The sequence below is a fragment of the Lathyrus oleraceus genome, chromosome 1 (assembly GCF_024323335.1).
Source record: "Lathyrus oleraceus cultivar Zhongwan6 chromosome 1, CAAS_Psat_ZW6_1.0, whole genome shotgun sequence".
Classification (NCBI taxonomy): Eukaryota; Viridiplantae; Streptophyta; class Magnoliopsida; order Fabales; family Fabaceae; genus Lathyrus; species Lathyrus oleraceus.
In genome coordinates this window covers 408,601,905-408,673,993 of record NC_066579.1, presented here as the reverse complement: position 1 = coordinate 408,673,993, position 72,089 = coordinate 408,601,905, and the positions used below count along the sequence as shown (strand labels likewise).

At 33.9% G+C, this 72,089-nt stretch overlaps 3 protein-coding genes, 1 long non-coding RNA gene and 1 pseudogene across 4 annotated transcripts; 3 read left to right on the top strand and 2 right to left on the bottom strand.

The window, feature by feature from the left end:
• The first annotated feature begins 1,807 nt into the window (after positions 1–1,807).
• Positions 1,808–4,927, top strand: LOC127112038 (PKS-NRPS hybrid synthetase cheA). Its single transcript, XM_051046233.1, has 4 exons — positions 1,808–1,815; positions 2,455–3,594; positions 3,721–4,191; positions 4,924–4,927. Exons 1-4 carry the CDS (start codon positions 1,808–1,810, stop codon positions 4,925–4,927), a joined length of 1,623 nt encoding a protein of 540 aa, XP_050902190.1.
• Positions 4,928–5,137: 210 nt separating this feature from the next.
• Positions 5,138–6,905, bottom strand: LOC127076309 (protein MAIN-LIKE 1). Its single transcript, XM_051017929.1, has 3 exons — positions 6,719–6,905; positions 5,959–6,633; positions 5,138–5,862 (listed from the first exon to the last, which is right to left on the bottom strand). The coding sequence occupies exons 2-3, from the start codon at positions 6,547–6,549 to the stop codon at positions 5,200–5,202; spliced, it is 1,254 nt and encodes a 417-aa protein (XP_050873886.1). The 5' UTR covers positions 6,550–6,633; positions 6,719–6,905; the 3' UTR covers positions 5,138–5,199.
• Positions 6,906–30,651: 23,746 nt separating this feature from the next.
• On the top strand, positions 30,652–31,764 carry LOC127076303 (uncharacterized). Its single transcript, XR_007786796.1, has 2 exons — positions 30,652–31,029; positions 31,554–31,764. It is a non-coding gene; the product is annotated as an uncharacterized LOC127076303 (long non-coding RNA).
• Positions 31,765–43,441: 11,677 nt separating this feature from the next.
• Positions 43,442–47,039, top strand: LOC127076295 (phosphoglycolate phosphatase 2). Its single transcript, XM_051017911.1, has 11 exons — positions 43,442–43,845; positions 43,951–44,018; positions 44,098–44,190; positions 44,279–44,350; positions 44,595–44,666; positions 45,185–45,244; positions 45,330–45,382; positions 46,041–46,138; positions 46,236–46,335; positions 46,441–46,544; positions 46,624–47,039. Exons 1-11 carry the CDS (start codon positions 43,764–43,766, stop codon positions 46,722–46,724), a joined length of 903 nt encoding a protein of 300 aa, XP_050873868.1. The 5' UTR covers positions 43,442–43,763; the 3' UTR covers positions 46,725–47,039.
• Positions 47,040–57,760: 10,721 nt separating this feature from the next.
• On the bottom strand, positions 57,761–57,860 carry LOC127116479 (uncharacterized; annotated as a pseudogene).
• Between the last annotated feature and the right edge of the window lie 14,229 nt (positions 57,861–72,089).

The following is a 72,089-nucleotide window of genomic DNA, read 5'->3' as shown; positions in this document are numbered from 1 at the left end:
TGATGTTATCTGATGAGCGGTTCCGATTTAGTTATGTTCCTTGATTGACTAAATAGTGTGGTTAAGATGAATCGTGTGGTTATGGTCTGCTTAACATGGTTGAATCAGAGGGACAGTTCTCAGATGAATCTTTAGCTTTTGTTTATTGGTCTAGAAAAAGCTGAATGTCATTTTTTATCTTGTGTTATTTTAAAATATGTGTGGTTCACGTGGAATGTTTGTTTTATATTATCTCTAATATTCGGAGCCGCGAGAAAACTGTTTTGTTTGTAAACTACTATATTTTAATTAGAAATACATTTTTAATAAAAAAATAATTATTATTGTAAAACTGTTTACGTCATCGAACATCATATTTATATAAATATATTATTTAAAAGAAGTTAAAATCAAAGTTAAACTTTTCACAAAAGTTAAGGTTTTGACAATGTAAAAAATAGTTTAATCATTATATAGATTTAATGATGATGCACTCACAATCTAAAAAAGTTTTACAATGTCATCTAATATAAATATATCATTTTGTTATGTCATACAAATATTTTAAAATTTTCAATCTGACTTAACAGGATGTATGATCGTCATTAATTGACAGTACAAAATAAATCCACCCTATCAATGTATCATCCATTTTCTCTTATTATAACTGTAAATATAAATTACAATACATCATATTTATTACTTTAAAGAAACTTAAATTTTACAAACAAAACAGTTGTAATTTATTGACGATGTTAAATATTTTAAAAAATAAATATTTTGCGATATTAAATACTAAATAATAAATATTAAAAATGAATTCATATTAAATTAAAGACATAATACATGTTTTAATTCCATAACTTAATTTAATATTTTGTTTTACTCTTTTAACTAAAAATCATTACAAATTAATCTCTTGATTTCATTTTTGATATTCGATTTGATCCCTTTTGTCAACTTTTAACAAAAAAAATATTAAATTCTTTTAAGTGACATGATAGTAAAGTCATTAATACAAATATGAGTCACTATATTTAGTTAAAAATTGATATATTATTTAAATTGTGTGGTTTTGTTTTAACATCCAAAAATAAGATTCCCGTAGTTTAAATAGTGTATCAGCTTTTAACTACATATGCACACTCAAATTTATATCAATTGTCTTGATGTCATACTACGTCTTCAGAACTTAACAATTTTTTTTGCCAAAAATTAACGAAAGAAATAAAATAGAATAATATAAGTGAAGTTAATGAATTAACTTTTAATAATTTTTAGTTAAGTGTCTGAAATGGAACATTAAATTAAATTAAAAGACGGGATGATTAATTATGTTAAAATTATAAAATTAAAAAATTAAATAGAAATACATTCTTAAAAAACAATTGCATTATAGTAAAATTGAAAATGTTATTTAAAATTTAATATGATATAAAATTAGCTAAAAACATTTTGTAAATCAAAACGTGACATTTTTACGTCTATACCACAAATCTTATAAAAAAATTCAAAATGTCACCCATTAAAAAAAATATATTCAACATGTCAATTTGTGTTACGCACACTAAGTATACAAGAAGAACGGAGTCGTCATCTAGGATAACACAACCCTATTTTTTTCTTTTCTTTTTTCTTTTTTAAGATTTAAATGCATTTTTAGCCCCCTTATTTTAAAGTCTTTTAAAATTTAGTTCTTCTATTTTAGAAATCAATTTTTTGGTCCTTAAACTTTACATCACTTGGAATTTGGTTGGTCCCTCCTCATTTTTTATTACGTGACAGTGATGATTGGAATAACAAAATTATTTTTAATTACATGAAATTGATGACTAGGTTCTTTTATTATTAAATATTATTTAATTATTTAATTATTTATTTATTTATAAATTTAATTACATTTTTTAACTCAATTAATCAAAATTCAAAAAAGGTCATTTTAGGTCCAACTTAGTTTGTCTAGTATATACAAGAAAATTTTACCTTGTACCCCTACAATTAATCCCATACCCCTACAAAAATTTAAAAATTCTCATTTTACCCTTAATTGGTTTTAACCAATTTACCATTTCATTTTTACCATTCAGTTGAAAATTCCAAAAATTACACTTTCACACCCCTCGCACCGGAACACTTGCAAAAAGACTTCCGGTATGTATTTTTCCAAACCGGAAGACTTTTGGGAAGACTTCCGGAACACAAAAAAAAGCAAACCGGAACACTTAAGGAAAGAGTTCCGGTTCACATAAAAAAATTCAAAAAAAATTTGCATACCGGAACTCTTTGGAGAAGTGTTCCGGTTTGCTTTTTTTGTGTACCGGAAGTCTTTCTTTAAGTCTTCCGGTACGTGTTTTTTTTTTTTTTTTAATTTTTTTTTTTTTTTACAGAAATGGAAAATCTTCCAAAAATATGTGTAGATACTACTGATGCGTTTATGACGACGGAAAGATTTGGTACACGAGAAGAGGTTATCAGATGGATTAAAGAGGTTGGAATCGACAATAAAATAACTGTTATTATCAGTCGTTCAGATACTGAAACGGGGAAGAGAGGGAGAAGTAACAAAATAATATTTGGCTGTGATAAAGGTGGGAAACACAAGATTAGTGATAGTGGTACCCAAAGTGCGTCCAAGAAATGTGGATGTCCATTTAAAATCAGGTCGACTCCGGCGAAAGATGGATCTGGTTGGAAGATTGATGTAAAATGTGGGTTACATAATCATGGTTTACCTGATAGATTAGAAGGTCATTCGTTTATTGGTAGGTTGACCACAGATGAGAAGCAACATGTCGCTGATTTGACAAAGAGACATGTAGCACCTAGAAACATTTTGCTTTCCTTGCAAGACAAGTTTCCTGAGAATGTCACTCGTATTACGCAAGTATACAAGCATAAGAGTGTGATAGAAAAAGAGATAAGAGGTCCAAGGAGTGAGATACAACATCTGTTTAAGCTTATTGAGGATGCAGGATATGTGTATTGGAGTAGAAAAAAGGATGACTCGGAAGTGGTGAGAGAGATATTTTGGGCACATCCTGATTCAGTGAAGTTGTTGAATATATTTCCGATTGTGTTAGTTATGGATAGCACCTACAAGACAAACAAATATAGACAACCTTTGTTTGAAATTGTTGGCATGACATCGACTGAGTTGACTTTTGCTGTTGGATTTGCATATATGGAGTCTGAGCAAACAGAGAATTTTTGCTGGGTATTGGAGAAATTAAAAGAGTTGTTTGTGAAGAAAGACATGTGTCCACAAGTGATTTTGACAGATAGAGATCTTGCTTTGATGAAAGCAATTGAAGTTGTGTTTCCCAACTCGATTAATTTGCTATGTAGATTTCACATTAACAAAAACGTTGGTGCCAAATGCAAACAACATGTGGTGAATGACCTGCAAAAGACGATAGACACATTATGGATGGAAGTTGTCTGGGCTAGTGATGAGGTTGAGTATGGTCAGCGGTTGCATCAACTTGAGCAAGCATGTGTTGATTATAGTGGATTTATTAATTATGTGAAAGACACATGGTTGACTCCACATAGGCATAGATTTGTTGGAGCATGGATTAATCGAGTCCTACATTTGGGTAACACAACGACTAATCGGTACGTCTTATAATTTTATATTTGATTTTTTTTTATGTTTTTTGATGTGTTATTTTCAATATTTGATATTTTTAATACTTGATATTTTCAATATCTAATGGTATTTTTTATATCTGATATTTTTAGGGTTGAATCTGCTCATTGGAAGTTAAAGCAGATGTTAGGAAACAGTATAGGTGACATGGTCAAATGTTGGGAAGCCATGAATAACAACTTGAGGTTACAACTGGGAAACATTAGAGCTTCATTTCAAAAGAGTTTTTACGAAGTTGAGAACGCGCACGTAAGTCCCTTTTATGGTTATTTGCGTGGTTCCGTATCTCGAGCTGCTTTGAGACGTATTGCTGAAGAGTTATTGAGAGTTGATTATGTTGGAACTAATAGGCAAATATGTGGTTGTACTCTTAGAACATCTTATGGGTTACCTTGTGCTTGTGAGTTAGGAAGATACAGAGTAGGTGGTATACCGATACCCATTGATGCTGTTCATGTTCATTGGAGGAAACTAACTATGGAAGTTGAGTTAGAGATAGGTGAAGATGATGGATCAGAGGTGGATATGACAGCTGTAATGGATGAGTTGTGGAGACGATTTAGGTCATTAGATGTTGTTGGGAAAAGGGCATTAATGAGTAGGGTATGTGAACTAGCATACCCAACAATGACAACATTGTGTCCACCACCTGAGAAAATAAAAACCAAAGGAGGAGTGAAGAAGAAAGGGAAAAAACCAACAGATTATGATGTTTATAGGGACCCTTCGTATCATGAGTATGTTGATAAGGCATCTCAATCTTCACAAAGGCAATCTCAACCATCACAGACTTCGAAGAAGATCAAATTATCAAAGAAGCAACCACAATTCATTGTTCAATTTCCTAATCATATTAGGTCATACATTGAAGATGTAGTTAATGTTGAATCAGATGGTAATTGTGGATTTAGAGTCATTGCATCATTGCATGGATATGGTGAGGATGGTTGGTCAATGGTTCGCAGAGAGTTGGGGTTGGAATTAATAGACAAGGATAGGTCAACTTTGTATGACAAGTTATTTTCTAATCGGTTGTCAGCTGTGAGAGAATCTTTGATGATAGAATCGTTTGGTTCACAGCCACCTGAAAAATGGATGAGTCTACCAGATATGGGTTACTTGATAGCCAATCGTTATAATGTTGTACTTGTCTGTTTAGGCAATCCGTGCATCACTTTCTTTCCGATGACAGGTTCACATTCACCAAATGTCTCTATTTATTGCATTGGTTTTGTTAACCAGAATCATTGGGTTCAGGTATGTATTTATATGTCTAAATATTTTAATTATTCCAGTTAATATTTTATGTTATATGACTTAATCTTTTAATTATTTTACTTTATCAGGTTAACATGAAAGAGGGGTTTCCATTGCCACCGGTCACATTAGATTGGAAGAAATTTCGTTCTCATATAGCAACTACTTGGATGCTAGGATTTGCAGGACGTATGCAACATTTGCAATTACTTACACCTGTATTAGCATGATTATGTAATCAAAACATAAATATGTAATCAAAACATGAAATCTATATTATTATGTCTATTATATTCAAAGCTTAATACATATAATCAATGTGAACGAGAAATATGCAAAGCTTCAAATAAATCAGAAAACTGTGGATCTTCCTCTTCAGCATTAACCTGTCTCAGATAGCGACGAATCAATGTAGATACACGAGCCCAATCAGGATCAGATGGCCCGACGTCATATACAGGAACGGGTACCTCTCTAGGAGCGTCACGATGGGGAGGGACCAACCGTGGATGGGAAACACGATAATACCACTCCAGATAACCGTCTACTACCTCAGATGGAGTGGTGGCCACGGAAGATGAACCGATCACATCGACAACACTCTGATGGTAACTGATCCAATCAACATCAATATCCGTCGCCATCATACAATCCAGAGGTGGGGATGGAACATACTGCCTATACCCGAACTGACGTAAACATCTATCAGGCAAGTATGGAACAACTGTTTCACCCCACTTCAAACAGCCCCTGTAAAGACATATCTCATCAAATACACGCCATGCTCTATGATCCTCAAATGGTCGCCAGATGACGTCGGTAGGTGTCAGCTCGTCCAAAATAGGTCGTAAATCATCAACCTTCAGGACTCCCTGTCTATATGACCATCTCATCGCTCGGGGAAGACCACAGTTTCCAGCAGGATTCCAATTCTCCCCTCTTTTTCCAACAGTTGGAAAATACTCGTGAATCCAACACTGTTACAAAATAAAAACATAATAAATAAAACAAATTAAGTTACAATATTTTATAAAATGAATCCAACACTTAATTAACAAAATTAAATTATATACCTGTAGGAGAGTAGGATATCCACCTAGCTGTTTGCAACTGTACATGGACGCATCTCCAAGATATCGGTAGAGGGTAACTAGTGCAGCTGCTCCCCAACTATATCCTGAACATCCATCCAAGTCCCTAAACAGGAGGAGGTATCGTGCCTCTACAAGTGTAAAGGTCTTATCAGCAAATATGGTGGAACCCACCAACATCAATAGATATGCTCTAGTCGCATATGCCCAGCTGGAAGCAGCCCTATGATGTACGAATATATCATATAACCACTCCAACTTGTAATACGACCCCCTGCAGCTCCGAACATGTGACTGTGCCTGACTCTGTGACACTCCTAGGTAGTCCACAGCAAGTTCAACAGCTAGCTCTTCAGTCACATCCTGAGGACTCCAAAAGATACCCCTAATGGGCAAGTGAAGTAGACATGCGACATCATCTAAAGTAATGCTCATTTCACCAAACGGCATGTGAAATGAAGATGTCTCTAGATGCCATCTTTCCACAAATGCAGAGACAAGATTTGTGTCTATCTTGTTCAGACTCGTTCTCTGCAGTGAAGCTAAACCGGATCTAGATACCCAACTCTCCATCTGTGGTGGAAGAGCCAATGGAACCCTAGAATTCAACTTCAGTCCATGTCCGGCAACCTTCAACTCTTTCTTTGGTCCTCTTTCCTAAAAACAATTAAAACACATATTAGAAAACAAATTATAAAATATTCAACTATTATTCATTTTCAAATATAGTCCGTTTACTTACCTCACCGAACCATATATGTCGAGCAACATGATGCTCGTACTTCACCAAAAGCGATGTATCGTACGACCCTCCTGGATATCCAGTCGGCTCAGCTGCAGCTGCAGATGAAGATGCACCCCGGTCTAACGTGCGGACTGGAATCCGGCCATCTGCACCTCTTCTTCGAACCACTGCAAAAATAATGTAAAAAAAAATAATTTAAAAAAAATAAAAAAAAAATTACGTACCGGAACACTTCAAAGAAGAGTTCCGGTACACATCATCCAAACCGGAAGACTTGAAGAAAGTGTTCCGGTATACAAGTATACAAACCGGAAGACTTTCTAGAAGACTTCCGGTTCAGTGTCCATAAAAACAACAAACTGGAACACTTAAGAGAAGTGTTCCGGTATACACTTTTCAAACCGGAAGACTTACTCTTAAGTGTTCCGGTATACAATGCAAAAACGCCAAAAAAATTTCTTCTCCGGAAGTCTTCAACGAAAATGGTAAAAAAAATTTGAAACGGAAAATATACCCTATTTATATGAGGGTATTTTGGTCAAAAAAAATTAAATGTAGGGGTATGGGTACAATTGTAGGGGTATAGGGTAAAATTTTCTATATACAAACATTAAAGCCCATCCACACAAGTCCACAAATTTTTACTAATTTAGTTTTTCTAGTTTATATAAACACTAAAATTTGAAGGTGTGAAAAATACAAGAAATGAGGTTTGAATTGGGTTTTACAAAATAAAAGTTTTTTTACCAACTCAAGAACATCACTAAAAAGTTAATAGCAATGAGATAAAAACACAAGTATTTTTATCCTGGTTCACTTAAAACTCAAAGCTACTTTAGTTCACCCTCCAATTTGATTTTGCCTTATACACAAGGACTTAATCCATTATAATCAATAGATTACAATAATCACAAAGAATAATCTTCTTTGTCTTCTCAAGGATCCGAATACCCTAATCTCCTTAAGGACTCACAAAGAATAATCTTCTTTGTCTTCTCAAGGATCCGATTATACCCTAGTCTCCTTAAGAAATAAAAAAATAGTTTGAATAATATTTTGTGTGTTACAAGTTGCTTCTATACAAGCAGATTTTACACAAATGATAAACAATAACTCAAAGAAAAACTTTGTACAAAAGTTGATAGCTTTTCACAAAGAAACAAACTTTTCAAAATGTTGTATCACCGACTGATTCCTTCAAGTCTCAAAGTCTTACTCATATATCATAAGAAGAAGACCGTTGGAGGGAAAAATGGGGAAAGCTCATAGAGCGACTGTCCACTATTGGATGGTGAAGGAGTGATATTATGTACTATTCTTCACCCACAAAATCAATGACAGATGTGATGTATAATAATGTACTTACCCATGAAATCACGTAGTGGAAAGAATATTTGAGTTGTACTATGTATTATTTGATCACGTACCCATTTGATCTTATCTTCAAGTTCATTGACTTCTGATGAAAGTTTATGAGGCATGAAATGAAGAAACATAAAGTTGGATTCAAAAACTTCAGAATCTTTGGTCAGAACCTTGACAACGTCAGTAGTCTGGCTTGAGATCTTTAGAGTCTTCAAAATCTACAGTTAGAACCTTGATAACCTCAATCGTCTGGCATGAGAATCTTCAGAATCTTCAGCTACATAACACAACTTCATAAGCTTGTTATTCTTCAGAAGCTTGATTGATGTTGTCTAGAGCACCAGTTTGTTAACATCAACATTCTGATGAGCTTCACTTCATAAGCTTGGTTGAGTTATTTTGAAGAAGTTTTAGAGTTGGTTGTCTTCAGTCAAAACTTGAATTCTGGTTCTCTTTGAAATTCTCTTTGAGAGCTAGATTGCCTTTGAAGAGCAGAACTCTTTGAAAAGAACTTTCAAAACCTGGTTAATAATTCTTCTTTAAAACTTGATTTCCAAGTCTGATCACTATGGAGGATACTCGTCCTCATAGCTAGATGCCTAAATTTTCTAATCTCTTTAGAACTTGATGCCAAGTACCCAATGTTCTGAGTTCAAAACATGGTTATTAATTCCTTGAAGATTCATATGCTTGGATTTGATTCTCAATCATTAGCATGAATGTTTTAGACTCATATAGTAGACCATTTCTTCAGAAACTGGTAACTTACATTCTGATCTTTGAAACTTCATAAGAGCTTCTGATATTTGAATTAAACCATTATGGCCTATGAAGTTAACCCTGAAAAACAGTTAACAAACTATTCTTCGAAGTAGTTGTTAGCAGAAATCATTAAATAATGTTTGGGTTCTTAGTTAGGAATTTAGGTATATGAAAAATAATTACGAATCTTCCCCTTAGACATGTTTCTCCCCCTTTGTCATCAATAAAAAAGACAGACAAATAAAAGAAAAGAAATAGAAACAAAAAAACACAATTTTCATTGATTAATGCCAACAGACAGAAAAGATAGAGTTGATTACAGAGATGGAAATATAAAGAAAAACAATAGAGGAATGCAATAAGTATTTAAACAAACATAAGGGGCACACATACACTTAGATTGAAATAAAAAGCATACACACGTAAAAACTAAGGGTTTTGGGAAGGAGGAGGCGGCGACAGAACAGTTGGGTAGTCATCCGGGAGATTCAAGGGATCCACCAACGGATCAATATTATCTTCACGATAAATCTCCATGTAGTATGCTAAAACTTCTGGTGGGTCGATCTTTGTGAAGATATGATAGTTTTCCGATGGGATATTACTACTATTGATTTTTATTTAGATGGAGGAATGCTTTCAGCAGTAATAGATCTAGGAGGAGATTTAGGCTTAACTAGTTGCAGTTGTTGAAACTGTTGTTGAGTATGTTGTTGAGTCTGTTGTTGAGGAGCATCCATTGTTGAGGTTGAAGGAGAGGTTGAACAATGGCATAAAGATATTTTAGGTTTGAAAGATGAAAGTGTGGGAATATTGTACGTGTAGTGTGAGAATGTGAGTGAAGTGGGTTTATATATAAAAAATTGTAATGATGACAAGGTAAAAATACGCAGTCATAGGGGTAAGTTTAAGAGTTTCTAACCTAATTCCAAGAATTACGAAACCCAATGTGTCACGCTTTCATCATGCATTCTCAGAAAGCGGGACAAACGTCACCACTTAGAACCACTTGATATCAAACGATATGACAACCATTTAATGCAACAATTATTCAGAATCAAGAAGACAAATCAATAAGATTACTTCTGATCAGAACCTTTTTTATTCATGAAAACTTCCTTACTTTCAGAAAGTTCGTGTTTCAGAGTCAACAAGTAAAATTCTTAGAATATAATCTAGAGTTATGAAGACTTAAACATTTTGAAATGCATCTTTTCATTTTGGACATAAATCCATAAATAAGTTTTTCAGAATGAAAATGAATCTATCTTTAGTAGGGGGTTTTATAAAGATATCAGCCCATTGATGGTCTGTATCAACAAATTTTAAATGAAAAATACCATTCTGAACATAGTCACGTAAAAAGTGGTGTTTAATTTCAATATGCGTATCCCTAGAATGCAAGATAGGATTCTTAGATAAACAAATAGAAGAAGTATTATCACAGAGAATATGAATGTTACTCTCAAATATTTGATAATCTTTCAGCCGACTCTTCATCCAGAGTATCTGAGTGTTGCACCAAGAAGCTGCAATGTATTCAGCTTCGATTGTTGAAAGTGAAATTGTTGATTGTCTATTGTTGGACCATGAGATCAGATTGTCTCCCAGAAATTGACAACTTCCAGAAGTACTTTTCCTTTCTATTCGGTCTCTAGCATAATCATCATCATAATAGCCTACTAATTTGTATTCACTTGATTTTCTATAAAACTAACCAAGGTTAATAGTACCATTCATATACCTAAAAATTCTCTTAACAACAAATAAGTGAGTTTCCCTAGGATCTGATTAGAAGCGAGCACACAAGCAGACATTGAATAAAATACCAGGTCTAGAAGAGGTTAGATAAAGGAGATAGTCTATCATACCTCTAAATAGCTTCTGATTTACCTTATTTCTTACCTCTTATTTCTCTAGAATATATGTAGGATGCATTGGAGTCTTTGCTTGCTTATACTCTGAAAAGTTAAACTTCTTCAAAAGTTCCTTTGTATATTTGCTCTGATGAATATACGTTCAGAATCTGGACTCCCAAAAAGAACTTGAGTTCTCCCATCAGACTCATTTCAAATTCTTCCTGCATTGACTTAGAAAAATCCTTGCACAACGAAGCATTAGCAGAACCAAAAATAATATCATCAACATAAATTTGCACAACCAGAATATCATTTTAAAAGGTTTTGCAAAAGAGAGTTGTGTCCACTTTCTGTCTGGTAAAATTATTTTTCAAAAGGAAGTTACTTAGTCTATCATACCAAGCTCTAAGAGCTTGTTTTAGACCATATAATGACTTTTTCCGTTAAAAAATATTCAGGATTTTAAGAGCTTTCAAAACCATGAGGTTGATGCACATATACTTTTTCAGAAATATATCCATTTAAGAATGCACTTTTAACATCCATCTGATAAAGGATGATGTTATGATTGACTGCAAACGAAATTAAAAGACAAATAGACTCTAACCTGGCATCTGGAGCAAAGGTTTATGTATTAATCTATACCTTTTTGCTGACTATAACCTTGTGCTACCAATTGAGCCTTATTTCTGACAACCTCTCCCTTCTCATTGAACTTGTTTCTGAAGACCCATATGGTTCCAATAACATGGAAACCTTTTGGTTTCTGGACAAGATCCCAAACATCGTTTCTGGTGAATTGATTCAAATCCTCTTGCATAACCATCCATTCATTATCCAGAAGAGCTTCATTGATAGATATGGGTTCTATCAGAGATACCAAACCTAGAAGAGTCTCTTCAGAAGGTTTGAATGAAAATCTAGTTATGACTGGAGCATTTTTATCTCCCGGAATCAGTTCTTTAGAATGAGGAGTTCTTGATCTACTATTCTTTTAATGAGTTGTACCAACGACAACTTCTGGTTGAGTCGTATCTGAGTCGTTTGCTTCAAATTCTTTAGTTTTTCCTTCTGAGTCTTTTTCTCCAGAACCAGTATCCTTGGATTCTTAAAAATTGATCTTTAAATCAACAAATTTCTCAATTATATTTGACTTTTCAAGGTCAAGCTTATCATTGTATCTAACATGAATTGATCTTCAACAATTCGTGCTTCAGTGTTAAATATTTGTAGCCTTTTGAGCGTTCAACGACAACTTCTGGTTGAGTCGTATCTAAGTCGTTTGCTTCAAATTCTTTAGTTTTTCCTTCTGAGTCTTTTTCTCCAGAACCAGTATCCTTGGATTCTTAAAGATTGATCTATAAATCAATAAATTTCTCAATTATCTTTGACTTTTCAGGGTCAAGCTTATCATTGTATCTAACATGAATTGATCTTCAACAATTCGTGCTTCAGTGTTAAATATTTGTAGCCTTTTGAGCGTTCAGAATATCCTAACAATAAACACTTTTGTGCTTTAGAATCAAACTTGCCAAGATTCTCTTTAGTGCTCAACATAAAATATCCACATCCGAAACGGTGAAAGTAAGAAATGTTGGGCTTTTTGTTCTTCCACAATTTATAAGGAGTCTTACCCAGAATAGGTCTGATATAAATCTTGTTATGAATATAACATGATGTGTTAACTGCTTCTACCCATAAATACTTAACCATGTCAGTTTCTTGGATCATGGTGTGAGCCATTTCTTGCAACTTCTTATTCTTCCTTTCTACAACCCCATTTTTCCGTGGAGTTCTAGGACGTGAGAAATCATGGGAAATTCCATTTGCATCAAAAAGATTTTCGAAATGTTTATTTTCAAATTCCCCATCATGATCACTTATGACTCTGACTATTTTGCAGTTCATTTCTGTTTGCACTGGTGAGCAGAAAGTAGAGAACACATAATGTGACTCATCCTCGTGTTCCAAGAACTTTACCCATGTCCAATGACTATCGTCATCAACGGTGACCAATCCATACTTCTTTCCATTGATAGAGGCAGTTTTCACTGGTCCAAACAAAACAAATGTGCAGAAGTTCTAACGGTCTAGGGGTAGAAACAAAAGTTTTCACTTTGAAAGATGTTTTAGAAAACTTGCCTTTCTGACATGCTTCACAAAGAGCATCAGAAGCAAACTTCAGGTTGGGTAAGCCTCTCACTAATCCAAGCTTATTTAGCTGAGAAATCATTCTCATGCCAACATGGCCCAAATGTATGTGCCATATCCATTGCTCCTCATTAACAGACATTATACATTTTACATTTTGATCCTCAAGATCAGAAAGTTTGATTTTATAAATGTTGTTCTTTCTCTTTCCATTAAAATGGATTGTACCATCTTTCTGACTAACAACCTTACAGGACTTTTGATTAAAAATTATATCATAACCATTGTCACTAAGTTGACTAATAGACAAAAGGTTATGCATTAGACCATAAACTAAAAGAATATTAGTGATAGAAGGAAGTTTACTGTTACCAATAGTTCCAGAGCCAATGATATTTCCTTTCTGGTTTCCTCTGAAACCAACGAAGTCTCTAGGCATAATTTCCAAATCTTGGAACATAGACCTTCTACATGTCATATGTCACGAGCATCCATTATCCAGGTACCATGACTTGTGTTTCAGTTGAGCTGCTAAGGATGTCTGCAACATAATTTATTTTATCCTTAGGTACCCATTTTCTAGGTCCTCTCTTGTTAGTTTTCCCAGAGTTTCTTACATCTTTGGGTCTTTTAGAAAAAATATAATCGTAGGGAATTTGTTCATGATACTTAGGTTTCAGAACTGAGTTTCTTACCCTTTGTATGTTTCTGTGTCTATGCAGAAATATCAATCTCAGTACCAACAAGCACGAAATGCACATAGAGAGGTTTTGGTTTTACCTTCTGACTTTCGTCAGGTTTTATAGTTTATGTACAACTTAAACCTTTATTGCCATTTCTGCTAACTCCATAGATCAAAGAAGCCATTTTGCTTCTATCTATGCTTTTTGTTAGAAAGTACTAGAATGCTCTGTCATATCTAATGATGCAATCAATACCAGATGCTTCTGAGACTATTTCCCCCTTTAGTTTTAAAATTTTGCTTTTCAAAGCAGAGTTGTTACTTTCTAAATAAAATACATTTTCATTTATAGAGGAAATATCTTTCTCAAGCTCATTGTGAGTTTCAGAAGCAACTACTTGGACTTGTTTAAGGTCCTTGTATTTACTCTGAGGACTCTGGTACTTTTCCAGCATTTCAGAGAGACATGATTCAAGATCAGAACGAGATAGGTTAGAAAATACCTTTTTAGAATCAGAGTCGGATTATGATTCTGATAATATATTGTCTTCTGGTTCTTCAAAACCTTCGGGATCATTTGTAGTTTCCATCAATGAAACATTGACTTTTTCTTTGTCAGAATCTTCTTCTTCGGATTCTGATTTATCCCATGTAGCCATAAGCCCCTTCTTGCCTTTAGAAAAGTTCTTCTTAGGCCTTCTGTCTTTTTTCAACTTAAGACAATCATTTTTGTAGTGGTCTGGATCCTTGCACTCAAAGCAGACAACTTCTTTTCCAAAACCTTGCTTCTTTTGACTAGACGAAGAATCAAAACGACCAGCAGTCCTTCTGGATCCTCTGAACTTACCTTGACCATTGTGTTTGTGCTTCCAGAGTTTGTTGACTCTCTTTGAAATTAGAAACAACTCATCATCATCTTCTGAGTCTTCATCAGATCCTTTTGATTCTTCCTTATCTTGATAAGCTTTTGTCTTATTTGGCTTAGACTTTAAGGCAACAGATTTACCTCGCTTCTAAGGTTCATCTTCCTCGAGCTCAATCTCGTGGCTTCTTAAAGAACTAACAAGTTCTTAAAGACTGATATTGTTGAGATTCTTTGCCAGCTCCAAAGAAGTTACCATAGGTCTCCATTTTTTAGGAAGACTTCTGATAATCTTCTTAACTTGGTCAACTATAGAGTATCCTTTGTCCAGAATGTTCAGTCATGCAACAAGCATCTGAAACCTTGAAAACATAGTCTCAACTGTTTCATCATCTTCCATTTTAAATGCCTCATACTTATGGATTAAGGCTAATGCATTTATCCTTTACTTGAGCATTCCTCTCATGAGTAATCCTCAAAGAGTCAAATATGGATTTGGCAGAATCTTTGTTTGTTATCTTCTCATACTCAGTATAAGAGATAGCATTTAGCAATATAGTTCTGGCCTTATGATGATTTTTGAAATATTTCTTTTATTGATCAGTCATATCAATTCTTGCTATATTATTTCCTTCAGCATTAACTGGGTGAACGTAGCCATCGACTACAAGATCTCAGATATCAACATCGTGACCAAGAAAGAAGCTTTCTAATCTAACTTCCCAATAATCAAATTTCGCACCATCAAAGATTGGTGGTTTAGCACTGTAGTGATCTCTTTCATTATTGTTAATAACGTTAGTAGCATTAGCAACAACCATTGTTTCTCACACAAACTGGATCTTTACTGAACATGGTGAAGTGTTGATAAAACTTTTATCACAATCAAAACTGGAGATCTGGTGTCAATTGAAGATGTGAAAAACACAAGAAATGGGGGTTTGAAATGGGTTTTAGAAAACAAAAGTGTTTTACCAACTAAAGAACACCACTAAAAATTTAATAACAAAGAGATAAAAGCACAAGTATTTTTATCGTGGTTCAGTTGAAACTCAAAGCCACTCCAGTCCACCCGCCAAGGTGATTTTGCCTTATACATAAGTACTTAAGCCACTATAATCAACAAATTACAATATTAAAAAAGAATAACCTTCTTTGTCTTCTCAAGGATCCGACTATACCCTAGTCTCCTTAAGGACTCACAAAGAATGGCCTTCTTTGTCTTCTCAAGGATACAACTATACCCTAGTCTCCTTAAGGAATCAAATAAACAGTTTGAATAATATTTTGTATGTTACAATTTGCTTCTATACAAGCTGATTTTACACAAATGATATATAATAACTCAAAGAAAAATTGTGTACAAAAGTTGATAGTTTTTAAAAAAGAAACATATTTGTCACAATGTTATATCACTGGCCGATTTCTTCAAGTCTCCAAGTCTTACTTATATAGCATAAGAAGAAGACTGTTGAAGGGTAAAATAGGTAAAGCTCATAGAGCGGTTGTCCACTATTGAATGGTGAAAAGAGTGATATTGCATAGTGTCCTTTGTCCATAAAATAAGTGACATGTGTGATGTATAATATTGTCATTGCCCATGAAATCAAGTATGGAAAGGATATTTGATTTGTATAATATATTATTTGATCACATACCCATTTGATCTTATCTTCAAGTTCATTAGCTTCTGATGAAAGTTTATGAAGCATAAAATTAAGAAACATAAAGATAAATTCAAAAACTTCAGAATCTTTGGTTAGAACCTTGATAGTGTCAGTAGTTTGGCTTGAGATCTTCAGTATCTTCATAGTCTTCAAAATCTACAGTCAGAACCTTGATAACCTCAATCGTCTGGCCCAAGGTCTTTAGAATCTTCAGCTACATAACACAACTTCATAATCTTGTCATTCTTCAGAAGCTTGGTGATCAGAGTCACGTCCAGAAGCACGAACTAAGAGAACGTTTCAACAACAACATTGCATTTTCTCAAAAGCTTCTCAAAAGTGAATCAGCACATAAGCAGAAATATCATTGCACCAACAACATTGAATATCTTTCAGAACTTCTTATAATTGGCACATAAGTGGATTTGAAACTCATTATTCAGAAACTAATGATGTTGCACGTCATATACTCAGAATCAGAGTTGGTTGTTAAAGTTACACAATAATAAACCATTAGGGTACCAAAATTGTTCTCATACAAATACAGCATTGTTATCATCAAAACTCAAGGTATATGTGCATAACCAACTCTTGTTCTAACAAAAATTTCTTTGCAAAAAGCAATGTGGGACTCTCTTATACTATATTAACACCAAAATCTACAATCCTAAGCAGAACAAAATCATCAATCCTAAGAGAAGAACCTGAAGGAATGCTCCCCATATACAACAAAGCATGAACATTGACTCTCCTATACTTCTTTGTCATTCCAACTAGCCTGTTATGTAACTCCCGTTTGCTTGAGGGGTTATCCAAAAGGGATGTTGTTTGTTGCAGAAAATTGTTTACATCTGGTTTGAACATTGCACTCTAACATGATGTTGCCACGTTGCTTTATGCCTCTATTTCTTTGATCTTGGGTGAAATACTAAGTTTCCAGAATTATCTAGCATGTTTATGGAAAAACATATTTTATATCTTTATATTTACATTAACCTATATTGCACATATGATTGAACAACAACTCAATATATTCTTATCTTTGTCCAATATTATGATTTTTGAAATCTATACATTTCACCATGATTACCATATGATAACTGGATGTTTTTTTGACAGTTGCAGGAGTTTCCTTCTTGTTCTCTGGATCAAGCATACTGAACCGCCAAAATCATATAGTGGTTCACTGAAATTCATTCTACAGGTAGATTCGCCGTCTTAAAAACTTCACCTTTCCATGAATTAGTTTCATATACTCTTGAACATCATCAAAGTGGTAGCCTTGGTGGCAACTAGGTGTGGCAAATAGATGGATTGAATAAAATTTGATTTGAATTCTAATGGGTGGAAGTCCATTTACAACCCATTGATAAAAATCATTCAATCCATCCATTTTTAATTTTTGATGGATCTAAATCCAATTCATCCATAAAATTATGTTTGAGATACTTCGTGTCCAATTATTTTTCCTTATAATTTGAAAATAATGTAAGTTGCATGAACCACACATTTTTTTTCACATTCCCTATCTGCAGTAAAGCATGGACATTGACGACTTCACAATGCTGATTTTATTCTGCTTATCATTGTAAATTTTGTTCTGCTTGGCATCATTGGTAACATTGCAGTTTTAAAGTTTGTGAAGTATATAGATATGAAGAATAGTCACACATCATTTTTTACAAAGACAATTTTAGTGTTTATATAGACTAGACAAACTAAGTTAGTAAAATTTTGTGGGCTTGTGTGGATGGGCTTTTGTGATTGTATAGACTAGACAAACTAAGTTGGGCCCAAAATGGCCTTTTAAGAAGTTTGATTAATTGAGTTAAAAAAATATAATTAAATAATTAAATAATATTAAATAATAAAATAACCTAGTCATCAATTCCACATAATTAAAAATATTTTTTTTTATCTCAATCATCACTGCCACGTAAATAAAAGTGAAGGGAAACCAACCAAATCCCAAGTGATGTAAAGTTCAGGGACCAAAAAACTGGCTTTTAAAATGGAAGATTAAATTTTAAAAACTTCAAAATAGGGGGATCAAAAGTGCATTTAAGTCTATTTTTTATTAATAATAAATAATTTTAATAAAATTATAAATGTAATAATTAATTAAAAATTAATAAAAAATAGAAAAAAATAATTTTTTTAATTTTAATTTTGTAATATATTTTAACATTTATTTTTATTTTTAAATTAAATATTTAATAATTATAAAAAATTTAATAAATTAAAAAGTGTAAAAAATTGAAAATAAAATTGTCTTGTTCAACATTTTTCCGCTCACAAAATTCGTTAGAAGGGTTCCACCATTTGGGTTGGGTCTGACCTTCTATAAATAGGGGTGTGTAAGAAGGTAGTGATATTAAATTTTCTTATACTAATTTCACATATTTCTTAATCATGTATGTTTGGTCTGTTGCGTTCTTTAAAATAGCTAAGCATGTAATGGTATGCCTAAATCCGCATTGGAATTTCAGAAGACTGGTTTCAGCCATCAACATAAGTTTTTGATAACTAGGTGGTCTAATTAGAAATGTTAGAAAAATATAATATTGTTGTCCATACATAACCTTGACGGATGATAGCCCAGATGGTACCTACCTATATTATTGGTGGTATATACAAAATGATTTAGATGTCTATTGCATGTTTGAAACACATAGTGGAGAAGTTAATCGAGGCGTTGAAGATCCACTTGTTCTACATGTTGCCGTTGAGTAATCTAACAAGATGTATGTTATAATTGATTTCATGTAACTTTATTTGAAGTTTGTGTGTTTTCATAATCGTTATTGTGTTGTAACTTTAGTTTAAGTCGGTGTTTTGTTGTAATTGTTATTATGTTGTAACTGCAAGATTTAAGTTTTAAAAAAGTTTGTGTTATTGATGAAAGACATTACAAGACAGACTGAAATAAAATAATGATTTGATGAACCAAAATAACAAACACAATTAAGTAGAAGTTCTAGCCTTGTTGGACATTTTTTGCACTTATGGCCGATTTTGCGAAAAATACCACATCTCCTTTTTTCTTTTTCAACATTGTCCATTTCAGTCTGAATATGGCTACTGTTTGAAGACCTTTCTTTTTTCTTCGCATGTTGTCATTGTAGCAAAGAGTCACTACGCCAAAAACTGGAATAGACAGCGCCCCTTAGAGGGCGCTTTATTACAAAAGCGCACTCTAAAGTGAAGAGAAAAAATAAGGAGCATACTATTGGAATAGACAGCGCACTTTAGAGGGCGCTTTTGTAACAAAGCGCACTCTAAAGTGAAGCGAAAAAATAATGAGGAAATGGAGGGACACCAATAGAGGACGCTTTATTGAAAGCGCCCTCTAAGGGTAACCTTAGAGGGCGCTTCTAAAAAAGCGCTCTCTATGTCCATGTACATTTCCAGTTTATAAGGCGCTTTTGGAAAGCCTTAGAGAGCGCTTTTAGAAGCGCCCTCTTAGGCCCCCTTTAGAGGGCGCTTTTGTAACAAAGCGCCCTCTAAAGTGAAGCCAAAAAAAAAATGGAGGGACAACAATAGAGGGCGCTTTTGTGAAAGCGCCCTCTAAGGTTACCCTTAGAGGGCGCTTTTGAAAAAGCGCTCTCTAAGTCCATGTACATTTCCAGTTTAGAAGGCGCTTTTGGAAAGCCTTAGAGAGCGCTTTCAGAAGCGCCCTCTTAGGCCCCCTTTAGAGGGCGCTTTTTTTTAAAAAAGCGCCCTCTAAGGTCCCCTTTAGTAAACATTAAAATTATAACATATACTGCATGTCTCTTTATTTTCCCTCTCTATAAGCTATTTCGTTTACGTAACTGGGTTTTCTCTCAACTGCGATTACTCTCTACTGCGATTACTCTCGTCCTCCGTTCGTTCTCCCTCCCTCACCGTCATCGTCGTCGTTCGTTCTCCCTCCCTCACCGTTCACGTTCACTGCGTTAACCTCTTCCACCGTCACTGTTCACTTTCTTCTCCATCGTTACCGTCACCTTTAAGGTATTTCTCTTCTCCATCGTTACCGTTCACTTTCTTCATGTGTTTGATTAGGGCATTTTCTAAACTTAGTTTTTCATTTTGTGCATTATGTTGATTAATGTTGTTTAGGGCAAACTGAGTTTTTTATTTCTGATTGAAAACTGATATATTTGAAGTGTGTTTGAGCTTGTGCTTGGAAGTTTGATGATTATGGATGCAAGTTTGTTCATGTTCCAAACACCATAAGTTTGCATTGGTCTTTTGCATGCAGTAGGTGTGTGTGAGTAAATATGTATGCAGTAAGTTTGTGCATGCAGTAAATGTGTTCACGTATTGAATCATTGTCTTACTTGGGTCTTATTGAATCATTTCTATATTACAGATAAAATGGCTAACCAAGACGATACCCATGCCGCGAATGAATCACGTAATAATGTTGAAAAAGAAATCAAACGAGGATTGACTGTTATGAAGTCAATCATTCGTGCAAGAGACAAGGGTGTAAAATTTGAAGTACATTGGAGTGCTGAAGACCAACTAATTGAGCCTAACGGTTCAATGTTGGCAAGTTACATTGGTTTCCTTGTTCGCCAACATATTCCGATTACATGTGATAATTGGAGAAGTCCGGACTTGAAGGTTGGCAAGGAAAAAATATGGTCGGAGATACAGGTACTTACCATATATTGTTATATGTTTTTTTTGTTGACTATTTGTTAACCATATATTGTTATAATATTACTTTATAATAACACACTCCATTTGTATGTTTTTTAGAGATCCTTTCACATCGATGAAAGCCGGCAAAAATATTATATTCAATTGGCCGGAAAAAGACTCCGAGGATTTCGATCCTTTTTGTGCAACAAATTTCTCAAGGATGAGGAAGGAAAATTTGTTGAAGGAGAACGGCCAATGAAGTATGCCGAGATTATTTCAGCCGATGAATGGGATAACTTTGTCGCCAAACGAAGAAACGAAAAATTCCATGTAATGTCTATTAATTATGGTATTATACAATTGTTAAGTTACTTGGTTCTAATATGCCTTAAACTTTTTTATCCAGGAAGTAAGCGACATAAATAGGAAAAGGGCATCAAAACCCGCGTATCCGTACAAAAAAGGGCGTACGGGTTATGCACGGTTACAACAAAGAATTGTGAGTATATTCAAATGCTATGAGCTTATACATTGTCACAATATGTTATAATTGATGATCTTATAATCTAATTCAATGTGTAGCTAGCCGAGGAGAAAAGTGACGCAACATCTCTTCCGGACCACGTATTATGGAAGGCTGCTCGGGTTGGGAAGGATGGGGCTGTCGTTGAAGCGGTCCAAAATGTTTATGACGAATGTGTAAGTATATGTAACATTATTTCTTTAATTATATCGAAAATTTTGTTAGACATATAATTCATTTTTAATCTCCTCTAATAATATTTCAGGAGACTTTATCCCAAACCGTACCTTCAACCGAGGTCCAGGATTGCAGGAGCGTACTTAGTCGAGTACTAAATGTTCCTGAGTATTCCGGTCGTGTGAGGGGTAAGGGTTTTGGTGTGACTCCGTCGTCATTTTATAAAAAAACAAAAACAAAAAATCCTACCAACAAAGAGGTGATGGAGACCTTGGCGGAGTTAAGGGCACAAGTACTCCAACTGCAAAACGAGAATGCAAGGTATAGAGAGGAAAGGTGCGCTTCCGAGGCAAAAGATACTAGTGACCGAGCTAGTATCAATCATCAACCGAAATTTCCCGAGGTAATTATATATGTTATTATGAAATTAAAATAGCATTTTTTTACTTGACACATATACAAGTTAACAATAACATTTATTATTGGTTTAGGGCATTTCACCTTGTCAGCTGTATCTATCGTCACCAACTTATCGCATGGTTGGCAAGGGAAAAGTGCACAATACTTCGGGTGAATTACTTCACCATAATCCCCTCCCGGTGGGATTTATGAAAGTTTCGGTTGACCTCGTATTAGATACGGACGCCCGTCTACCATTACCCGACGTTGTTTCAGAGACAACGTTGATGCGAGATGCAGTCGGATCCTTTGTTGGTTGGCCGTCAGATCTAATTTTCCCTGATGCCGAGGTATATGTGTTCTAAATGATTATGAATATTTAGTATTCACATTTCAATTCAGCTACAATTATGATATTTAATCAATCCTTATTACATGGTAATGTTAGACTCCTACAAGACCCACCCCTAAAGCTGGTAAAGGGATTTCAAGACGCATCGAGTCGGTTGCATCTCAAAAAGAGGTACAAATATATATACCCATTGAGTTATATACACAACGATTCTTTTGCATCACAAAAAGTAATGATTTATTTTATATGAATTTTTAGGTTCCCGGTCGAAAGTTGAAAAGCGATGGTAAGGATATTCCAACGAAGGATATTCCAACGAAGGATATTCCAACGACGGCCGGGACAAAATCTCAAATTATGATGCGTCTTGAGAAAATGGTGGAAGAGTCCGATATTATGGACGGGTCCATTCGTAGTATAGATTTTGATGAAGGTGTTTTCGGAAAAGCTCATTTCGAAATAATTGCAAAGGAGGACATGCAACAACTTTTTGAGCACGACGAATTGGGCATCGCTATCATTCATACATACATATGGTACTCCGATCAATCTATAATTTACTTAGTTGAACAATTTATTTACACATTTCAATGAGTAGTCTAATATTTATTATGTTTCTATTTAAGGTATATGTATGACAAATTGATGCGGGGAACTGAATTGTGTAACCGTTTCAATTTTGTTGCTGCTTCCCGTGTCAACGCAACGTTAATATCGAAAAATCCAACATCCGTAAAGAATGATCTAGTCGATAGATTCATGGCAGCCGGCGATAATATTACACGCAGTTTGTATTTTTTACCGTTTAATTCTGGCAACGGGTTAGATTTTCTTTCTAATAATTTCATTCTAATCTATGTATATCTTTTACGTAGAAAATTTTCATTCATCTAAATTTTTGTTTTATTTTACAGTGGTCACTGGGTGTTGGTTGCTATGGATCTTTCGAGACTAATAGTGTATTATCTCGATTCGTTATCGGGTGATTGGAGTAAATATCCGGGTTTGAAGAAGACGGTTGACACGTAAGTGAAATTCCCCTAAATATTCGTGTGTATTTCTATATTTAATTATGTCTGTCAGATTGATCTCAATATACGTTTTTATTTTGTTAGGGCAATAATAAAATTTAGATCGAAAAAGAATTACCGCATTAGGAAGGACATTACCTGGGTCAGAGTTCAGGTATATATTAAGTATCTTATTTTTGCTTATAATAGTGTTTGTTTTTTTGCTTATAATAGTGTTTGTAAGAAATTAACTATATATATATTGTTTGTTTTTCTGTGTAGTGTCCTCAGCAAAATAATTCGGTCGATTGCGGATTTTTTGTATTGAGATTTATGAGAGATATCATTGCGTTGAATCGTATAGACATCCCAAAAATGGTATGGAATAATAACTTAGGGTTTATTTTAATATTATCGGATAACTCATCTAATTTGTTACTAAATCATGAATATGTTTTATTCTCTTAATTGTAGTACTTTGAGGAATACAAATCTTACTCAAGAGCTCATTTGGATGAAATGAAGGATGAATTGTGTCAATTCATTGTTGATCAAAGAATCATATAGCTAGGTTGTATATTGTTGTACATATATGTATGGAATGTTGTTGTTGTATGCTGTTGTTGTATATATGTTGTATATTGTTGTTGTACTTTTACTAAATCATGAATATGTTGTTGTATATTGTTGATCAAAGAATCATATATTAATGTTGTATATATGGAGGATTAATGTTGTATATAAATGGATTCATGTTGTATATATCAATGGATTAATGGTGTATAACATTGGATTAAAGGATGAAATCAATATGAATTTTACACTTTTGCAGCATGCGAACAGGTTACCAATTAAATATCCACTGTTTTTCAAACAAATTTTTTTAAAATAACTAACACTTTAGAGGGCGCTTTCTGTAGGAAGCGCCCTCTAAACACTTTACATTGACAACTTTAGAGGGCGCTTTTTCCAGAAAGCGCCCTCTAAACACTTTACATTGACAACTTTAGAGGGCGTTTTCTGCAGAAAGCGCCCTCTAAAGTGTTAGTTATTTTAAAAAAATAAGCGCCCTCTGAACACTTTACATTGACAACTTTAGAGGGCGCTTTTTCCAGAAAGCGCCCTCTAAACACTTTACATTGACAACTTTAGAGGGCGCTTTTTCCAGAAAGCGCCCTCTAAGGTGTCCCTTTATGGACCACTCCAGATGGCGCTTTTTTCATAAAGCGCACTATAATGTGGCCCTTTAGACAGCGCTTTCTCCAGGAAAACAAAGCGCTGTCTTTACCTATGCCAGCGCCAGATTAGAGGGCGCTTAAAAGCGCTGTTATAGGCCAAAATAAGCGCCCTCTTTTCCCTTATTTGGCGTAGTGAGTGTTGCTTTCATACTGAGGTCACAATGTTTCAGTCGGGTCCCCGGGGAAGCTTTTTTCGTAGACCTTAAAGACGCTAACAACTTTGAACACATCAGTTGTATGCATAAAATAATCTTGTCGTATATGCAATAACATGTGAGCAACGAACATGGAAAATTTGGAATTTTCCACACTCACACGTCTGTGGGAAGTTGTTGACTACCTATTTCCTAGGGAGTCACGAGTTTGACTTCTCATATGCAGTTAGGAATTGTATAAATATTACTATTCACTTTTCCCCTTATGGCGAGGCCCATGCCACATAAGATAATATAAGATAAATACATAGATAAGATAATATAAAATTAGATAAGATAAAATAAGATAAATATATAGATAAGTTCGATAGATATATAAGATAAGATAAGATGAGATATATCGATAAATAAGAAAACATGAGATTATATATATATATATATATATATATATATATATATATATATATATATATATATATATAATATATATATATATATATATATATATATATATATATATATATATATATATATAGAAGATAGATAAATAAGATAAGATAGATATATAGATAAATAAGATAAGAAAAGATAGATAGATAAGATAGATAACAAAAGATAAGATAGATAAGATAAGATAAGATAAGATAAGATAAGATAGATAAATATCATATATAAGATAAGATAAAATATAGATAGATAAATAACATAAGATTACAAAAGATAAGATAAGATAGATTGCTAAGATAAAATAGATAGATAAATTAAATAAGATAAGATAAAAAGAGATATGATAATAGATAGATAGACAAAATAAGATAAGATGAGATAAGATAAGATAAGATAGATAGATAGATAGATAGATAGATAGATAGATAAGATAAGATAAGAAAACATAGATAAATAAGATAGATAACAAAAGATAAGATATATAAGATAAGATAGATACATAAATTAGATAAGATAAGATAGATAGATAGATAAATAGACAAGATAAGATAATAAGATAAGATAAAATAGATAGATAAATAAGATAAGAAAACATAGATAAATATATAAGTTTACAAAAAGATAAGTTAGATAAATAAATTAGATAAGATAAGATAGATAAGGTAAGATGAAAAGAGATAAGTTAGATAGATAAATAAGATAATATAAGATAAGACAAGTGATCAGTGCATTTTGATGCACTTTCTTCTACTATTGTACTTAGGAATTTTCTTAGTTTATTTTACTTATTTTACTATTTTATTATGTTTTTAGATTTAAATTTATTTTTTGCTTTATTTTATTTTCGTACTTTATTTTCAGCATAAACAATTATTTGATACATTATTACTATGCAGATCATAAATTGGGCTATAGGAATCAGATTGACGCATTCTAATATGGGTTGGAAAGCTAAGAGAAAGAACTACAAGTTTTATGTTGAAGTCAAAAGCAATTTCGGAATTAAGAATGGTCGAATAATTCGTTGAAGTTCCAGACTTAATTAAAATAGTTAGTTTGTGACAGTTTTTGTAATTTTCGGGCCGGATCCTATAAGGGCTCGAATTTGCCTTTTATTATATTAGGTTTTTCACTACTATAGTAATGCTAATTCTGAATTTTGATGATACACTATTGCTTAGAAGATTTCATGGAGAGATAATTCTCAAAGAGCTTATCTGTTGTATTTGAATTCCACTTTGGGATTTTTATTAATTTCAGTTTAATTTCAATTTCTTTTCAATTCTTCCTATAAACTCGTTTGCTTAATTCGATTACTTTCGTTTGCTTAATTAGATTGTCTCTTATAGGAAAGAGTTGATTAAATTTGATTGTTTGTATGATCCTTAGCTATAATCAAGTTAGCGTAGCTTTTTCGTTATCGTGTTTGATTAAGTCGCGTCTGCTTAAATCTGTTTGCTTAATTCGAAAATTAGGAACATACATCATATAATACCAATTTGCATTTGTCAGTGGGTATTGTAATCGAATGGGATTGAATCTGCTAGGGAATTGAAATTATAAGAATCGATGATAAATTGGAAATCGATACAATAAATTAGCTTATTTATCAATTTTGCTTTTATCTTTAATCATCTTCGATTTAAGTTTTGAACCTTAAAAACCTCCTTTTTCCATTCGTTTGGTTATAACATTCAAGAGTCCTTGTGATACGATATTCGAGTGTCGCTTCCATTTTACTACACTTTTAAACTCGTTTTTAACCCGTGTGCGACAGCGGATCAAATTGGCGCCGTTGTTGGGGACTCTTGTAGATTTTAACCATTATTATAGTCTAATCATTATTATAGGTTTAAGTGTTGTGTTTTGACTTTTTTTGCCCTAACTTTCTTGTGTTCTGGTCTTTTTGCGTTTTAGGGTAAAAAAATCTGTTTTTTAAAGAAAATTGTCTTAAATTATTCTGATTCTTGGTCGATTAACTAGGAAAAAATCAAGGATCAAAAGCCTCTATTTATAAAACTAAATAATGGATTCCGCGCTAAAAAATCGAAATTCCCTATTTTTCTATTTTTTATGATTTATTTTCTGTTTTGGTAGTTTCAGAAAATTCCGCAAAAATTCTCAAAATTCTTAATTGACGTTATTAGATTAATTTTTGTGTTTTTGTATTTTATTTTAATCGTTTTTTTCGTATTTCAATTGTTTTTACTTAATAGGGACATTGTCGATATTTTCCTATTTGTTGCTGCATTGCTAAATTAGTTGTGTTTTCTCATTGTTTGTTAATTTTTTTTCTTTTCTATTGAGTTTAACATGGCTGACCAAAGAACCCTCAGAGAACTTGTTGCCCCTGATGTTAATTATAATGCTTTATGTATTGAATTTCCTGTTGCTGTTGTACCTTTTGAATTGAAATCTAGTTTAATACACTTGTTGCCAAGGTTTAATGGTTTTGCAGGTGAGGATCCGCATAGGCATCTAAAAGAATTTCAGATTGTGTGTTCTACATCATTGAGGCCTCAAGGAATTACTGAAGATCATGTTAATCTTAGAGCATTTTCATTCTCACTACAAGGTGCTACAAAAGATTGGTTATATTATCTTGAGCCAAATTCTATTACAAGTTGGAATAATATGAAGAAAATCTTCCTAGAAAGATTTTTCCCTACTTCAAGAGCTTCTTCAATCAGAAAAGAAATATGTGGTATTAGACAGGTTGACATGGAATCATTGGATGAATATTGGGAGAGATTCAAGCAGTTAGTGTCGAGTTGTCCTCACCACCAGATTTCTGAACAATTCCTAATACAATACTTTTATGAGGGATTGCTACCAATGGAAAGAAACATTTTAGATGCTGCTAGTTGTCGCATCTCGAAAAATACGATTCCTCGCGATGGTCGCGGAAAAATTTATGTTCGAACAGAGTCGCCACCGAACTTTATTTATCCCAATGAAGGGATAGGAAAATATCGATAAAACCTTTAGGAAATGGAATAATGGTCGTCGCAACCATATTCGGGTTCGGGAGTGGATTACGTAAGGGGAAGGTATTAGTACCCCTTACGTCCGTTGTACTCAATGGGAACCTTTTAGTTATAATTTGTATTTCGTGTGTTAATTTATGTTTGTTTGTTATCATTGGGTTATAAAATATTAGAAATTGAAATGGATGAGAACCTCAGAAAGGAGGAAGGGGAGGTTTTTTATTAGTGTGCTCGCGAAGATACAACAATCTCCTGCCTACGTATCCTTATGGTGTAATAAGGAAATCAGAGCATTCGTAGTTCAGGGAACTATGGTTGGTTGGTGTTTTTTAATGAACAACTGTTTAGATCGCGTTTTAAAGGCTAAACGCTAGCTTGTCTACTCTCGGCGGAGGCTTAAGCATTGGTTTGTTATGCGCATTAGTAAGGATTAAACGGTGTTCTTTTGAAAAGAGTTTTGGTCACACGGGGGTGACAAGTTGGATTAATATGTTGGATTTTTGATTGGTTGAGATGTTTTGATCGCACGGGGGCGCGGAAGATATATATTTGATGTGTTGAGACATTTTGTTGGATGACGATTACTCGGATATTCGAGTAAGACAACTCGTATCCTAACAGTCGGGAAAGGGAATAGAAGACTCTAGACCACTTTCTTTTTCATCCTTAATTATGAAAGGAATTAATAATAATTAAGGTATTTTTGAATGGATGACGAGTACTCGGATAATCGAGTAAGACAACTCGTATCCTAATAATCGGGAAGAGGAATAGAAGACTCTAGACCACTTTCTTTTTCATCCTTAATTATAGAAAGGATTTGATAATAATTAAAGTGTTTTGAACGGATGACGAATACTCGGATAATCGAGTAAGACAACTCGTATCCTAATAATCGGGAAGAGGAATAGAAGACTCTAGACCGCTTTCTGTTTCATCTGAATATTTATGAAAATAAGGTTGTATATGGTGGATGTATTTTTAAAATGAACGACAAGTACTTGAATAGCTGAGTAAGACAACTCATATCCAAGCATTTGAGGAGAGGAATCGAAGGCTCAAGACCATCTCCCTTTTCGTATAGTTTGTTATGAAAATGTTTTGATTTACGGTATGAGTTGGTGGAAAGATGACAATTGTTCGACTGACCGAGTAAGAGAACTCGTATTCAAACAATTGAGGAGAGAAGTTGAAGACTTAAAGTCATCTCCTTTTTTATTTCATTGTCATGAAAGTGTTTTGATTTAATCGGGATTTGGAAGTTTGTAGAGGAACGACAATTATTTGACTAACCAAGTAAGAGAACTTGTATTCAAATAGTCGAGGAGAAAAATTGAAGACTCAAAGTTATCTCCCTTTTGGTTTCTTGTTATAAAAGGATTTGATTTGTTTGTACTTAAATGAATTAGAAATGACGACCATTTGACTAACCGAGTAAGAAAACTCGTATTCAAATAATCGAGGAGAGGAGTTGAAAACTCAAAACCATCCCCCTTTTCATTTTCAAATGAAGTGTTGTTTAGATGTGACTAAGTATTTTAATTTAACTTTCGATGTCGGGTCGAGGTTTTAAAATTTACATTCTTGTGAATGAATTGAATTTATTTAGTGAATAATCCATCTAATCGATTAATTAAAACCGAATAGGTCTCATTGTAAGAAGGCCCAAGAGTAAGCCATGTGAGGTTGATGGCGATGCTTTTACAAGCGATCGACTTACAGAGGTGTTTTGAAAATGGGCTCGACTTTGAATCGAGAAGTATGTGATTTGAAATCGGCTCGGATTATTTTAAAATCGATGAAAGCGACGTGATTTTGTCACAATTATAACATATCATTTTGTGTACACTCAAGGTTCAATATAAACAAATAGATAAAGAATAATCATGCACATACACTCCTTAAGATAAATAAACATCTAAATTATGAAGGTCATTTGTGATTCTATAGTCAATTAATTAATTGGATGCTTAACTAATTATTTTATTTTAATTAAATAATAAGTAGTAACAAAAAAAATGAATATAACCAAATAATTAAATATTAATAATGATAACAACCATATAATTGTGTATTTATTTTTTAATAATAATAATAGTAATATAATTACATATTTATTATATATATATATATATATATAAAATATTAACAATGGTATAATTATAATTTCGAAAATAAAATAAAATAATATTAACAATAGTATAATTATAATTTCGAGAATAAAATAAAACAATATTAACAATAGTATAATTATAATTTCGAAAATAAAATAAAATAATATCAACAATAGTATAATTATAATTTCGAAAATAAAATAAAATAATATCAACAATAGTATAATTATAATTTCGAAAATAAAATAAAGTAATATCAACAATAGTATAATTATGATTTCGAAAATAAAATAAAATGTTATTAACAATAGTATTTGTTCTATTCTAAACTGTGGGGGTGTGAACAATCAGGAAACATGGGCCTAAGAGCAAAGGAAAAACCCATGAAGGGTCTGGTCAAACTTGTTGACCTAGGAGGCTTCTTTTTCTGAACGGTGACAAGTGTCCAGGGTTGGTGACACTTGTCACCGCCACCTCACCAATACCAAACACGGTTAAAAAAAGAAAATAGGAAAATAAAACGTCATTTATTCAAAAGCTTTTCTCTCTCTTCATACCAAACTCAAACGAAAGGGCTCTGTACAGAGCGCCTCCTTTCACGAACCCTAAATTTCTTCTCTCTTGGAGAAGACGATCGGAGGCGGCGGCTCACGGCGGAGCCTCCGCTCTTCTCCGTCGCTTCACTCTCTCTCTTCCCTAACTCTGTTTCATGAACCACTTCCCTCTTTCTCCTTCTCATAATTTCGAGCCACATGACATAAAATCATACGAAAACAAACTCAACCGAAAAATCTACAAAAAGGGAACTCATGGAGGAAGATAGAGGTGAATCGTTTACCAAATCAGAAGTTCTGAAAATCTCCGGGTTCGGTGAGATCCTTCGGATGCCGGCAACGGTTCTCTTCGGCGAGCGATTCTTCAGTGAGGTGAACTACCTTCCTTTTGCTTTTCCGTAAGTTTTTAGGGTTTTTGAGAAATTTCTTGCTGTTGTGTTCTTTATGGTTTTTGAAAGAAAACTCTGTTTGTGTTTAGGTTGTTCTTGATTTTGGATTTTGAAGAAAAATAACTTTGCTGTGTTTATGTTGTTCTTGATTTTGGGTTTTGAAGAAAAATAACTTTGTTGCGTTTATTGTTGTGTTTGCTGATATGTTTAGAGTTTCTTTTGAAAAATCTCTTACTATGATGTGTATCCCCCAGTTAACCTCTCTTCTGTTATTATTATGAAGAAAGGATTAAGCCTTAAAAAACTCCTTTTTCTTTTCGATTTTCTCATCCCAAATTATGTGGGATTTGATCTGTTCTTGTTTTAAGCTAATGTAAAAAACGCTTTTTGGATGCTTAGGTTAACCTTATGGATAAAGCTTCAAACTGAATGATTCATTTAGTTGTTTTTCAGCTCTCTAAGTGCTTTTGAAAAGTGCTTTTAAAATAAGCTATTTTCTCTTTGCAGGTCACAGGTTTGAAGAGACTTTGATGGAATGGAAAAGTGGCTGCTCCAAGCTTCAAGACAGCATGTTTTTGCGCCTAGGTCCAAAGGAGTGCTTAACTAGTCCATTGATTTTGGTCTTGGTCATTAGAATTAGAAACCTGTTTTTGCAGCAAATTCTACTTAGTCAAAAAATGTAATTATTTAGTTTAATAAAAAAATTTAAAGATAAAATGTAATTGGATTATTTGGAACTTATTGAATTAAATTTTAATAATGTAATTATCTTTTAAGCTTTTCAAAATTTAACTCAATATTTATTTATGCTAATCAATTTCAACTTTTAAAAACAACAAATTTCTAACTTAAGTATAATGACTTAATTTTAAAAACAACATATTTCTAACTTAAGTAAAATGACTTAATTTTAAAAACAACATATCTCTAACTTAAGTATAACGACTTAATTTAAAAACAACATATTTCTAACTTAAGTAAAATGACCTAATTTTAAAAACAACATATTTCTAACTTAAGTATAATGACTTAATTTTAAAAACAACAAATTTTTAATTTAAGTATAATGACTTAATTTTAAAAACAACATATTTCTAACTTAAGTATAATGACTTAATCTAAAAAATAACATAATTCTAACTTAAGTATAATGACTTAATTTTAAAAACAACAAATTTCTAATTTAAGTATAATGACTTAATTTTAAAAACAACATATTTCTAACTTAAGTATAATGACTTAATCTAAAAAATAACATAATTCTAACTTAGGTACAAAGAAACTAAGTATAGTGATTTAATTTAAAAACAACACAATTCTATTTTAAATACAAAAATCTAAATATGGGACTTTTAATTTAAAAACAACACAATTCTATTTTATATACAAAAATCTAAATATGGGACTTTAAAAAACAACACAATTCTATTTTAAATACAAAAAATCTAAATATGAAACTTTTAATTTAAAAACGACACATACATGTTTCTAAAAAATGCAAATTTAATTTGGGAACCCATGAAGAACTTAGAACTTGGTCTAAATATTTGGGATGTGTAAATGGACTAGTAAATAGTGATCATAGAAATAATAACGTGGCTCTTAATACTTACTAATAGAAAAAATAGGTTTTGGATTAGTAATGTAAAAAGATTCAAACCATATTTTAGATTATGAACACACTTATGCAAATGGGCCTTTGAAACAAAAAGATCTCATGGGTAAACCACAAATGGCCGGACAAAATTGGGGTATGACACTAGTGGTGGAGCACTTGTTGATAAGACTCCAGCTGCTGCCAAATCCTTGATTGAGAAGATGTCACTTAACTCCCAATAGTTCACAACAAGGGTGTCATACGGTGAACTGACTTTTTGTGTTTTTTAATCGCAATGTCGCGGTTAGCAAGAGTCGCCACCGACTTTTCTTTTATCCCATAAGGAAAGGTGGAAAAGAACAGGAAAGACCTTAATTTAGATTCTTAGGTTCGGGAGGTACATTATACAAAGGGAAGGTGTTAGCACCCTTTGTATCCATGGTTATCCATGGGCTCTTAATTACTCAATCATTTATGTTTTTCTAGTTTGAAAGAGTGTTTGAGAAATGTGTAGGAAATGTTTTGAAAAGGAGAATTTAACTTTGTAATGATTCTTGTATGAATGTATACAAAGTGGCTATCTCGTTTAGTTTTGAAAGTCGTTTAGAAAAATATAACTCGGCAATGATTCTAGTGCGAATGTATGCCAAGTGGTGATTTTCTAATGGAGGTTTTGAAAGGTGTAAGGTGTGAAAAGTAGTTTTAAATTGTGAATAAGCAATTAAGAGTTATACCTATCCGAGGTCTTTCCGGGCATTTCCTATCCTTATGAGGGTAAAACTGTCCTTACTATTGAGAAGTAAGCAGTTTTATCCTTTGGATGTAAAAGGGTCATCGTAGGGTCATCGATTGGTCATTGAAGGCAACAGTTGTGAGGATACCTTAGCATTTGAAGGGACGATCATCATTTAACCGTAGGCTACACCGAAGGGTCATCGAGGGACAAAATCATATATTCGAAGGCAACATCCGAGGGGCTATGATTTATTTTAGAGGGACATGATGATTTAATCGAAGGGTCTTTGCTAAGGGTATCCCCACATTCGCGGGACATGACCGTAATATTGTAAGGCAATAAAGAGAGGTCCAAGATCACTTATTCAAAGGCAAAGTTTTACAATTAATTATATAGCCGTAATCGATTAAGTAATTAGGTCCTCATTAAAGTCAATACATTAAGATCAATTAAGCCATTAGGGGGATCTTCGCCATTAAATGAATACATTAAACAATTGAGTAATTCAGGGTGATTCTCCATAAGGATCTCCCACACATAAAGTGGGATACCTAGCCGGCCGTTTCCTCGGGAATATGTAAACCTTTGCACAATTCAACACACGGGTTAGAGCATCAAAGTAAAGTACAATTGAAAATTGCACTACAACACAACAGTCATAATCTCAGGCCAAATGATGCAGAATAATAAGTCTTGGTTAGATAGACATGAGGCATAATAGAAAAGAAACAAAGCAGCCACTGTCCCGTTCGCCTCTGCTTCGCCTGGCGAAGGCTCAGCGAATGCTCGCTACAGGCTCGCTTAGCGATGTGCTAGCGAGCGGCCACGGGTTTGGAGTTTGACAGCAGCATGATCTCCGAAAACCTGAACTTGTATGGCACTTGATTACAGGAATAGCATGGACAAACATTCATGATATTTAAGCATATTTAAATTCGCATGTGCAATCAAATTACATATTCGAAACATCAATCATGATGCTTTAGATATATAGAGATTATCGATTAAAAGCATAAAACAATAGTGATGCGCAAACCTGCTTGCAACTAAGCTGCTATGTTGAAGAGACTGATCGCTTTTGGTATCGGATGGAGTTGGGCGGCGGTAGCTTCGGAGCGGCCTTCAGGGTTTCTTCACTCGGAACTCTCTAAAGTAGCCTCCAGGGTTTCTATGCCAGGGTTTCCGTCCGTCCTTGTCTCTGTCTTCCCCTTTTCGTCCTTTTTCGTCCTTTTTCGTCCTCCCTTTTTCTGACTGAAGCTTGGCTATTTATAATACTCTTGTTGTGACCTAATGGGCTCAGAAGGAAGCCCAGAAATTCTGATATTCGCAAGCTTCGCTAGGCGAAGGGATTGCTCGCCTAGCGAGCAAGCTAGTTTGGGCTTTTACTGGATCTGATGCTTCGCTGGGGCGAGTGTCATAACGAGGGGTTCGCTAGGCGAAGGAATTGCTCGCCTAGCGAGCGAGCTAGTTTGGGCCTTTTTCTGGAGTGGGTCCGTTGTGAGCTGGCCTTTGGTTCCTTTAAGATCAATGCCTTGCAGAATAAGTCGGAGTGCCTTGAAAAATGCCTTGTAATATCAACGGGCAAATTTTGGGGTATGACAAAGGGATAATTTTGCGGTCCAAGCAAAAGATGTGAATGAGATTCAAGTTTCTTCTTCCAACAAAGCTCTAGAAACCAGAATTGATGAACTTACCTATTTAGTGAAACAACTGATGCTACCCATTCCACCACCACCACCACCGTCATATAACCCTTCACAAGTAACCACATTTTCACCTTCTGAACCTTCACTAGAGGAACTTATTAAGCAAATGGTTGTAAACAGTCTCCAATTTCAGCAAAGAACAGATTCTAGTATTCAGACTTTGCAAACATAAATTGGACAACTTGCCACTTCAATGAATGCCATGCAGCAAGCTCAAGGATCGAACCAACTACCTGCCCAAACAGTAGTGAATCCAAAAGCCCCCAATGTGAGTGCGATTTCCTTGAGATCCGAAAAAGTTGCAGAACCAGCCCCAGAAAAAAACATTGTTAGTGTAACACCTGAAAATAAACCTGAACCTTCTATTATTGTTGAGGTTGAAAAAAAGTATGTATCACCAATCCTTTTCCCACAAGGAGTACTAAAAAATAAGAAGATTGACAAGGAAGAGCATTCTGTTTTTCAGATAGAGTTGCTTTCTGAAGTTGTTGATGAAGCTTATTCTGATTTATTTTCAGTTGATTTTCCAACTTTATCTGGTTTTGATGATATTTACTCATGTGATGATTGTACTAACACTAACCTTTGTGTTGTTTGTGCTGAGATTGATGTTGCCTTGCAGGGTGACAGTGTAAACGAAGTTGTTTATGTAGCTGAAGCTCTTGACATTCCGGCTGCCCCAAACATACCATCCATTGAACAACCATATTCTGTAGAGCCTAAACCACTTCCCGAGGATTCATATTATTCATCAAAGCTTCCACTTAAGCAGAAACATAAGAAGGGAATTGGATGGACCTTGGCTGACACTCGTGATATTAGCCATTCCACATGTATGCATAGGATCTCACTTAAAGATGAAATAAAAATAGTGAGGCAGCCCCGTAATCCTTTGATTCTTGATATTGTGAAAAGGGAGATCACTTTCGCGTGCCCATTCAACACTTTTACTTATCAAAGATTCTTCTTTGATCCTGGAATACAAGGAGAATGCACTAATCAAAATTTCAAGGTCAATAGGCACTACCCAAAGCTACTACATGAGAACCCGACTTTGGAAGAAGAGACTGTAGAAGAACTCTCTTTGAGAAAGGTTGCTTATGCAATCACGTATCCGCCCTGACTCCTCGGGTGTGTTCTTTCCTTTCTCTCACTCTTATTTTATATTTATGCTCTTTCATTGAGGACAATGTATGTTTTAAGTGTGGGGGAGAGAACCATTTATTTATTTTGTTTTCTTTGTTTTTTTTCTCTGTTTTGGTTTTGGTTTTCTTTCTTAAAAAAAAAGAAATTGCATGTTTTTTCCTTTGGTTTTTGAGTTACAATTATGAGTATTTTTCTTAGTTCTCTTGACTAAAGTCTTGTGGTGTGATGTGAAAAATTTGTTGTGCATTTTTAGTATGATAGGTAGGACTAAACTCTAAATTGTACATCATTTGTGGTAGATCAATTAACCTTGTGAGATTTTGAGTCTTATATGGATAACATGCAAAAATCCATCTCTTTCCTTCTTATGTGATTCACTCATATTTGTTCGTCTCTAGAACTTGAATTGACTCTTGTTGATGTTGTTGTTTACTTGTGCACATTGATATGATAAAGACAATTTTTTTTAAGCCAGTTAGCCAAAAAGCCAACCCTGAAATAATATCATCAATTGTTTGAAACCCCCTTGAGCCTATTATCCCTTTTTTGTTTAAAACTCATTACAACGAGAAGTGAAAAACAATGTTATCACCATATTCAAAGGATTGAAAAAGTCTTGTTTGGAGTTGTGTGGGGTGGAATAATTATGTTTGCAATATTTCAGAAGTTGGTAGAAAAAGAAAAGAAAAATGGAAAAAGAAAATAGAGAAGAAAAAAAATAGAAGGATGTATACATGTCAATACATACTCCTTATGAAAAAGAAAAGAAAAAAAAAAAGAAGAAAAAAAGAGAAAGGAGAAAAAAAAATATGAATGAAAACAGTTACTATAGAGTTGTTGAAGTGAATGAAATATTTTGTAAATTCAACTCCCACAATTTCTTTCAAGTCTCTTTTGTCTCTTTTAGCCTAGTACCCCCTTAGGATTTATCTCACCCTTACTTTGGCCACATTACAACCAAATAAAAGTCCTTTTGATCTTTGTGTGCATGTATTTCAATTGTGGATGTTAGAGTCTTTTCAAGTTTATGGTAGTACTAACTTTCATGTTGTGCTTTGAGTGTAAACGGTTAATCTAAACACTTGAGAGTTGAGTGAATTATATCCTGTGAGAATCTTACTGCTTTTGGATGTACTCTTTGATAACCTGTTTTCCTATTTGCTTTGAATGTCACAAAAAGTTGCTTACTAACATCATATTCTTAAAGCTTAAACTTAGAACTTTGCTTGCACCTTGTATCTTGATAACCTTTGGAATTGCATGTTTTGTTTGTTCTTGTTTTTCTGTTTTGAGTTTTGAATTTATAATTTTGCTCGGAGTGCAAAAGTTCAAGTGTGGGGGAATTTGATCAGTGCATTTTGATGCACTTTCTTCTATTATTGTACTTAGGCATTTTCTTAGTTTATTTTATTTATTTTACTATTTTATTATGTTTTTAGATTTAAGTTTATTTTTTGCTTTATTTTATTTTCGTACTTTATTTTCAGCATAAATAATTATTTGATACCTTATTACTATGCAGATCATAACTTGGGTTATAGGAATCGGATTGACGCATTCTAATATGCGTTGGAAAGCTAAGAGAAAGAACTACAAGTTTTATGTTGAAGTAAAAAGAAAATTAGGATTTAAGAATGGTCGAATAATTCGTTGAAGTTCCAAACTTAATTAAAATAGTTAGTTTGAGCCAGTTTTTGTAATTTTCGGGCCGGATCCTATAAGGGCCCGAATTTGCCTTTTATTATATTAGGTCTTTCACTACTATAGTAATGCTAATTCTGAATTTTGATGATACACTATTGCTTAGAAGATTTCATGGAGAGCTAATTCACAAAGAGCTGATCTATTGTATTTGAATTCCACTTTGAGGTTTTTATTAATTTCAGTTTAATTTCAATTTCTTTTCAATTCTTCTTATAAACTCGTTTGCTTAATTCGATTACTTTCGTTTGCTTAATTTGATTGTTTCTTATAGGAAAGAGTTGATTAAATTTGATTGTTTGTATGATCCTTAACTATAATCACGTTAGCGTAACTTTTTCGTTATCGTGTTTGATTAAGTCGCGTTTACTTAATTCGTGTCTGCTTAAATCCGTTTGATTAATTCGGAAATTAGGAACATACATCATATAATACCAATTTGCGTTTGTCAGTGGGTATTGTAATCGAATGAGATTGAATCCGCTAGGGAATTGAAATTATAAGAATCGATGATAAGTTGGAAATCGATACAATAGATTAGCTTATTTATCAATTTTGCTTTTATTTTTAATCATCTTCGATTTAAGTTTTGAACCTTAACAACCCTCTTTTTTCCATTCGTTTGGTTATAACATTCAAGAGTCCTTGTGATACGATATTCGAGTGTCGCTTCCATTTTACTACACTTTTAAACTCGTTTTTGACCCGTGTGCGACAACGGATCAACAAGATAATATAAGATAAGATAAGATATAATAAAATAGGATATGATAGATTGATAAATAGATAAAATTAAACCAGATAACATAGATGAATATCATATATAAGATAAGATGAGATAAGATAGATACGATAGATAAGAAAATATAAGATAAGATAAAATATGATAAGATGAGATAAGATAAGATAAGATAAAATAAGATCAGACAAGATTTAAGATAAGATAAGATAACATAACATAACATAAGATACGATAAGATTAAAAAAAAAGATAAAATGAGATAAAGATAAGATAGATAAGTAAATAAAATTAGATAAGATAATATAGGTAAGATAAGGTATATAGATAAATTAGAAAAAATAAGATAAGATAAAATGAGATAAGATAGATTGATAAGATACGATAAGATAAGATAAGATAAGATAGAGAGAGATATAGATAAATATGATAAGATAAGATAAGATAAGATAAGATAAGATGTCATAAGATAGATAGATAAGATAACATAAGATAAGATAAGCTAACATAGATAAGATAAGATGAAATAAATAGATAGATAAATATATAAAATAAGATAAGATTAGATAAATATATAAGTTAAGATATATAGAGTTTAATTGAAATACACTAACAGTGTAAAAAGATTTTACACCGTCAGTTAATCATAGACGTCGGATATTAAAAGAAGTTTGACTTTTATTTTAAAAATCTATAAAATAATACAAATGGATGATGGTGATTGTCATATCCCAAAATTTGAGTGTTAATTTTTATGATAAATTGATTCATGCATGACATTCATTTCACATTTGCATTCATTCATTAGCATACATTCTCATATAAATTATAAATTTTAATTTATTTATTATGTGATACAAATATAAAAAATAATAATGATTTTGGTTATCTGTATGATATAAATAAATTTTATAAATAAAATAGTTTTAATTTAATGATAAATAAAAATAGATTTGAATTTTAATTGTGCAAAATGTTAGAGCTAACTCTCCTAAATTATATGGTGAGATCCTAAAGTATAGGAAGGGATCCAAATATTTAGCAAGGTTAAACCCTAATCCACACCATTATAAATACTTCATATGGCTGCAAAAAGACGAAAAAGAGGAGAGATACAGCAGAAGAAGATACACAAGGCAAGGCAGAAGCAAGAAGATTCACGGGCAGGGAAAAGAGAAGCAACCATAAAGCACTCATAGCCTGAATAAGAACAACACACATACGGTGAGCAAGCTAGAAGAATCAAATCCCCAGTAAGTGTTCATTAGGGAATTTGCATCCAGCATGATTACCTTGCAATACTCCTTAATTCATGCATGAATAATATTGGTTTAATATATATTGAGATGATGTATTCATGGTTTGGTGGATGTTGATATTGCTTTATTCAAGTATGCATCTGTTATTGATATGTCATAGCATGTTGGAGAAATTCTGTTTGCATGATTAAAGAATTATATCTGTCATTTAATTATTATTATATGAGTGTTGTTTCTAGCATGATTATGTTTATTTCACATGCTGTTATTACATAATAATGATGATGATGATATAATGGTGATAATATAAATCTTTGGTTGTCTTTAACATGTATGTGTAAGATTTGCTTTATCATTATCACTTGCAGTAAAGAGAACTAATACATGAGTAAAATAATATAAGCTTCTTGATTTGTGCATGGCTATTTTTATTATTGCATGATGATTACATATGATCTTATTTTATGTGTGTGGTTTGATATAAGATGAAGTTACAGGTTTGTTATATTCACATGAAAGAAACAGAATGAGAAAAAATAAAGTAGCTTGCCGTAAGAGAGAAAGCTGTAACATGCATGGTGGTGTTGTGTCAAAAGGGAAAAATCCATGTAGAATTAATATATATTTTAATGAAGGCGAATAAATAACGAATGGACCAACATGACTCGTTGGTAGCTCCCCCCTCTAAAGGTCCTAGGTTCGGTCCCTTAGGACCTATTTTTTAGCTTTTCATAGTTTTTACTATGTTTACTAATTTTCATATATCACTTAATTAATTAAAATGGGCTATTTTGAATAATAAAAACCTAATTTTTTTTTATTTCTTTCTTTTTTCACAGTGATGAATCGACGATGTAAAACTTTATTTTTCTATTATTAAAATAAAATCCATTAATTAATTTTCTCACTATAATTAATTCACCACTATTTTTCTATTATTAAAATAAAACCCATTAATTAATTTTCTAATTAATATATTATATTAGTTATTTAAACTAGGATATAATTTAATCTAGTTTATTAATTAAATTTTCATATATCACTTAATTAATTAAAATGGGCTATTTTGAATAATAAAAACCTAATTATTTTTTTTATTTCTTTCTTTTTCCACAGTGATGAATCGACGGTGTAAAACTTTTTTCACTGACAATGTATAGTAATTAATCTCTCTCTCTCTCTCTCTCTCTCTCTCTCTCTCTCTCTCTCTCTCTCTCTCTCTCTCTCTCTCTCTCTATATATATATATATATTATATATATATATATATATATATATATATATATATATATATTTATATATATATATAAAAGTAGATAAATAAATAGTGTTTTGTGTCAGGCATATATCCCTCAATCAGGTCACATCTCCGTTGATCTAGCCATCTCAAGATGAAACACCCTAGGTCTGAAGGTATTGGTCAGTCATTTAATCAACTCATAGAATACTCTTCTTACCACCAAAAAAATCACGTGTCCAATTTTTTGGGGAATTGTTACTTTTATTTGCAGCTTCAAAAAAGCTCGTTGGTAGCTCCCCCCTCTAGAGGTCCTGGGTTCGGTCCCTTAGGACCTATTTTTTAGCTTTTCATAGTTTTTACTATGTTTACTAATTTTCATATATCACTTAATTAATTAAAATGGGCTATTTTGAATAATAAAAACCTATTTTTTTATTTCTTTCTTTTTTGACAGTGATGAATCGACGATGTAAAACTTTATTTTTCTATTATTAAAATAAAACCCATTAATTAATTTTCTCACTATAATTAATTCACCACTACTTTTCTATTATTAAAATAAAACCCATTAATTAATTTTCTAATTAATATATTATATTAGTTATTTAAACTAGGATATAATTTAATCTAGTTTATTAATTAAATTTTCATATATCACTTAATTACTTAAAATGGGCTATTTTGAATAATAAAAACCTAATTATTTTTTTTATTTCTTTCTTTTTTCACAGTGATGAATCGACGGTGTAAAACTTTTTTCACTGACAATGTATAGTAATTAATCTCTCTCTCTCTCTCTCTCTCTCTCTCTCTCTCTCTCTCTCTCTCTCTCTCTCTCTCTCTCTCTCTCTCTCTCTCTCTCTCTCTCTCTCTCTCTCTCTCTCTCTCTCTCTCTCTATATATATATATATATATATATATATATATTATATATATATATATATATATATATATATATATATATATATATATATATATATATATATATATATATATATATATATATATAAAAAGTAGATAAATAAATAGTGTCTTGTGTCAGGCATATATCCCTCAATCAGGTCACATCTCCGTTGATCTAGCCATCTCAAGATGAAACACCCTAGGTCTGAAGGTATTGGTCAGTCATTTAATCAACTCATAGAATACTCTTCTTACCACCAAAAAAATCACGTGTCCAATTTTTTGGGGAATTGTTACTTTTATTTGCAGCTTCAAAGTCAACCTTGTTTTTCTTTTGGTGCCTTTTTCACTGAGTCTTGGACATTGGTTTATTGGCCATGTAATTTGTTGGATTATATGAATACTTCTTTAAAACTTGTGAGTTATCATGGTATAATGAATTCACACCAATTTCGACCAACCTCAATCCCTGCTGGTCGTTGTTAGTCGATCTTGCAGGTCTAAACCACTTATCAACGGGACGTTAGCATATGGAACATAAGTCCTGCTTTGGAATGTCATAATTTGGCCCATGAAGGCCAACATTGAGGCAATTTTGGGCTATAATTTGTTCGACCACGCCGACTATATTATTTTGTCCTCCAGAATTATTTTATTGGACATTCCTAACCACTTGGTCTGCATCCTGGTTTCTATGCACCAATTATACCAAGTACGTGGGTTACTGACCTCCGCATGGCATCCATACATATTCCACGTCTGAACTACTTCAAACTGTCACGTTATGCGATAATTGTCTTTATATCTCTCAATTGCCTCTATTAAGAACCTATAGCTGACTCATATAGTGTTGTCGAAGCATCCTCAATTCAAGTCCTTAACATATGATGGACGCGTTGAACTTGACATTTTCACGTCGAAGTACTGATTTGTGCAAACCTTTTCGAGATTCTGGACATGTTTTGAAGATACAGTGATATTAATCTTGTCGATTTGTTCTTAAGTCCCTTCCAAATTAGGTTTAGTGCAGTGTCGAAAATCACAGACTAACAAGTGGAGACTAAAGTGCTCATCTATGCACTCATACCCGCTTATTTAAGTGTGTAATTACCCGAACTCATACTCATATCTATACTCATTTTTGCGAGTTTTACCTACCCATTGTGGATATATTTATGGGTACTCATTGGAGATATGTTAAATTGTCATTCTTAGAATCGTCAGGTCATGTGTCATTTTAACGAAGAGACCTAATTAAGAAATGACTAATATAACCCGTGCTTAATTTAAAACATAAGAAGAATTATATATGTGTTTAAGAGTACTTCAGAGAAATGATGAACAATTTTATGGTTGATTTGTCATCCATGTGACGATTAACATATCACATTAAGATGTTAATCTGAACAATTGACACACATAAAATTGAAATTAAAATACTAATATAGTCAAAAACATGTTTGAAAGCACTTTAAAGAGACAAAGACTATTGTTTTCTCCTTTAACATGAATGATCTAAAGAAAAGTAAATTACTATTCTATCCTAAATTATATGAAATTTGTCAATTTTTATGAAAAGAGAAATGATAAGAAACGTGTTGTTTGTGACTCTCCGCAAAGAACAAAGAGGGAAGACAAAGTAAGGCAGTTATAACCGCACTGTTTCATTCTCATTCAGTTCTGTTGTTCTCATGAGTTCGTCGCAGTCTCTTCAACCTCACAATTTCAAAGATCTATTAGATTCCGTCGAAGCTTTTCTCTTCGATTGCGATGGTAACTCTATTATTATTATTAACATTTCAATTTTCCATTCATGTATTGTATGTATATACATGTTTTTTCTTCAGAATTCCATTCATGTAACTTTCTCTGGTTTAGGTGTGATTTGGAAGGGTGATGAACTCATCGATGGCGCTTCTCAAACTCTCGACATGCTTCGATCCAAGGTAACTAACTAACTTGCATCATCTACTGCAATGAAATGATCCCTTATGAGTTGAGACTAATCTGTAATTTCGTTGTTAGGGGAAAAAGCTGGTGTTTGTCACCAATAATTCCTGGAAGTCTAGAACTCAATATGCTGAAAAGTTCAAATCTTTGGGAATTTCTGTTTCCCCGGTTCGCTTCTCTTTCTATTTCAATTTCATGTTTAATGAATTATAGTATCTGCTTGATAGTAATATTTTTTGTGTTACTTACATTACAGGATGAGATATTCTCCTCGTCGTTCGCAGCTGCTATGTACTTGAAGGTTAACAATTTCCCTTCACAAAACAAGGTTCTTGCTTTGCTTAATCTATTGCTTTCGCTTCTTTCTTGGCTATGTTACCGATTAGCAATTTTTTAGAAAACACAAATATGAAAATTGATTTTTGTTTAGTAATCGAAAGTGGAAATGTGATGTAGAAGTATTTGCTTATATCAAATAGGGTCCCTAGTTTTCAGTTTCCTTTTAGATTTTTCATGTCAAAATCAGTTACCTATACCTGTATAGATTCACTAATGTAGTACTCAATGTTCAGGTTTATGTGATTGGCGGGGATGGTATACTGGATGAGTTGCAGCTTGCTGGTTTCACAGCTTTTGGTGGTCCTGTAAGTTCTCCATAATTTTAAGAAAGACCTAGGAAACTATAAGAGAAGTTATTAAGAAAGACCTCGAGATTAACAATTTGGATAAAAGCATGGCCCTGGTGGAAGTTGATCCATGTGGCCGACCCCACTTAGTGGGATAAGGCTCGGCTGTTATTGTTGTGTAGAAATTGGAGAACATGGTGTCTGCAGGGAAATTTAAGAGGCATCTATGCACTGTTGTTCTACCTACCAGATTAGTTTTTCTGTTAAAGTTGTCTTTTCGTCGAAACTTTGGTTGTTTGGATGGTTAATTTTCACCTTCATTGAATAGGCACTGGTTAAGAGTAAGCAACATGTTTTTGTGAATGGTGTGTTAGAATGGAAACCCTGGCACTAACATTTTTGGCTCAAGTGAACATAGACTCTATTAGGCTACATTTTTCTTAAGGAAAATACATGCTTCAGTCGATGCATAGAAAGGCGTGAGATTCACTAAATTGTGACCCGAGATATCCTCACTGAAGTATTCACAATTGCAGGGAGATGCGGACAAAACAATAGACTGGAAGCAGAGCGGCTTCTTTGAACATGATAAGAGTGTAATGTAGCACCTTGCCCCTTCTTACTTTGAGTAACTTTGTTTAGATCTCTGGTTGCAGTTAACTGACGAGTTCACTTTTGCAGGTTGGAGCTGTAGTGGTTGGTATAGATCCAAAAATTAACTATTACAAGCTTCAGTAAGAAAATACTTTCCTTTGTTCTTTTCTTGAACACCTTATCTTCTGCTCTTTTGTCTCAAAATATTTAGTTCAGAACCCTTGATGAATTAGATTTGTAAATACATGGAGTCCCAAATGAGTATTGATATTAACAGAACAATATTCCAGTTGTCGGTAATGTATAACCTGAAGCATCCGCATTGCATATTCTTTGGGTCAGGCTGACTTAAGATGAATTTCTAAGGATCATAGTTTGGCTTCATCAATCCATCGAAGTTTTAGAGTTTCTGTCAAATATTTGAACTTCTAAGATTTGTAGTTTGGCTTCATCAGTCATCGAAGATTTGTATGGGCTGATTTGTGGGCTGTTGAAATAAGTTCAAAAGACTGCAAAATGTTTTAGTGAACAAATCACCTTTTTTCAAGTGAACCCCAAAACAGATAATTTTTCCTAAAGCGATTGACTTAGAAAGTAGCATGCTGCAGGTGAATAGGTAGTTTTTTCTTTTTCATTACAGCGTAGGTTGATATGAATAATCAAAATCATATATTTGTTCATGGCAGTCATTTCAATTCTGATCAAACAAAAACAGTGTTTTAAGAACTCAGTCCACAATTATTTAATTACTTGCTCTTAGTTGTTTCATATGCTGATATCTTGAATTTCATCTTACAGGTATGGAACCCTTTGCATACGCGAAAATCCAGGATGCCTTTTCATTGCTACCAACCGTGATGCTGTTGGGCATATGACTGCTTCCCAAGAATGGCCTGGTACTCTATTAACTCCCATTTTATCCTTAAATAATGGGTATTTGATATGCAATTTGATTGTATGTCCTCCTAATAATGGATAAAAGTTGGATTTCAGGAGCTGGGTGTATGGTTGCGGCCATGTGTGGATCAACCCAGAAGGAACCCGTTGTTGTGGGGAAACCATCAACCTTTATGATGGACTTTTTACTTGAGAAGTAAGAAAGTTAAATTCTTAAACTTGTTATGTTTTTTCCACTGAGTTTGTTTCGTTTTACTTTATATTTTTCTCTTCTCATAACATAACGCGTTATTTCAAGCAGATTCAATTTAAGTTGTTCCAAGATGTGTATGGTGGGTGATAGACTAGATACTGATATACTGTTCGGACAAAATGCTGGTTGCAAAACTCTTCTAGTACTTTCAGGTAATTGGACTTGTATTTTCTGCATCATATATACAGACTTGTACTTTCATGTTGTGATTACTCTTATTTGCGCGAACAGGTTGCACAACTCAATCAGATTTACAAGACCCTTCAAATAATATTCAGCCAGACTACTATGCAACCAAAGTTTCTGATATGCTCGATTTATCAAGAGCATAAATAGATTTTCTGCAATTAAGCCATTCCTTTCACAGAGACTTTGGTTTGCGCCTTCGACATACCTGACTTTGTAATCACATTGATACAATTTTCATTATTTATTATAGCGGCAGGTTCCTCATTTTCTGCCACCTTATTTTGGTTTGCGCCTTTGTGGTAACTTAAGCCAAGCATCATCCCATCCCATGTGGATTAGAACCATTAGATATATTGTTGGAATGCTTAAAACAGCATATGTTCATTGTTGAATTACCAGTGATGACTTGGGTGAAATTGTTCGAATGTGTTAATTCCAAATAAACTTTGTAACAATCATTTGGCAGTGTTCTTAGCGAAGTAATATAAGTTGACGGCAAATTTAGACCATGTCACCGACGATGCTGCATTAGTTTAGAAGCAGAGAATTTATCTTCTTGGTGGAATTTGAATTTAGAAATCCTGAATCTGAACTAGTTATGACCACAGGAGAAAAGATAATGCATAATCTGAGGCGATGACACCAAAGTAGAACACAAACTAGTAAAAACTGAAGCAATATTAGGCACAGGTTAGTTGTTGTATAACCTTTTCAATACTGGACATTAGGGCAATGTTTAGAAGCTAGTTTTATGTCTCAAACTCAATCAGCATAATCTGACAAGTGGTTAAATACAAGCACACAGCTTGGAAAAACCACAAACAACTGGACAAAACAAAACAGTGACAATTGTTGCATAACATGACAAGATTAATCAATTATTCCTCACTACAACTATCTATTTACTCTGTTACAAATTGATCCATAGTTATTTGTTAGAAGTTGACAACTCTAATCCAAAACTTTATGCATACTTAGTATTGTTGTCATGGCTCCTGTCATTTTCTACTAAAACATATGAACCACTAACATAAACACGAACACTCGATCAGAAAAACACGTCGACACTGATAACAACTTTAAAAAATAGATAAATTAAGCACAAACACGTGTCAGAATAAATGTCGGACATCAAACACGTCTTTATTTACACGTGTCGGTGCTACATAGATGCAAAGATATCATACACTCCCTTTATCCAAAATCTTGGCAACCATATCTCATATCTCATATTCACCTCACATCCAAACAATGTTTGTAGAATTTCTTAGGTTTCCTCATAGACCTATTGGGCCATGCTCTCTGTGTTGCATTTAAACCCAAATCTAAAATGGGCCATAGTCCTCTGTTGGTTATGCTACACTGCTACTGGATATATTCTGATAAAGTCCCTAACTAAAAATTCTTGTAATTAGCCACATTAAACTTCCAAATAAACAAGAATCTTATGATTTTTGTCCTATTTTGAGGAATATTCCCATGATGTGTTCTGTCATAATAACTTACTTCTTACAACCCCCTGTCCTTCCACTGTGGCACCAATCAATGACCTTACACATTTGATGTAGCTCTTTACTAAGTTCACATGGTGTCTTACTACTTATTTATATGCTACATACATAGTATAGTATAATATTTAACTTTTCAATATTTAATTAAACATTGCAAAATGAATCTAATTAAAGTTTTATCTTTTCTATGAAGATGATAAGCATGCCTCTAATTACTCAACAACTCACATCAAAGAAGTTTCAATATCATAATTGGTCCACTTTTTTTTCTCTCCTTTCCAACCATTTTACAGGTCAAAATTGGATTTGAATGATGATAAGTGAAAGAAAAGGACATTTAATGAAAAGTTATTATAGACCTTAGCCATGCCAAAATTTTGAGTTGTGCATTCTTTTGTTTCTTACATGTTCACAATTAAAAAATTACTACACTTTTTTTTTGGTGGAAGAGATTTTGACATCAAAAGAAACTAAAAAGTGAAGCTAGCCTCCAAATCCCACATCTCTAAAGCCTTCTTTAAAGCTTTTTTCAACTAGGGGAGATTATCAAACTCTGAACCATCAGAGTCTCACTCTTGAAAGAATATATTCCCTTCTACTAGTAAAACAAAAATATATTCAAACTTTGTAGAGACCCAAAGTAATTAAAAAACTATATGTGTAAATTACATGTTGAGTGGCCCAAGACTCACATGCATGCCACATGTTCAAATCTAATTCTATTACTACTCTACCATCTCATTGTTGCTCACATACAATATTATTGATTACAAGCATACCAATTAATCATTTTAAGAAAAATATGATATCATTATGCACTTCTCATAGATAAATTTTTAAATTTAATTAGAGGTGATAAACAGCAATCTCTGTGATGTGATTGAACTATAATACTATTGGATAAACAATATTTATTTAATCATAGTAACTATAACAATAACAATGAGTTTAATATGAAGTAAGAGTAGAGGACCACTTCATAAAACTCTAGTTTTGAATCAAATGACAGATAGAATTGCATGTGAGTATGGGGTAAGTAGCTCGAAATTCTATGCATGAAGTTCAGATCTACTTTGTTTTTCTCTCATATTTAATTTTCCCTTTCATTGTTTATATGCATTTGTTTAGTGTCCCTATATCTTTTGGAATGTGTTGCATTTGCATTGCATGAAGTTAAAATTAAAAGTAGGGAAAAGTAGAAATATATCGTAAAAGTTTGCTCAAATTGCATGGTTTTAGAAAGCAACAATTCATGTAATGTCCTAAAAAGATCAAAAAGGGTTTTAATTAACAAAAACATGTTTTGTGATAGTAAATTAAGTTAGATGATAAACAAATAGATCAATATTACTTTAAAAAGATAAACTTCCACTCACTCTTAGGAAATACATACATGTTTCAAAACCTAGAAAAGAAAAAAGCAAAGATTTTTAAAATCATCTTTCCACATTTTATGCTAACAAAAAGAGGCTATAAAATAAAAGATAAAATTGGTCCATATTAATAAAGTTTTATTTAACCAAGAAAAAAAATAGGGTTAGGGAGTCCTTTGGAAAAAAGATGGAAAAAAGAAGAAAGCAACTAAGAAAACAAAAGTGTCTATTTTTGAGAGGGATAGGACCAAAGAAGAGAGTAGTGCCTATTTGCTTTTTTTAGTTTGGGACCAAACTTGGGTACTATATTGCATAGTCAAAATCCAAAACCAACTTATCTTAATGTTAATCCTTTAAATTTAAGGCCATTGTAACCTTCTAGTTCATTGCTCCATGTGGCTATTGATGAATGACTCTAGATAATGACTTTAACCAAAAAAAGTTGTACATGACATGAGCAATCAAACAAAACATTGTAATTAAAAGTCACAGTCCAAAGTTGATTTATTGTCGTTTTTTGAGACATTTAGATTCTAAATAGTTAGGTTTTCCCATTTGGTGCATTATGCATCGTCTTATAAAAAAATGAATTGAGTCCGAAAAATTTAACACAGTCGACAATCGACGACAACGATAATCGAATCTTATTTTACTAATTGAAATCAATTATAACAAAACATAAAATTATTAAATTAAATATTATATTTTAAATTCGAATCAGAGATCTCACTTACTTTATCTTTGATTTAAAAACAATATAAAAAAAATAATACAAATGTAAATAATAATACAAAATAAAGATAAATATAACCTTAAAAACATTTGGTTGATGTTTGAAGGGGACATGCTTGGTCATATTATAAATATAATTCATACTATCATGGACATGTCTTGAATTATTGAATGGTGTTTAATTTGTGGTGGATATTAAAAGAAAAACTTAAAGGGATATACATTTCAATAAATTTACATTCTTTTTTTCACTTCCAAACCCATAATTCATTTATGAAAAGTGAGAGTCGCTTGAATGATATGAAACACCAAAAAGATTAAGGCCTAATTGGGGGCTCATATATGAGATGAAATATATAATAATTCTAAACAATTTCTATGTATATAATCTTTATTATTAATTTAATTTTCTCATTTACTCACTTAACATAGTTTGAGTGAACCTTATATGATACCATGTCCCATCATAGCATAATAGCATTAAGAAATTGGGCCCTTGTTGGCTAGTATTATAAAGACATTGATAATAATTAAATTAATTGCTAGGATCACACTACAAGATGAAGATTGAGATGTGATTTTTTCTTATACATACAATACAACATCTTCTTACAATGAAATTAAAGCTAGTTCTTTTTGGTACACACATAATCAAAAGCTTTAATGAGCCATTGCATTGAGTGTGTTGGATGGTCCACCAAAACTTATTATAGCTTCTTTGATTCACTAATACACTTCTATCTTTCATTGGATCATCTCAAACATTCTCATCAACCCTTGGTCCATTACTTTGTTATTTCATTCACTATATAGAAATCAACACATATTTAATAGTGATGCATTAATAATATAAAAAAAATTATACTATCATTTAATAAAAATATATATGATAAATAATTGGTTAAAATTTTTAGTCTGACCTGATAGGTTTCATGATCGTTGCCGATGCATCAGCAATTATTGTTGATTTTTATTATTTTTCTTCTTTCTTTGTCCTATAGTTAATTGTTTCTATTTGATTTTTTCCCCTTAGATTTTTGGTTTAGAAGAGAGATCTAGGACAGCAAGGCTATACAATCCAATAGCTACTCCACACTATGGGGGATGTTGTCCTTTTCTTTAACCTTATCACTCATGTTTTCTCAATAACATGTGAATTCAGAGTTTTTAATTGAAATACTCAATTATTGGCAATTTAACCATTTTTTGAGACATATTGGCAATTTGATTGACCCTTCAAAACTTGTTTATATATGAAAATAATATTTTATGTAAATTCAACTTAAGATTCTATTTTTTGTATGGATTTAATCAAAACATATTAAATGTTAAATATAAGTATATCTTTAAGTAGGAATTCGAGTGTTAATTCATTATATTTTGTGAAAGTTTATTCTCTCTAGACAACCTCATTATTAACTCAAATTAAGATTTAACCAACATTATTGCAGTTGCTATTGTTAGTCTAATGATAAAGTTAATTTGTGCAACTCTATATTAAAAGATTTCCTAGCTATCAACATTGGAAAACAGACTTAAAATATTGCAATCAACTAATACTCACTCACTTCTAAAAAAAAATTAATATTTTAAATATTTTACCTATATTTAATAATTAAAGGTTTAATCACTATTTAAAAATCAAATTTTGGCCCACTCCATAACTTTTTCTAAAAATTTCAATCTCCATTTCAATTAGAGAATATTTTTGTTGATGTATCTTCTATTTATTAATGGTGGGATATTGCATATCTAGTCAATGAAACATTTATTTCATGGATCTTAAAATTGCCACGGTTTATTATTGTGTTAACAAGTGACTCTAAATAAATAAATAAAAGGATAAATTGTATTATTTAAAAATTGAAATTAATTTAAAAATCTTTTAATAGAATTTGATTTTTGTTAGTCAAAACAACAAAACAAATATATGTTAGATGACATACTTCGATCTAAAGGAGGGTGAATAGATCATTAATTAAAAAAATTTAACAAAATACTGTTTTGAAAATTTTATGGCGAGCGGAAGTAACCCGAACCGAATAGTCTAACCGAACATCTATCGAAAAGCTCGGATATGCATTAATGCAATCAACGTATGATAAAGAATACAAATTGATCAAAGACTTGTAATCACTACCAATTGAATGCTATGTTACAAGTATAGTCTATTCCCAATGATAAATCACAAAAAAATACGATTGAGACAAATTATCGAACACCTTGTGTGTAATCGATTTTGTTCAGAAATCTGTATGGTTTTGTTGATCTTTAAATCCAATCACAATCTAAAGGATTGTGATCAACTCAACAAAACCTCTTTCAAAAGGTTATCAAAAAATTTATCCAAACGTAATGATCTCACAATCGATGAATTCAACAATTTTTGCAATTGAAAAATAAAAGAGATAGAGAGAGAGTGTGTACACAAGGATTTGTTTATGCAGTTCCCCAATCGACCTTGTTATGGATATGTTTGCCCTCAATTCAAACTCGAATTGAGATAGTAAAATTAAACTTGCTTTGCAAAAATATGTATACAAGAGAAATGTAGCAATCCAATCCTACAAACCATAAGTTTGATGTTGATTCTGACATTTTCTCTTCCCTTGATCAAAGCTTGATCAAGTAACCCAACAATACCAATTTAGTCCACCATCTCACCTTGCTCCTTTGCAAGAACCTTATGTTCCTTAAAGCCTTCACTCGATCGTATTCAAATTGTGAATTGTTGTAATTCAAGATTTACCAATGTGATCCACCGTCCCACGTTACTCCTTTGCAAGAACCTTGCGTTCTTCAAAATCTTCACTTGATTGGATCCAAATTGTGTAATCTTGTCCAAAACCTTCAAATCCCTAAATGATTTTAAAGGAAACCCTAACTCGTTTTTCTTATTTGAACCCCTCAAAGATCTTAATCCAATTTATAATTCAATCAACCTAAATTGGATGTTATCAACCCTAATTCTAGATGGCACCCAAACAAAGAATGATTATGCGTAGTTTATTTGTGTGTATGCATAGAATGGAGTTGAAGATGATGAGAACTCTTTGAAATCCCAGTTTTGTGTAGGTTTACTCTAGAACCTTACCATATATGATGCATGTATGAAGTATTTATATGCATACGTGTTTGGAGGGAAAATGAAGGCAAAAGATTTAACAAAAGTTGTGATTTTTTGGAAAAATATGTTGCATGTGACGACCTATGTAATTCAGGTGTCGACTTGTCCGATGCATGCATCGACTTGTATAGGTCATGAGTTGACCTGTATAGGTCATGAGTCGACACATGCAGTCAGCACATCAAACAAAGGCTACAAACTTTAAAAATGGAGTACATGAACCGACCTGAAAATCGGATGTGTCGACACATAGGAAAATATTTCTTCTATGTATCGATCTAAAGCATGTATGTGTTGACACGTAGATTGTTTTTCTCATAAAAACTTGTTTTTGATGCATGAAACCTTTTCCAACTCATTTCAAAATGTTTTTATGCTTCCTAATACTAAGATGCACATTGAGACTCAAAAGATATCGTCCAATATACATAAATGCTAAAGTATCCTAGTTTGGACATCACACAAAATACATCTAACAGAAAGTTAAAATCACATACTCCCCCTTTTGTATTTCGTGTCTTCGTGAAGGCTCCACTTGAATGTATGTATCCCAACTTCATCTTATAGATGTTTCCCCCTTTGACAACATCAAAAAAAAGACAAAGCAATCCATGAGAAGTACCTTATATAACACATATATTAACATAACACATATATTAATATAACACATATAGGCGTTTGCAAAGATAAGGTCATCAATAAAACAACACTCACATAGAATGATGTAAATAATGAAAAAATCTTAAACATAAATAGAAGCATTTAAAGCAATAATATAACACGGTTGGCACAACTTATGCCAAATAACATGTACAATAAACATGAAAGATGAAGGATACAATGCAATCAAAAACTCTTGAGTTGTTAAAGCAAAATGATTACGTGACATGTATTTTTGGTGCTCCTGAAATGTTGCACACATGTGTGATATTGCAAGACGATATATAGATTTATCACCACTTAAACCAAAAACAGAGATGTTATCATAACAATGACACATTACAAGAATGTTGCTAACATTAGAACATGTTCAAACATATTTCATGGTGAAATAGATAACCGGCTTAAACACCAGGAACATATTTCAAGTATGAAAGAAGAATAACATAAACTCACTATAAGCATATAAATTGACACACATCAATAGAAAATTTTGAAAGTGCACATTCATGTGTTATTTCATTCAATCAATAATATCAAGCATTTGGAACATAAACAACATGCAAAAGTAAAAGCTTACTTTCAAATAGGGAAAATAGAACAATATTACCTCGCTTATGAATTGATGAAGGATGCACTCATATGTGATTGAGCTTCCAAGAAAAGTTAGAGCAAATTATATAAAGTTCATGCAACAAATCATATCTAGGAAAGATTTTAGATATCGAGTATCCCTAATTCCCTTCGAATGTTGAAAAATGGTTCAGTCGCAAGAGGTTTTATAAAAATATCCGCAAGTTGATTTTTGCTATCAACATGCTAAAATACGACGTCTCCTTTTTGAAGATGGTCACGTAGTAAGTGGTGGCGGATATCAATATGCTTAGTGCAAGAGTGTAATACCAGATTTTTGGTTAGATTAATAGCACTAGTGTTGTCACACATAATAGGAATATGTTGTAGTTTAATATAAAAAACAAGTGGTTGTTGTTTGAGCCATAAAATTTGAGCACAACAACTACTAGATACTATGTATTCTGCCTCGGTAGTTGAAAAAATAAGGGAAACTTATTCTTGTTATGCCAACTTACTAAGGAGTTTGAAAATATGTGACAAGTTTCACTAGTACTCTTCCTATCTGATTTGCAACCGGAAAAATCAGAATTCGTATAACCACCAAATTAGAATCGCTTCCCTTGGAATACCAAAACCCATACTTAGAAGTACCATGAAGGTATCTAAGAATGCACTTTATGGATTTCAAATGCGATTCCTTAGGAGCCGGTTGATAACGAGTACAGATATACACACTAAACATAATGTCCGGCCTAGATGCAGTAAGATATACAAGAGAACCAATCATACATTTATACTTTTTGACATCAACATCCTTATGATAACACGAAATTATATCATATTTTTGGACTTAATTCAATTAAATTTTATTATTATTTATTTCAGTTCACTTCATTTTATAAGATATTACGCGGTATTTTCTTCCTATTTGTCTCAGGTGGTTTATTTTGAAGCACTAGTAAAAATGGAAGAAAAGGAGGTGCAAAAAGGAGAGAAAAAGAACCAAATGCCAAAGCCCAGCCCAAAGCGCAAGACACAAATGATGTGCCTGTGACGGACGTCACAGAGGGCGTGACGAGCGTCACGCAAAACAGCCTTGTGACGAACGTCACACCATTCCCCTACTTTTTGGGCGCAAGTAACGCCTCAGAGACTTGAAGAGACGTTGAGGAGTGTTGGGCCCTATATCCACGCCATGCAATTAGCTACGTTGAAGACCTTTTGGCAGCAGACAGTTACTTAATGACACCAATATAAATAGCCACTTTGGAAAACCTAAGGTGGTTCCGGAAGCTTTTCCAATTTTTTCCTTTGCCGCTTTTCGCTTTTGCTTATTTTCTTTTCCAGCAATTTCAGTATTGTTTCTTTATTTATTTTTCTTACAAGTTCTACACTATTTCCCTTGCAATTTATACTTTCCTTTTTAGCATTTAATTAATTCTTTTCGCACAATAGTTTCTACACCGGAAACTATTGTGCAACTTTTACCGGATCTAACCTTACGTTAGAATCTAGTTTTTATTTCCTTCGTTTTAACTTGTTGTTTAATTGAAGAATCCAAGAACAAATCCTACCGGCTTGTGGTGGAGTGTTCAAGACTATTGTTTAACGCATTCAGGTTCTTTAATTATTATTTAATGCTTTGTTTTATTACTTATTTATATTATCTGTCTGGGATGAGTCTGTTTATGCATGATATATATTTTTGTTTGTTTAGCATGTCTGGCTAATTCGCCTAGATATCGGTATGTAAAGTAAGCGGAATAAGGGATCAAGACTAAGTCGGTCTAATTAAATTTAAAATTAAAATCAATCTTTTTACGGTCTCAATTTACAGGTTTAATAACAAGATTTTTTTACAAAAGTAAAAGACATAAAGAAGTTAAAATCAATAGAGCGAGAGTTTGAGGTTTTAACTGGACAGTGTAAATTAGGCATTAATTCTAGATCAGGGCGAGAGCAAGTTTTAGAGTTAATTAAATTCTGACCTTTTCCAAAAAGTATTTTTAAAGATTGAATGTGAGGACGAGAGTTAAGCATTCGGGTTTAATTGTATAACCTAAGTCAACAGAGCGAGAGTTTGAGATAAGGGTGTTTAAAACGGTCAGTGTTTTCTTAAAAAGAGTTTCTGCAACTTTATTGCTTTCAAAAAATGGTTTTTGACTTAATTATAAGTGACAGCTACATTAACATAAAATCATGGTTTATTCAACAGAGCGAGAGTTTGAGATAAAACCTTTAATCAATAAAGTTAACTGAAACGATTTATTTTAAAACCAAGAAACCGACAAAGAATTGATTCCCTAATTACGACGAACTACATACCGATATCCGCTTTATTAATATTTAATCTAGATCTTAGTTTAGTTTTTAGCTTCGCCCCCAAACAATCAACCATTATTCACCTTAGCTTTACGAAGTAACCTTAGATAACGGTATATCGATTCATAAGTCCCTGTGGGATCGATATCTTTTAAAACTACGCGATAGAACTGTGCACTTGCAGTTTGTACCCCAAATTCGACTCATAAAGTCGCGATCAAGTTTTTGGCGCCGTTGCCGGGGACTTTTATTTAATCGATATCGTAACTCTTCCGTTACGCTGTAGAGACTAAGGTTTCTTTTTCTTCTATTCTTTCTTTCGTTGATTTGCATGCCACGCACTCGCTCACAAGGCGAACCGCTCTATTTACGAATCAACGATATCGAACTATATCTCCGAGTCTTACGACGAATTCGGGAATATCGTGCTGCAAACAATCTCCCTCCTATAGAACTTCCTGATTTCAAAAACCTTTTTCCTTCGATAACCGAGATGGCAGAACCAGCTCGTGCTCTTAGAGATTACGCCGCTCCATCGCAAGATGAGCCGCATTCAAGTATTGCTCCGCCCGCAATCGAAGCAAACAACTTCGAACTTAAACCTTCGCTGTTGCAGGCGGTGCAACAGAACCAATTCTCTGGAAATCCTACCGAGGATCCAAACCTTCATTTATCCGTATTTGTCCAATACGCTGATACTGTTAAAGCTAATGGTGTCACTTCAGAGGCAATTCGACTTCGTCTTTTTCCTTTCTCATTAAGAGATAGCGCTAGAAGATGGCTTCAATCTCTCCCTTCCAACTCAGTCACCACATGGAACGAGTTGAAGAAAGTTTTTCTTGCCCGATACTTTCCGCCAAGCAAAACAGCTATGTTAAGAGCCCAGATAAACGGATTTAAACAGAAAGACAACGAGTCTCTTTTCGAAGCATGGGAAAGATACAAAGACATGATGAGACTTTGCCCACACCATGGTTTGGAAGACTGGTTAGTAATTCACATATTTTATAATGGTCTCTTATACAACACAAGGTTAACAATAGACGCCGCTGCAGGTGGTGCATTAATGAACAAACCTTATGCTGATGCTTACCAGCTTATCGAGAGCATGGCCCAAAACCACTATCAGTGGGGAACCGAACGAACAACGGTGGAAAAACCTCAAACGAAAACTGGCATGTACGAGATAAGTAACCTTGATCACGTTAACGCAAAAGTGGATGCTTTGGTCCAGAAAATTGAAAGTTTAAACGTATCACCTCCAGCCGCCGTGGTTGCTATAACTCAGAATTGCGAGGTCTGTGGAATCCAAGGCCACACTCCTACGGACTGTCAACTCTTGACAGGAATCCAAGCAGAGCAAGTAAACTATGCTCAAGGAAGCCCCTATGCGAACACCTATAACTCAAATTGGAAGAACCATCCAAACTTTTCATATAAGAGTAATAACGCTTTGTACGCACCTGGACAGTCTCCAAATCAAGCCCCAGCTATACCTCCGGGATATCAGAAACCGAACCCATCCATGCCTAACAATAACGCCCCTAGGAAATCCAACTTGGAAATCATGATGGAAAACTTTATAGCTTCCCAACAACAAACCAATAAAGATTTCTTAAACCAGAATGTACACACTGGCGAACAACTTAAACAACTAGCAAGCAAAGTAGATGCCTTGGCTACCCATAACAAAATGCTGGAAACACAAATATCACAAGTAGCCCAACAACAAGCACCTACTGCTGCCCCAACTGGTACATTCCCTGGACAGCCCCAACCTAACCCGAGAAGCCACGCTCATGCAATTATATTAGGAAGTGGAACGGAAGTGGAAGGACCGTCTGATCCAAGGATAGAAAACCAAAACCCTAAGAAATCAACTGAGGAAAGTGAACCTAAGGAAAAGGAAGAGAGTAATAAGGAAACCCTAGAAAAGAAGGAACCTTATGTACCTCCACCACCTTACAAACCACCTATACCTTACCCTCAAAGGCTTGTTAAAACCAAAGATGCGGGCCAATTTAGAAAATTTGTTGATCTCCTTAAACAATTAAACGTTACAATTCCGTTCACCGAAGCTATTACGCAGATGCCCTCATATGCTAAATTCTTAAAAGAAATTCTTTCTAATAAGAGGAAACTTGAGGATAGCGAAACCGTTACACTCCCTGCCGAATGTAGCGCTATAATCCAAAACATGCCCCCTAAACTCAAGGATCCAGGTAGTTTCTCTATACCCTGTCACATAGGAAAATTTGTCATCGACAAAGCCTTATGCGATTTAGGAGTCAGAATTAGCGTTATGCCTTTATCCATATGTAAGAAACTGGAAATGGGAGAATTAAGACCAACCAAAATGTCTGTGCAACTAGCAGATCGTTCCATCAAATATCCTGTAGGAATCCTTGAAAATGTTCCCGTACGCATAGGTCAATTCTACATTCCCACTGATTTTACAATTATGGACATTAGAGAAGATGATATTACACCCATTATACTGGGAAGACCATTCTTAGCAACTGCCGGTGCAATCATAAACGTAAAACGAGGACGACTCACCTTCGAAGTAGGTGAAGAGAAAATTGAATTCATTCTTTCCCAATTCTTGAAAGCACCTGCAATAGAAGATACATGTTACTTCATGGATATCATCGATGAATGCATAAAAGAAGCAGAGTTAGAAGAAGACAAATCATCTGACTGCCTTGTAGAAGACAGATCTAACCAATGTTTAGCAATAACACCGGACCCTACGCAATGTCTTAACAAACCAACCCCTGACCTGAAAACACTTCCCAAAAATCTGAGATATGAATTCCTAGACTTAGAACTTGAACGACCTGTGATAGTTAATGCAGACCTAGGAAGACTCGAAACAGAAAAACTCCTACATATCTTAAGGAAGTATCCAACCGCACTAGGGTACCACATCACCGATCTTAAAGGAATAAGTCCTTCTATTTGTATGCACCGCATCATGTTAGAAGAAGACTGTAAAACCTCTAGGGAACACCAGAGAAGACTAAATCCGATCCTGAGTGAGGTAGTAAAGAAGGAAATAACCAAGTTATTGGAAGCAGGTATTATATATCCTATATCTGATAGCAAATGGGTTAGTCCTGTGCACGTTGTACCAAAGAAAGGAGGCATAACCGTTATTGAAAACGAAAAAGGGGAAACTATAACTAAACGAATCGAATCAGGATGGAGAATGTGCATTGATTATAGGAAACTAAACAAAGCAACCCGAAAAGATCATTTCCCTTTACCATTCATTGACCAAATGTTAGAACGATTAGCAAAACATTCACATTTCTGTTATCTAGACGGTTATTCAGGCTTCTTTCAAATACCAATTCACCCTGATGACCAAGAAAAGACAACGTTCACGTGCCCTTTTGGTACCTTCGCTTATAGACGAATGCCGTTTGGTCTGTGTAATGCTCCTGCAACCTTTCAAAGATGCATGATGGCAATTTTCGCCGACTTTCTCGAAAACATCATGGAAGTATTTATGGATGACTTTTCCGTATACGGACAAAGTTTCGAAGAATGCCTTGAAAACCTGGAAAGAGTTCTTGAGCGATGTGTAAAAGTAAACTTAGTACTTAACTGGGAAAAGTGCCACTTTATGGTACAAGAAGGAATTGTTTTAGGACACATCATCTCGAACAGAGGAATTGAAGTAGACAAAGCCAAAATAGAGGTAATCGAAAATCTTCAACCCCCAAGAACCGTGAGAGAAGTACGAAGCTTTTTAGGACACGCCGATTTTTACCGACGATTCATCAAAGACTTCTCTAAGATAACTAAACCTTTAACCGGACTATTGATGAAAGATGCTGAATTCATATTCGACGATAACTGTTTAAAAGCATTTCAAACGCTTAAGCAAGCATTGATCTCCGCACCCATAATGCAGACACCAGACTGGAATGAACCATTTGAAATAATGTGCGATGCCAGCGATTATGCTGTAGGTGCTGTTTTAGGACAACGAAAGGATAAAAAGCTTCACGTTATATATTACGCAAGCAGAACCCTGGATGAAGCGCAAATGAATTACGCCACTACCGAGAAAGAACTCCTAGCAGTGGTATTTGCGCTAGATAAATTTCGTTCTTACTTGGTCGGAGCTAAAATAATAGTTTACACTGATCACGCTGCTATCAAGTACCTTTTAACAAAAAAGGATGCTAAACCTAGACTCCTAAGATGGATCTTGTTGCTACAAGAATTCGACTTAGAAATCAAGGACAAGAAAGGAACTGAAAACGTAGTAGCAGACCACCTCTCTAGACTTGAGAACCTTGAACCGGAAAGAACATCAATTAATGATGATTTCTCGTATGACAAACTTATAGCTACTTTGGAAGAGAACAACTCCGACATGCAAGTAGAAACCACCTTAGCTATATCTGTCACACCATGGTACGCTGATCTCGTCAATTATTTAGCTGCCGGAATAGTTCCACCTACTTTATCTTACCAGCAGAAGAAACGATTCTTCTACGACATAAAACACTATTACTGGGATGATCCCTTACTTTTCAAAAGAGGCCCCGATGGTATTTTCCGTCGATGTATACCCGAAGAAGAGGTAGAAAATATAATCCAACACTGCCACTCCGCTCCTTATGGTGGACACACAAGTACATCCAAGACCTGCTCTAAAATCCTACAAGCCGGCTTTTATTGGCCAACTATATGGAAGGACGTACATGCGGCTACTAAGGAATGTGACAGATGTCAACGCACGGGAAACATATCTAGACGTGACGAGATGCCACAAAAAGGTATTTTGGAAGTAGAGATCTTCGACGTGTGGGGAATAGACTTCATGGGACCTTTTCCATCCTCTTTCGGTAACAAATACATACTCGTGGCAGTTGACTACGTATCAAAATGGATCGAAGCTGTAGCCTCCCCAACAAACGACACCCGAGTAGTAACTAGACTCTTTAAGAATATAATATTTCCGAGATTTGGCATCCCAAGAATAGTAGTCAGTGATGGTGGATCGCACTTTATATCCAAGGTACTCGAAAAATTATTATTTAAATACGGAGTGAGACATAGGATAGCGACACCTTACCACCCTCAGACCAGTGGAGCAATAGAAATTAAAGGCAAATCCACAGAACCGTTTACCGTAAACGGGCAACGTCTAAAACACTATCATTATGCGGAAACCAATGGAGATTCGCAAATCCTACACTTAGACGAAATGCCCCCAGGACCTATAGATTATACTTAACAGTTTCTTTGTCGAGCTTGCGACATTTAAACAAAGCGCTTAGTGGGAGACAACCCACAATTATTTTATTATTTTCTTATTCTATTATTATCATTTTCCTATTTTTTTTCCTCAATTATTCTTTTAATTTCTTTTTAGTATTCATTCCTGATTTATTTTAATTCAAAAGAAAAAAAATATATAATAATAATTTTTTTTTTCTTCTTTCGGCATTTGGCTAAATCCTGACTAAAACTCATGTTTTCTTTTCTCTAGCTAACACTAACCAGATGGGACATTTTGATCGTATGGGTATCAAATTCAGAGGAATGGCTCAGAAACAAAAGTTTGAAGAACTAGCCACTAGAGAGATGCTACCTAGTTTATATGCTGATGATTGGGCTATGACTGCCCTTGGACTTAGACAAAGTGTCCTGTATTTGCTGAACCAGATAGGATGGGAGACATCCCCTATCCTGAGACATTTCACCACCTACCGGAGACTCACACTAGAATTCCTTAGCTCATTAATCTATCTACCCAGCCATGGAAAAGGAATTAGCAGAGGTTTTATCCAGTTCAGAATGTTCAATATGGAGTACCAATTTAATATTAGAGACTTTACCAATCTTTTGGGTTTTCCTACCTCCTTTGACACATTCACAGTAAGCCAGGAAGAACTTTTTGAACATAGAGAACTTGAACACTTTTGGGGTAAGCTGACTGGAAATGATGAGCCCGAAGAACATGAGTTTCTCTCTGGAAACATACACAACCCGGCCTTTCGCTATTTCCATAAGATCCTGACCCACACTTTATTTGGGAAGAAGCCAAATAGTACTTCAGTTTCACGTGATGAACTCTTCATCATATTTTGTGCTTCCCAGAACCGTCCAGTAAACGGTGCCACTTTTATGTTAGCTAATTTGGACCACCTTATCCAGGATGAGCGAGCACCCATTAGAATAGGCGGTTTGATAACTATGATAGGTAATGCTATTGGATTACGTCAGCCTATGCTTGACCTAAGCCCTTTTTGTGGCATTACTACTATGAGTATACCCTTCCTCTTCAACACTATGTTTATAGCAAACCTAGGGTCTGACGAGTTTGAGCTTATTATTGATAACCAGGTTCTTTGCCTATTCACCATGCCCGATCCTAGGACTAGCATTCATAACCGCAGTAACTGGCTCTACAACCTGAACGAAACTCCTACTCCTGCTAGATCCACTGAATCCATCCAGGACTATGAGATTTGTGATGACTATGAGACTTATGATGACCAGATCCCTCATGCTGAATCTGACCCTCAGACACCATCCGGCTATTATGATATTGACCCTCCTCCTCAGCCTGTTCAGATCGAAGAATCAGCCATATCCGACCTCCGGCATCATATGCCCGGAACTGATTATAACACCGCCATTGAAGCTTTGATGTCAGAACAAGACGCCCTCAGAGGAGAATTTACTAGCATGAGACACGAAGTTCTAGGATACATGAGCAGTATGACAGATCAGTTTCACGAGTTGCTACATCGTGTTAACTCTTTTGCTCCTCCGGCCAGAGATCGTGCAGAGGGATAAAATTTAGTTATTTTTCTAAGTTATTTAGTTTTAAGTTAGATTATTCATTAATGTTATTTGAATTCATGTTCACATTTATTTCTCTTTCATTTCATTGTTTTCCTTTCCTGTATTACATTATGATCATTTTATTGAAGCTGTTTATTTAATTTTATTATGCAATAGCTATTATGCTCTACTGTTGCTACCTATGACTTATTATTATACAAAGTAGAATAAGCGTGCACGATAAATTAAATTGCAGAATAAACCAATCATAAGCAAAACAAAACAAAATAAATAACAAAAATAAAATCCTTTACCAAAGTGATTCTGTGAAACGCTACTGAAGCCTTGCCAAAAAGGAATGTGTGACGAGCGTCACACAATCCATAACGGACGGCACGCCAAGTGCCTGTTACGATCGTCACACCCCTGTGACGAGCGTAACACCCTTCAGACCAGTGAACGTTAAGAAGCCGTTGGAGACAAACGTTACACCTTTTTACTTTCTACCTTCCCCATTAATTTCCATTCAACCACACTTAATTACTTTTCAACCACTTTTTCTTTCCAACTTCCAAATTCTTCTCCTATAAATACACCACCAAACCTTCCTTCATTCACCACAAACCATTCTCTCCTACCAAATACATTTCTTTTCTTTCCAAATCACCCCTTCAAAATTCATTCATCACAATGGCGGGAAATCAGAATTTCGGAAATATCATCTTCCGATCCGAAGATGAAAATTATCAAAGGGAGCAATTCGAGCGTTTCCAACAGCGAGGCATCGTTTCCACCAGGTACCTCGATTTAACTTGTTTACAACAATTAGGATTACTCCAAGGTATCGAATGGATGCTCCGTCAAGCCAACTTAACCTTCCTTTGCACTCATAATCAACCCACCTACCCATCCCTAACCTTAGAATTCTTAAGTTCATACGACTACACCACTCCCGCCGGTGAAGACGAATTTTTAACCGGTACCGCAACCTTCCGTATGTTTAACACCGAGTATTCCTTAACCCAAAACCAATTGAGTACCATGCTACAATTCCCCATAGAAGGTCTGCTACACCCCAGAATCCCTCCAAACTCAAACTGGAACACAGTTGACGTTTTCGGCCTTTTTAAGAAAATTTCCGGTATAGATACCTACAACTGGGAAGAGCTCCTTCTCTCCCATATACATAACCCCACTATCCGGTACTTTATCCGCACCTTGCAAAACACAGTTTTTGGAAGACCAAACAACAGCAAGGTCAACTCAAAGGAGCTATTCTTCCTCCAGTGCGTCTTCGAACCAGATACTCAGGTAAACGCCGCCTCCTTTCTATTTCATCATATCCTCACCTTATGTGCTAGAGGCCGGCAACCTTTTATAATTGGTGGATTAATCACCACCATAGCACTTGGCCTAAACCTAGGGGATAAACTCCAAACTTTAGAATCTCTACCTCCCCTATCTATGGATATCAGCTACTGTCGATCCAGCCGCCTGATTAAGAACATAGTAGGCGGAGGATATTATCTTATGGTGAACAACCAGGCAGTCCCAAGCGTTGTTCTACCAAATATCGCCCTAACTGATGTCACAAACCCCAACCGCCACCTCTATGATCTAAACGCTCCCGAAGCCACCGAGCCTTCACAAACAAACCCGCACACAGACGAGTTTGAAGCAATGGAGCAAGGTGATCATCCGCCTACACAACAGTCAGTCCCGCTCAACCCTTCCGGCAATGCAACTGGCCCATCCTCCCAACGTCGTCGACGAAGAAGGCCTGCAACCAACGACGACATCATAGATGCTATTGAGGGTATGCAGGCACATAATGTCGAGATGATGCAGATAATGCATCAAATGCAACAACAACAGGATGCTAGGAATGCCATAACCGACCAGCGGTTTACTGAGTTGTTCAGCAGGTTCGACAACTTAGACTTACGTCAGGGATCACCAGGTCCAAGAACCAGAGGCGGAAGACAACCTTAGTTGTAGTTTCTCTTTCCTTTCCATATTGTATTTCATTTCCTTAAAACATTGGGGACAATGTTTAGTTTAAGTATGGGGGGGAAACCATGTTCTTTCTATTTTCATTTTTCAAGTATGTACCTTTCCCTCCATTGTTTTGCTTTATTAATTATTAAAAAAAAAAAAATCTATTATTTTAAGTTAAGTCCCGAGTGTGAATAAATTTCTATTATCTATTCCCTCAAACTTTCATGAGCCACACAACAAAAACTCAACACCCAGTAAGTATAAAGGTTGCTCATCTTATCGATCTTGAGTCGAATCAAGACAAAGACTACTACCGCCAAACACTCTAAACGAACCCAACACGTTAGATCAGGATAAGTACCTATTATACCAATTCCTTGAACTTTTAGTTTTATAGTAACCCCAAGTAGTTTATACGAGAAGTCAGCACCATCTTAATAGCAAACTACGTGGAGAGCCGATGAATATAAGTGGATGATTCCCAAAGTAACATAAAAATATATATATATATATATATATATATATATATATATATATATATATATATATATATATATATATATATATATATATCAGGAAATGCACTAATTAAGTTAGGTGATCCTTACCAGATCATTTAATCTAAAGGTTGCAGATCATACAAAAGCATAATATGAAAGATCCATTATGAGTTGGTTCAGCAGGTATCTGGTACTGAACTTGGTAGGGCGGACTACGGTTCGATCCCCCGCAATTTGCAATGGACTGAATAACGAAGTTATCCGACTTATGTACCAGAACTTCCAGCTAAAAGGGAATCATAATCACTAACCGGTTACTCCACTATGTGCGCGAAAAGATAAAGGGCTTAATGTGATTTCGCTAGAATGAAAACGGGTGAAATAAGAGTAAAGGAACTGGGATAGCTATCATAGTGTACTTGAACTGATTTGCATAAGGTGGGGTTGTCTAGGTTGTGACGGTGGTTGTTGATATCAAGATTTAACTCAAGTTGCTTCTAAACAAAATCCACTTGCAACCTATTACGAATTGATGTGTGTTTTGAAATTTCATCTGGCTAAATTTTTAAAACGAGTTCTATACTGAATTTTGCTTGAGGACAAGCAAAGATCTAAGTATGGGGGAGTTTGATAACACGAAATTATATCATATTTTTGGACTTAATTCAATTAAATTTATTATTATTTATTTCAGTTCACTTCATTTTATAAGATATTACGCGGTATTTTCTTCCTATTTGTCTCAGGTGGTTTATTTTGAAGCACTAGTAAAAATGGAAGAAAAGGAGGTGCAAAAAGGAGAGAAAAAGAACCAAATGCCAAAGCCCAGCCCAAAGCGCAAGACACAAATGCTGTGCCTGTGACGGACGTCACAGAGGGCGTGACGAGCGTCACGCAAAACAGCCTTGTGACGAACGTCACACCATTCCCCTACTTTTTGGGCGCAAGTAACGCCTCAGAGACTTGAAGAGACGTTGAGGAGTGTTGGGCCCTATATCCACGCCATGCAATTAGCTACGTTGAAGACCTTTTGGCAGCAGACAGTTACTTAATGACACCAATATAAATAGCCACTTTGGAAAACCTAAGGTGGTTCCGGAAGCTTTTCCAATTTTTTCCTTTGCCGCTTTTCGCTTTTGCTTATTTTCTTTTCCAGCAATTTCAGTATTGTTTCTTTATTTATTTTTCTTACAAGTTCTACACTATTTCCCTTGCAATTTATACTTTCCTTTTTAGCATTTAATTAATTCTTTTCGCACAATAGTTTCTACACCGGAAACTATTGTGCAACTTTTACCGGATCTAACCTTACGTTAGAATCTAGTTTTTATTTCCTTCGTTTTAACTTGTTGTTTAATTGAAGAATCCAAGAACAAATCCTACCGGCTTGTGGTGGAGTGTTCAAGACTATTGTTTAACGCATTCAGGTTCTTTAATTATTATTTAATGCTTTGTTTTATTACTTATTTATATTATCTGCCTGGGATGAGTCTGTTTATGCATGATAGATATTTTTGTTTGTTTAGCATGTCTGGCTAATTCGCCTAGATATCGGTATGTAAAGTAAGCGGAATAAGGGATCAAGACTAAGTCGGTCTAATTAAATTTAAAATTAAAATCAATCTTTTTACGGTCTCAATTTACAGGTTTAATAACAAGATTTTTTTACAAAAGTAAAAGACATAAAGAAGTTAAAATCAATAGAGCGAGAGTTTGAGGTTTTAACTGGACAGTGTAAATTAGGCATTAATTCTAGATCAGGGCGAGAGCAAGTTTTAGAGTTAATTAAATTCTGACCTTTTCCAAAAAGTATTTTTAAAGATTGAATGTGAGGACGAGAGTTAAGCATTCGGGTTTAATTGTATAACCTAAGTCAACAGAGCGAGAGTTTGAGATAAGGGTGTTTAAAACGGTCAGTGTTTTCTTAAAAAGAGTTTCTGCAACTTTATTGCTTTCAAAAAATGGTTTTTGACTTAATTATAAGTGACAGCTACATTAACATAAAATCATGGTTTATTCAACAGAGCGAGAGTTTGAGATAAAACCTTTAATCAATAAAGTTAACTGAAACGATTTATTTTAAAACCAAGAAACCGACAAAGAATTGATTCCCTAATTACGACGAACTACATACCGATATCCGCTTTATTAATATTTAATCTAGATCTTAGTTTAGTTTTTAGCTTCGCCCCCAAACAATCAACCATTATTCACCTTAGCTTTACGAAGTAACCTTAGATAACGGTATATCGATTCATAAGTCCCTGTGGGATCGATATCTTTTAAAACTACGCGATAGAACTGTGCACTTGTAGTTTGTACCCCAAATTCGACTCATAAAGTCGCGATCACCTTACCAATTTCATTCCTTTTCAAGTTTCCATTAGTGAGCATTGGAGTATCAATTGATTTTGCATCTTCCATACCAAATTTCTTTAGTAATTTGTTGCAATATTTTGTTTGACGCACGAATGTTCTTTCATTGAGTTGCTTGATTTGAAGACCAAGGAAGTAATTCAACTCCCCTATGAGACTCATCTAAAACTCATCATGCATATGCTTAACAAAATCCTTGACAAGTTACATGTTAGTGGAATCAAATATGATATCATCGACATAAACTTGAACTTTTTGGAGCAAGCATAAAATATTAACTGTATAAAATACATGTGAAGATATTAAGATGAGGTCACTAAAAACATGTAAATTGAAACACACCATGGTTATCAATTGAAATATTTGGAAATGAACACCCATAACATGTATCATACACATAATATATCATATACATTTTATAGCGGTGAATTTTTGAGATTAAGCTATTGATTAACTTAACTCACAAAGCAAGAGTCGTCATCGCGTTTTTACTGTTTCCAAAGGAAAAGGGAAAAAGTAAGAACAAAATCCAAAGTTTTAAAACAAAACTAATAACAAAGAGAACAAGGGTCTGGGGGTTAGTTATGTAAAGGGAACGTATTAACACCCTAAAAATACATGGTACTCCATGGGAACCTCTTTGAAACTATGTCTTTTGGTTTGAAAAATAGGTGTTGTTTGCAAAAGATTGGAGAGATGGGAAAAGAAGTGTATTTTTTATGATTTTTTTTTTGTGTTTGTCAAGACTTTTGAAGCCTCATGCATACGTACCAACAAAGTGCAATGGAGGATCAAAACCTCATAGTTCATGGTAAAAATAATAAAGAGAGTTTGTTTTGATTAAATTTTATGGAAAAAGAAATTTTGTCATTTTAAGGAGAGTATTCAACTAGTCACCCACAAGTATGGGAACTTTGCATCATCATGAGAAGGGCTCCAACTTGGATAAGGATCAACAAGTATGCCACTAACTCTCTTAGATAGAAAAGAATTATTATCAATACTATGAAGATAGGAGAATTATATATCGACTATGGAAATGACTCATATTTAATGCCTTGGGAAAAAATTAAAAGGAAAAGTGCACAAAGGGCCCAAATATGATTTAGATGAGTTATGCATTTTTTTGTCTTTTTGAAATGGGTCAGAGTATGCTTAAGATGGATTAATATTTATTGAGAAAAAGGTTTTTAAAATCACTTGACAAAAGCAAGGTCTATTGAGAAAGTGGTTCAAGTTTGAAATTAAGAAGATTTTTGAAAAGAGGGAGAAGACTTGAAAATTAAAGAAGGAGGGAGGAGAAGAAGAGACTACCCTAAAGCATAAACTAAAAGTTAGGGAAGAAATATCTAACAAAGAGATAGCAAGCTTTATGACATAACTCAAGCAAGAATTCTCTCATTTTGGATTAAGCCTCGAGTAAGCAAAATAAACAATAATAATCCATGTATCAGATGAAACCAAAGTAGTTCAACCAAGTCTCCAAAAGAAAGTTCAAAGTCAAAGGTTCTAGATGAACTTTAGGGTCTCAGAATCACAAGTCCCAAAGCAACGGTCAAGATCCTAATTCTAAGTCCATAACTCCTCAATGATGCCAAGGATAATAACCACAAGTCCATGAATCAAGATAATCAAGTTTCTTTTTTAGGTTTTTTCTTTATTAATATCCTCTTTACAATGATATATAAGAAAGGTCCAAATGTACAAAAAATAAAATGACATAATCACAAACAATATGATATGAAATGCTAAACACAAAGTATAAATTAAATGACATAAAAAAATAAAGGCATAAAGTAAATGACATAAAAAAATAAAGGCATAAAGTAAATAACATTGAAATAGAAGTAAATACAAGTGAAGAATTAGCAAAGGATGTTAGTAAAGATGAAAAGATGTTTTGGTCACTTTTTGGAGAACACTCAATTGTTCACTCACAAGCATGAAAATGTGGACCTATACATCATTTATGAGAAGGATTCCAACTTGGATAAAATCAAGAAGTATGCCACTAACTCTCACAAATGGAAAAGGAGCAACATTTTCATACAATACCATGAAGAATATGAGACTTACAGTCTCACTTATAAAAATGCCTTTTACTTTTGGGACAAATTTAGCACTATGTTAAGCAATCGCAATTGGACTTATGTAGAAGTCACAACTATCTGAGGCCGGTCAATAATAATGTTTGTGTTAATACATGCTAGAGAAATAATATGTAAATCATTATCCTAAAGCCATACCACACAAAAAAGAAAGAAAGGGGATGATCAAGCACAAAGGCTAGGAGGACGGTTCATTACTTCAATTCACACTTCATGACACTTAGGATAAACTTATGCATCAATCCAAAGTACCTTAAATGATCCATAATCACTTAGAAGGTAGATTTGAAATGATGAAAGTTCATCAAGTACCAAACCATACATCATGATCAAGATGGACACAAGTCAACCAATTGATCAAAGGGAAAAGAAAGAGATGAAGTAGAGAGACACGAGAGAAGTCACACCCAAATTGGATCAAAAGTTTGATCAAGTCATCATCAAAATCAATCATCCATTTTGGTGGATTAGGGTTTTCACCCCATCAACATCCAAGATCCACTGAGTTTGATGAGACTTGAAGTCCAAACCATCACGATCCAAGGCCAACATAAATTCACAAGGTCACACAAATAAAAATGCAATTAAATGAAATAAAAATGCATCCAAGGTATTTTCAACCTCCATTTTCGCTTCCTCGATTTTCTTTTGTCAACTTTTCCAGCCTATATTTTTGCTTTATCATAAATTGGTCATTCTCATCTCCAACTTCTTTATAGGACCAATCAAAGAAGCCACAACCAACCTAATTAGAGTTATGTATATATAAGGAAACCAAACAACAATGTCATACAAAGAAGATTTACCAGAAATTTTCCATGAACAAGATTTACCATGAAAGCTTACCTTACAATGTGGACAATCCCAAAATTAATTTCCATAGTTGCTATTATTGTTTCCCTGCAAAGAACAACAATGTCTCCATAATGACAACAAGGATTCCATCGTAAATTTAGACTTGTGTAAACCTTCAAATCAAAACTTCCATAACTCTCTATTTTTCTTGAGGATGAACAATGACCATAACTCATACTTATAGAACTCACATTTTCAGTCAGCAATGGTGATGCCATTTGATGAATTTTGAGCCCTAATTCGATTTAAGATTTATTTTTTAGAAAAACACAGAGAAGATGCATTGAAGACAAAAATGGTGATGAAGAAATGCCACCTCAGTTTCGACACGTGCAATATTAGACGTTGTTTCTAAAAATTAGACGAAAAAGATTAATATGACGCTATTTGAATAGTTAAATGATCAAATTGGTCTTTTTAAAAGAAAATTGACCAAAATGGACTTGAGGTATAACTAAGAGACCAAAAAGTGTATTTAGCATTTTTATTTTATTTTAATAAACCATCTAAACATAAAGTAGGAGAAGAAAAGATAAATAATTAAAGAAGATAAGACA

Excerpts from the sequence above, each read along its gene's own strand:
- LOC127112038 (XM_051046233.1), top strand. Across the intron at positions 3,595-3,720 it reads GGTAACACAACGACTAATCG|GGTTGAATCTGCTCATTGGA; the intron begins GTACGTCTTATA and ends TGATATTTTTAG.
- LOC127076295 (XM_051017911.1), top strand. The coding sequence starts at position 43,764 with ATGAGTTCGTCGCAGTCTCTTCAACCTCACAATTTCAAAGATCTATTA. Across the intron at positions 44,019-44,097 it reads TCGACATGCTTCGATCCAAG|GGGAAAAAGCTGGTGTTTGT; the intron begins GTAACTAACTAA and ends TTTCGTTGTTAG. Across the intron at positions 45,245-45,329 it reads TCTTTGAACATGATAAGAGT|GTTGGAGCTGTAGTGGTTGG; the intron begins GTAATGTAGCAC and ends TCACTTTTGCAG.
- LOC127076309 (XM_051017929.1), bottom strand. The coding sequence starts at position 6,549 with ATGGAGAGTTGGGTATCTAGATCCGGTTTAGCTTCACTGCAGAGAACG. Across the intron at positions 5,863-5,958 it reads GATATCCTACTCTCCTACAG|TGTTGGATTCACGAGTATTT; the intron begins GTATATAATTTA and ends ATTTTGTAACAG.